A 72089-nucleotide genomic window follows, 5' to 3' on the forward strand; every position below is an offset into this window, starting at 1 on the left:
TTCGCCTTTGTTTTAGTGATAGTGGGATCGTCTGCTATTAGTCTCTCTCCCACTCCATGTCTACATCTACATCTGCATCTACGTGATTACTCTGCTATTAACAATAAAGTGCCTGGCAAAGGCTTCAATGAACCATCTTCAAGCTTTCTACCATTCCACTCTCGAACAGTGAGCGGGAAAAACAAGCACTTAAATTTCTCTGTGCGAGACCTGATGTCTCTTATTTTACCGTGATGATCATTTCTCCCTACGTAGGTGGGTGCCAACAGAATGTTTTCGTAATCGAAGCAGAAAACTGGTGATTGAAATTTCATGAGAAGATCCTGTCACAACGAAAAGCGCATTTATTTTGATGAGTGCAACTCCAATTCAAGTATCATTTCTGTGGCACTATCTCCCCTATTTCGCGGTAATACAAAACGAGCTTCCCTTTTGCGAACTGGATGTCAATCGTCAGTCCCACCTGATGCGGACCCCACATGGCACAGCTGTACTCCAGAATAGGGAGGACAAGCGTGGTGTAAGCAGTCTCTTTAGTAAACCTGTTACACCTCCTAAGTGTCCTGCCAATAAATCGCAGTCTTTGGTTTGCTCTGCACACAAAATTTTCTATGTGATTATTTCAATTTCGGTTATTTGTAATTGTAATCCCTAAGTATTTAATTGAATTTATAGCCTTCAGATTTATGTGACTTATCAAGTAATGGAAGTTTAGCGGATTTCTTTTAGTACTCACGTGAATAACTTCACACTTTCCTTTATTTAGGGTCAATTGCCACATTTCGCACCATTCAGATATCTTATCTAAATCATTTTGCAAGTCGTTTTGGTCATCTGATGACTTTACAAGACTATAAATGACAGCATCATCTGTAAACAATCTAAGAGGGCTACTCAGATTGTCTCCTATGTCGTTAATATAGATCAGGAACAATAGGGGACCTATAACACTTCATTGGGGAACGCCGGATATACCTTCTGTTTTACTCGATGATTTTCAGTCTATTAATACGAACTGTGTCCTTTCTGACAGGAAATCAAGAATCCAGCAGCAGTACTGAGGCACTATTCCACAGGCACGCAATTTGATTAGAAGACGCTTATGAGGAACGGTGTCGAAAGCATTCTGGAAATCTAAAAACATGGAATCGATTTGACATCCCCTGTCGAATCTTTCTGTGAGCGAGCGGTTGTACATAATTGCTAAATATGGAGCTATTGCATCAGCATATTCTGAAAGGAACCTGACTGGTATACAATCAGGACCGGAGGCCTTGCCTTTGTTAAGTGATTTTAGCTGCTTTGCCACACTGAGGATATGTACTTCTATGTTTCTCATCTTCGCACTTGTTCTCGATTGGAATTCAGGAATGTTTACTTCGTCTTCTTTGATGAAGGAGTTTCGGAAAACCGTGTTTAATAACTCTGCTTTAGTGACACTGTCATCAGTGACTTCACCGTTGCCATCGCGCAATGAAAGTATTGATAGTGTCTTGCAACTGGTGGTCTCTATATATGACCAGAATCTCTTTGGGTTTTCTGCCAGATTCCGAGACAGAGTTTCGTTGTGGAAATTATTAAATGCATCTCCCATTGAAGTACACGCTATATTTCGAACTCCTGAAAAACTTCGCCAATCTTGGGGATTTTGCGTTCTTTTAAATTTGGCATGCTTTTTTCGTTGCTTCTGTAACAGCGATCTGACACGTTTTATGTACCATGGGGGATCAGTACCATCACTTATTAATTTATGTGGTATATATCTCTCAACTGCTGTGGATACTCTTTGAAATCATTCCGTATCTTTTCTACGCTTACATGATCAGACCGGAAAGAGTGAAGGCTACCTATTAAAAGGCGTTAAGAGCATTTTTATCAGCTTTTTTTAATATATATATACTTTGCGTTTACTTTTGATGGTTGCAGGTATTACGGTATTCAGCCTATCAGCAACTGCCTTACGGTCGCTGATCCCCGTATTCGTCACGATACTCCCTATACGTCCAAGATTATTTGTTGCTAAGAGGTCAAGTATGTGTGAATGTTTTTTTTTTTATATTTTTCGACTTGTGTGTATGTGTGTGTGCGTGTGTATGTGTGTTTGTGTGCTTGTGTGTGTGTGTGTGTGTGTGTGTGTGTGTGTGTGTGTGTGAGAGAGAGAGAGAGAGAGAGAGAGAGAAAGAGAGAGAGAGGGAGAGAGAGAGTTATTTCTCACGCCACCTACTGGTAGCTGGTTCAAAATTGTTCAAATGGCTCTGAGCACTATGGGACTTAACTTCTGATGTCATTAGTCCACTAGAACTTAGAACTACTTAAACCTAACTAACCTAAGGACATCACACACATCCATGCCCGTGGCAGGATTCGAACCTGCGACCGTAGCGGTCGCGCGGTTCAAGACTGTAGCGCCTAGTACCGCTCGGCCAGTCCGGCCGGCCTGGTAGTTGGAATGAATACATTTGTCTGTGTATATTTCAGTGTAATGGGAGCTAATATGACCTAACATCTGTATGTGTATGCTATTATTTCTTTGTAGTACAATGGGGGGTGAACTAGGGTGTGTATAATGCTTGGTATACGTTATAATGTTTATGTGGTCTCTAGAGGATTTGTTGTACCTTATCTACTACGTGATTTATTCTTTAAATAACGTTTGATTGCTGATCTTCCTTTTGGTCGTTTGTTATTTGTTTCTTTCCCATTATTGCCTTTTGGATTTGGAAGTTTTCTTGTGGTGTTAGACTATGTGTCTTGGAGATGAATCTAACTATTTTCCTGTCTGTTTCTATTATGGTAATGTGGCGGTTATCTTGTCGGAGATGTTATCGTAATGCGGAATGCTTGGTACAATATTTTCGTACTCTTTAGCGTTCTTCATACCTTATTTCAAATGCTGCTGGCCTGTTATAAATATAAAGCACAACAGATGTTACACCGGAGGTGGTAAAGGCCCAGATTTTTTTTATATACGTCAATGCCATTCTGTTTCTCTAGACATTTCAATACTGAGATATTGCTTCGGTAAATTGTTAAGATTGTTCCAAATTTTGTTTGTCAGTTTGCTTCCACGTGCGAGTGCGTACCAGGTTCTCTATTCAGTTTCGGCATTGTATCCTTGTCGTATGGTGGTGGTGTTCTTGGTACGCGCGCGAGCGCGCGCGCGCGCGCTTGTGTGTGTGTGTGTGTGTGTGTGTGTGTGTGTGTGTATTTGTGGTTTTGGTGTTCCGGAGCCTTGGATCTGTTTGGTGGCTTTTCTATGGTTTTCTATATTGTGTTATTCAGATTTTCAACTAGAGATTCTTTGTGCCCGTTGTTTTTTGGTGTTTCAATTATTAGTCTAGCTCCTTCTGTTAGTCAAGTGGATGAAATACCACCAGACGTTCACTATTGGCAAAACATCTCTGAGAAGAAAACCAACACCTTAACGATAACAGAAAAGAATCAGACAATTGTAGACCAAAAACATCAGCAACCAAACTTATTTAATTAATGAAACATGTAGCAGACAATGAGCAACAATCCCTCTAGGCACTACAAGGATGTTTTGACATAAACTAGGCAATGTACACACCTTAGATCAGCCACCATTCTATCATAAAAATTCAAATGGCTCTGAGCACTATGAGCCTTAACTTCTGAGGTCATCAGTCCCCTAGAACTTAGAACTACTTAAACCTAACTAAGGACATCACGCACATCCATGCCCGAGACAGGATTGGAACCTGCGACAGTAGCAGTCGCGCGGTTCCGGACTGAAGCTCCTAGAACCGCTCGGCCACAGCGGACGGCATTCCATCATAGGGGAGTAATAATTACTCACTCACGAGGAACCCCTTGAGTGCAAGGCAGTAAAAGACCAATGATGGTTTCAGCGTTCTACGTCTACATATTGTCTACCATGTCACCACAATATTGGCTGCTAATGGCAACAGGGACGGGGACTGAAGGTATCCAATGGTGAGCACAACATGAGGCTACTCAGCGTACTTGAACTGCTTGGTCGATGAGTATCTCAGAACAGAGCTGCAGACATAGCGGTGTTGATGCAAAGTAAAGCAACAGCAACAATAAACAAAGCAAACGTTGAATTATAACTACAACAAGAGTTGTACTAAGATTTCGCTAGAAAGGCACCCTAGGAATTTCACAGAGAAAGAAGCAGCAGATGAAATATTAACGTTTCCGCAAGATCAGTCAGTGAAAGTGTATAGTGATGACGATATGTGCTTAATAAGTGAAAGTGATACTGAAAGAAGTGTAGAGCCGTGTAGTTCATCATCCTTGTCCGATAGGGTGAAACAAATCCCGTCTCCTCTGAAAGGTAATAAAGGACAATCGTTGCCCAAGAGCGGGTGCTAAACATAATTACATACATGGAAGATCATCCATAGCATAGCAAAAAAAAAATATGAACAAAATTCGTAAAAGTCCGAAACAATATGGCCATGTAGTGAATAAGAGAAACTACGGACATTAAAGGGAGGGCAAGGCGTTTTTATTATCAAAACTGGTGTTTGTGCGTTTCAAGGATGCTCTACGCAATTTACGCGATGCGCATGATAGTGACCTACTAGGTCATTCACATCAAACTGAGCACGACTTAGATTACAGTGATTTCAAGGAAAGCAGTGGATGGTTGCATAACTTCCAAGAGTGCGACAGAATTAGAAGACGTAATGAAACGAGATTTCAAACAAAGCGTCAACCTGACGATGCACAGTAAACTGCGGAATCGGCCGGAAAATTTGTAGGTGAGATAAAAAATCTTATACCATGGTACAGTAAGGAATTTGTTTTCAACTCTGCTCAATAGGGATTTGAAGAAGAAATGTAAATGAAAGAAATCCTGGAAATTAAAGGTCCCCAGAGAGTTGTATCAATATCACCTAACATCAATGCCTTAACGCATTCGTAGGGAGTTATTCTGCCTGTTAATCTGGATGTTAAATTGGCTGGAAAGTTATTTAATGTGCTGTGAGAGATTGAAAGTGCGCAGCACCCTACGGTTCTTTTCGTGTGGGTAACCTTGAGGGGACAATAGGCAATATATACGTCACAGCACGCAAAAGAGAGAATATGGGCGTAAGAGAACTACAGCTATGGTGTGAACATTGCTTTCGGTCTCAAGCTGGTCAAAATAACTTGCTTTGCTTGACCCCTGGTCTGCGTATAAAAATCATACTCCTTTAGAGCAAACTAGCAATCTATGTGTTCTGAAAAGGGCTTTTCATGTCAGTTGGAACCAATGGACAAATTCACGCTTTGGATGTTTGTTTTTCCCGTGTCTACAAAACATACGAGAGTTGTTCGGAAAGTAAGTTCCAATCGGGGACGAAATGGAAACCACGGTGAAAATCCGATGAAACTTTGCACAGTTGCGTTGGGCAGTGTCTCTAGTATGCCCGTCGATCGTGTCACGTCATTCTTTTCAGGAGTGCACAATGAGCACCTAAAGGTGTCTGGAACAATATTATATCCCGTCAAGTAGGAGGGCCTCGCGAGAGATTTCGTCTGATACACTATTTGATCAAGAGTATCCGGACATCCCCAAAACATACGATTTTCATATTAAGTGTATTGTGCTGTCATCGTGATCAGGTGATTGGATGTCACTTGTGTCACACATCTGTACGCGAGATTTCCACACTCTTAAACATCCCTAGGTCCACTGTATCCTATGTCATAGTGAAGTGGAAACGTTATGGGACAAGTACAGCACAAAAGCGTACGGGCCAACCTTGTCTGTTGACTGACAGAGACCGCCGACTGTTGAAGAGGGTCGTAATGTGTAATAGGTAGACATCTATCCAGATCATCACACAGGAATTCCAAATTGCATGAGGATACACTGAAAGTACTATGACAGATAGGGGGTAGGTGAGAAAACTTGATTTCACAGTCGAGCGGCTGCTCATAGCCACACAACACGTCGGCAAATGCAAAACGATGCCTCACTTGGTGTAAGGAGCATAAACATTGGACGATTGAATAGTAGAAAAACGTTGGAGTGACAAATCACGGTACACAATGTGGCGATCTGATGGCATGGTGTGGGTATGGCGAATGCCCGGTGATTGTCATCTGCCAGCGTGTGTAGTGTTAACAGTAAAATTCGGAGGCGGTGGTGTTATGATGTGGTCGTGTTCTTCATGGAGGGGGCTTGCTCCCCTTGTTTTTTTGCGTGGCACTATCACAGCACCTTATTGCTTCCCACTGTTGAAGAGCAAATCGGGGATGGCGATTGCATCTTTCAACGTGATCGAGCACCTGTCCATAATGCACGGCCTGTGGCGGAGTGGTTACATGACAGTAACTCCTGTAATGGACTGGCCTGCACAGAGTCCTGACCTGAATCCTGTAGAACACCTTTCGGATGTTTTGGAACGCCGACTTCGTGCCAGGCCTCATCGACCGACATCGATACCTCTCCTTAGTGCAGCACTCCGTGAAGAATGTGCTGCTATTCCCCAAGAAAACTCCCAGCACCTGACTGAATGTATGCCTGCGAGGGTGGAAGCTGTCATCAAGACTAAGGGTGGACCAACACCATATTGAATTCCAGTATTACGGATGGAGGACGCCACACACTTGTAAGTTATTTTCAGCCAGGTGTCGGGATACTTTTGATCACATAGTGTATCATGCACCCCACATAACACATGTATCATTCGGTTCCTTCTTCATTATAATTCTTGGCCGCACTCTCCATGGGCAATGAAAATGCTCCTGCAGTGTTTTCTATGGTAAGTATTTGATCATCCAGAATGCAGCCCATAACTGGCTGCCCTTGAGTTCTGTCTCTGCTCACATTAGCTGCTGGCTTTGAAAATAACATTTTGGCACATTCAACGAACTGTAGACCAGCGTAGGGTATTGGAGAAAAGCTCAATCGACTGCCTTCTATTACGAAAGTATTAGAAAGCTGGCACAACGCAACGACAAATGTCTAAGTCGGAGCGACAACTGTATAGAGAACTAGCTGGAAGGTGTAGTCAATTATTGCAAATAAAACATTTTTGATTGTAGTTAGTAAGTCATTCAGGCAGTACCAACCAGCCGGAACGAGCAGCACAAGCAATAGGGAAGTGAAGCATTTTGTGACGTTTTACTAGTTCCTAACCAGGAGCGAATTGTTTAGTTTCATCTTTCTGCTTTCGTAGCTTAGTTTCTTGAGTTTCTGAGTGTTGATTTAAAATTTAATAGACACCGTACTCGTGTTTTCGTTTGGGGTCACTCTGGCGTGGGATTTTTCATACGCTGTTCACAGTGACCAGGATTCTTTGGGATACAGAACGCTGGCTTTATCTTTCTTGTCCTTTTTTTGCCTACTTTCTGTGAAATCGTGCCAAAGCGTAGTTTATTTTGAACGAAGTCCATTTTGTGAAGTGTAATTTCTTAGAAGTTTGATCTCTTCGCCACCTGGACATTCATTTTCTGTAACCCTCCTAATGCACATGATGACTTACTAGCAGCTAATATTTTTTGTTTCATAAATGTTAATTCAACATTTTCATATCAGCTTTACTAAAGACTGAACTTTCCACCTGACCCTCAAGGGGTTCCTTGTCAGAAGTTATGACATATTACTTCCCCTTACATACTCACATAGTCAGACACAAACGAGGTCATCTCAGACCACATACAAGGGAAAAAGGAAGACAGCCCCCCCACACACACACGCACACACAACACACACACACACACACACACACACACACACACACACACACACACACACAGAGCGATAGCAGACGAACACACAACCACCAAAACAAAACAAAAGACAAGTGCACCAAAATACCAATACTAATACAATGTACAAGAAATTGGGGGAGATGATAATCGACGTCTAAAACAAAAGATCGAAAACGTAAACTGCCAGAAAAAACTCTCAACACCAAAAAGATATTTAATGTAGTATAATTCGGGAAGATATTTGTCTAGATAACATATCTGATTAACATTGCAGAAACACGGGTTAATGTAAATACGAGATAAGCTATTGCAAATGTGAAATGCTGGAACGTCAATAATCGGTGTAGCCGCCAGAATGTTGAATGCAAGAACGCAAATCTGCAGGATTTTTAAATTATTGGCTACATCTGTTACGGAGTGGACAGAATCACGTAAGTGGCTACTTAAAGTAGACTTAGAATTCCTAACACTCTGGTTTTCTCAGAACCTAATACCAAACCCTCTCCTAGTCTGCTCCACATACCTGGCAGTACAATTGTGGCAACTGATGCAATATACACCAGTAGTGTCGTACTTTTCACAGGGAACCATCTCTCTATTTACAAGACGGTGACCAGGATTCTTTGGGATAAAAACAGCTGGCTTTATCTTTCTTGTCCTTAACTTTTTTTGCCTACTTTCTGTGAAATCTTGCCAAAGTACGGTATCCTATGGTAACCAATGCACTCGTCTTCCCCTTCGTCCAACCTCCGTAGTGCGATTTATTTACCATTTGACCTCTGCCTATTCCTAAATATTTCTTTTTTACGGTGTATATCATTATTAATAGCCTTTTCATCATTGGAATCGTATCCGTTGACAAGTGCAATGTGCAGAATACACTGAAATTCTATTCATGTGTTTCCCTAGACAAGGGTATGCCATCTTGCACGCAAGAGGGTTATTAAAACTGCGGTGTATAACAATATCTGGCATTGAAGCCTTTCTACAAATGCTATACTCAATCCTTATATTCTGTAAGGAAGCTTCTAGATCATCGCTCACTGTGTTCTACAGTGCACTGCACCTTTTCTTAATTAAAATGGATAGTGGGAAACTTTACTGTGAAATACTTACAGTACAGATCAGTATTAATTCTTTTTATTACTATTTCAGAACATAACACGCTCCCTAACAATGTCTAGGCTCGCCCACTCTTATATCAATAGTTAAATTCTTTAAATATTGATGCTGAAACAAACATTGCTGTGTTGTACGAGGGGCATTCAAAATGTGATCTAACACACTTTTTTTCTCAAAACAGGTTGGTTTTATTCAGGATACCAATACATCACATTATTCCCCACTCTTTTGGCTATGAAACCCTGTCTTCCAACATAATCTCCGCCTAATGCGACGCCCTTATGTCACCTTATTTGGAGGACCTGTATGCTCGCATGGTACCACTCCACTGGTCGAAGTCGGAGCCAACGTCTTGCTGCACTGACAGTCTCTCCATCATCCACGTACTGCCTTCCTCCAAACAGATGGAAGTCGAAAGGTGCGGGATCCGGGCTGTAGGGTGGATGAGCTCCTCTCGGATGCGCAGACTTGTGTGAGGCATAACCAGAAGTTCGTTTGCATTTTTGTGGGACGAACATGCTACACATTGCACCATGAGGGAGGAAATGAAACAGCATAACCGCTTCAGAGTCCCAGGAGACCATCGTCATGACTTTAGTGGCTGACGGTGCGACTCTGAACTTTTTCTTCGAAGGAGACATGGTGTGGCGCCTTTCTACGGACTGCCATTTTGTTTCCAGTTCGAAGTAGTGAACCCATTTTTCATTGCAAGTGACGATGTTCAGAAAAAAATTGTCGCGATCAGCCTCGTAATGCGCTAGCAATTATGCAGAGATGGTCTTTCGTTACCCTTTGTCAATGTCTATCAGGCGGCGACGAACCCAGTGGCCAGCACTACCAACAGAGATGTGCAGTTGTGTACCGAAGTGTTTGGTTGTGATATTTCGATCACACTGAATGAGAGTGTCCACACGTGTCAACATTGTAGGAGTCACAGCTGTGTGCTGCCGGCCAGCACACCTTTGATCTGAAAGGTTTACGCAACCTTGTTGCGATGATGAGAGACACCTCTCCCATCGACTCATCGTGATTAGTTCAGTACCAGGTCTCGTTAGACATTCTGCAAGCGTATATGAATATGTAAGATGGTCTGATTTTGCTCCAGAAGACATTCGGTGACAGGTTGGAAAGCACACCTGTTCATTTACAATGCTGCTTTTAGTGCAGCCACCTATCGGAACTTCACGAAACTACAGGGGCCATCGAAAACGCTGCAGAAGCATCGTCATTGCCCGTGCAGAGTGCGGTCGAGAACTAATGAAGAAACCGAATGACAGTTGTGTTATGTGGGCTGCATGATACACTACGTGATCAAAAGTATCGGGAAACCTGGCTGAAAATGACTTACAAGTTCGTGGCGCCCTCCATCCGTAATTCTGGAGTATGGTGTTGGCCCACCTTAGCCTTGATGACAGCGTCCACTCTCGTAGACATGCGTTCAGTAAGGTGCTGGAAGATTTCTTCGCGAATTCTTCACTGAGTGTTGCACTGAGGAGAGGTATCGATGTCGGTCGATGAGGCCTGGCACGACGTCGGCGTTCCAAAACGTCCCAAAGGTGTTCTATAGGATTCAGGTGAGGACTCTGTGCAGGTCAGTCCATTACATGGATGTTATTGTCGCGTAACCACTCCGCCACAGGCCGTGCGTTATGAACAGGTGCTCGATCGTGTCGGAAGATGCAATCGCCATCCCCGAATTGTTCTTCATCAGCGTGCACTGATAGTGCCACGCAAAACAACAAGGGGTGCAAGACCCCCCCCCCCCCCCCCCCATGAAGAACGCCACCATACCATAACGCCACCGCCTCCGAATTTTACTGTTAGTGTTACACGCGCTGGCAGATAACGTTCACCGGGCATTCGCCATACCGAAATATTCCAAGACCTCCCACAACATATTCCGCATTTTTTCAACCAAAACTGGTCTGAAAAAATGTGTGTTTCTGTTGTTATTGAACGCTTCTCATACAATTCAACGTTGATTTAAGATGTAATCACTGATTCCTGGCTTTTTCGCATGTGTTCCAGTAGCTATATGTTCTTCTATCCAAGTTACAATTTGACAAACACAAGGCTATTTCTACCACCATTTTGCAAATATACCGAATCTCTGTAATACTTTTTACCCAATGATGCGTCGAAAGACTTTTAATCATACTTTCTAGCATATTCATCTGACCATTTACGCGCGATTCGGCTATGTAAGACCGCTTACTAGTTCCTACGTAACTACAAAAATTACTGGGTTAGTGACCAGTAGCGCACGGACACTGTTGGCGATTAAGAGCAAGATAATGTAGTGCTTCTTCCAGAGGGTAAACGCCCTCAACTTCGAAAATCCGAGCAGACAGCGATAAGTAAGGAGTACGATATCACTTCATCATAACATCAAGATAGAAGTACTTCTTACAAGCTCCGTATCTAGCTTCACATCTCGTTAATAGATTCACATATCGTGTTTGTCACATTCTGCTTAGATGTTTGCAGAAATACTATTCTTCATCAATTTGAAAAGTCTGTCCAGAAATGATTTTTACATGCATGTACTATCAGTAGGAAATTGATATATGGTTTCACACATAAAGCTGAATAGAATAATTTTCTGTGATCTTTACTTAGACTAAAATTATTATACAGTAACTGCTTTAAATTCCTATAATAGCATCACAGTTTTTTGTCTTCTGCGGAGAAAATAGGGTTCTTTCGAACTTCTGTGTTGATGTTACTGCTAAATGGCTCAACTATTTTTCTGGGCATATTTTCTGGATACATGAGATCTATATCTAAAATCTACCTTATTTCAGAATAATCTTGTATCCTCATTACATCGAAATTTCCCACCAGTTATGTAGAAAGCACTTTAATATCGGAGAATGGCAGGCGCCCATCCTTCCCCATATGTAGTTGTTGTCTACATCATGATTCGTTAATGTTTCTACCGTATGAGAAGCGAATATGTTGCTTGCAACAACGCATATGTCCGAAAAATGTACGAGAACTGAGGCTGGTCTCCAAGCTTCAGTTGTCTTATCATTTGAAACTTAAATTTTTGGTTTTCAGTAGAGCATCCCACGCTAAATCAGGTGATATCACGTAATGCTGGTTCGTGCTCATATTTCTTGATGCAGAGTGCGCAGAAACTTTCAAACGCATCAGCTAATACTAAGAGGTTATCAAATATAGTGGCTCTGAGCACTATGGGACTTAACACCCTCCCCTAAAACTTAGAACTACTTAAATGTAACTAACCTAAGGACATCACACACATCCATGCCCGAGGCAGGGTTCGAACCTGCGACCGTAGCGGTCGCACGGTTCCAGACTGAAGCGCCTAGAACCGCTCGGCCACAACGGCCGGCCTATCAAATATAAATCGAGACTTTTCGTAAGTTATTTGGTGTTTACATTAACTGACAGTTGTTACATTCATCAGCAAGATTTTGAACGCTTCAACTCGTAGCAAATGCTCTTCTGTAACATGTTTATCAGTTATATTCTCATATTGGAAAACACGTTTACTGCCAATGAAATTAAACTTTTGAATGTCGGAGAAGTACTGCGTTGATATTTTCAGCTCATCAGAATTTAAATATGATGGACATTTTTCTAGTAAGTTTGATATAAACTTGAAGCAATTAAAAAAGAAAAGTAGATCTAATGTTATAGTTGATAGTTGTAGTCATGATTTGTATTATTCCAAGTTTCTTCCAGTCAAAGAAACATGACTATGATTTATTTTTATTATTTGCACCTACACTTAAACATACAGGTTTATGAATACCAAATGAGTAACGTATTTGTCAGATTGTAGAATACGACTGGCAATGTAAAGTTAGGACTGTAATTTAAGCAGCAGGTGGCATGCATAACTTCCCAATATCTGGCCGTAAAGTAACAACGATTCATATGTTTCATAAAATATTGTTCAGAATGTTCCTTGCCTATGTGACAGATTTCTGCTGTGCGAAGCACTGCTTCCTGTATGAGGATAAAATTGATTTTTACATCTTCAAACAAGAATGATTTTACTCTCAGCAGGTCATCTGACAAGATGGAAGCAATGCGGTTCGGAGCTTCTACCACAGAGGAGTATCGAGGAGAAAATCTTGTGAAGCTGTGTGGATGAATCCACTTGTGAGCTCCTAGGCTTCATTTAAAACTGTAACAGTATTAAAGGAGCAGAAAGGAATGCCACAGATTGTGTTCTTTTGTGGTTGTTGGTTTGTCTTGTTAAAGTAGCTATTATAGAGCTTTAAATGTTTTTGAACATAACATCTCATGACAGGGGTCATGTACCCATTTTGTAGTCTCGAGCAGTAATTCGCACTCAGTTCGTTCCAGTTGTTTCTCCAGTAGATAGTTCTGAGCTGACTTTTGTGTTATTTCCGATATTGAATTCGTCGATAACATAAAGGTTTATGAGCAAGAAACGAATGTTACTTTTATTTGGAAACTAGAAAGGGGAAGCCACGACATTGGGATGGCAGATTTACGTCCAACTTTGTACGCCTTAGTAGGCCATTAAGACAACATAATTTTCAATTAGTAAGGTGCACTATTCTGACCCCTCTGATAAATTCGCAAAGGAAATTTTACGCATCTGTGCCTTTGTGCACTATGGAACTCAACATGTGAGGTCATCAGTCTCCTAGAACTTAGAAGTACTTAAACCTAACTAAGCTGAGGACATCACACACATCCATGCCCGAGGCAGGATTCGAACCTGCAACCGTAGCGGTCGCGCGGTTCCAGACTGTAGCGCCTAGAACCGCTCGGCCACATCGGCCGGCCTGTAATTTCAGTTTTACTAAAAGTGGCTGTCAAGATACTAACTGGCAGTAATGACCAACATGTGTTATATAAAAATGTAAGATGGAGAAAATGATTCCAGTGTCCCAAGTTAAAAGTTCATAACAGTAATTTTGTATTTGAAAAAGAGAAAAAATAAAATACTGAATGAAGATGTTGGGAAATTTAAATAAACAAATTTCCTTATTTAAAAATTCGAGATAGCGGGAGTAGTTCTCTTGTAAGTTTAAAATCGAATAATGCAAGAAGGAGCCCAGTTTCTCAAGGCAAGCACTTCGAAAAACCAGTAAAGTGCATTTGTTTGAAATGATGGCACAGCGATGTCGGGCACGGAAAGAGGAAGAAAGCAACAGAAAATTTAAGTCGAATTCCAGTTTATATTAGCTAACAAAAAAAAGGTGAAGCATCCAGAAGAGGACGAGGAAATGAAATGATACATCAGGGTTGAGATGGCATGTGATGTTACTGAAGTAATTAAAAAAGCAAGCCAAATTTACAAAGAAGTAAAGAAGTTTGCAGCATGAACCCACTTATCCGTAAGACCTTGCGCCCCCTCTGACCAAGGTATGTCCATTTATTCAGTTGGGAAGGATCTCATGAAGCCATGGGGGCAAGCAGGTCCACAACTGTTAAGATGGTCTTCTATACCCTGAGGGGAGGGGGGGGGGGGGGAGGAGTTGACATTCAAGATGATCCCACAAATGTTCTATCAGAGACATATTTGGGGATCTTTCTGGCCACAGGAGTATCTGAACATTGTGCAAACCATACAGATACTTGCCTCATGTAAACGAGCATTGTCATGATGACAAATGGCTCCACGAAATTGTCAACTGAAACGGAACACATGAGACTGCGCGACTTTGACTACGAGGATGTCTCTTCATACGTTTCCATGCAGTTCACCATTGGCCACAATCAAAACCGAATGCCCCAAAACTCTGGATACTGCACGACAAATCGTCGAACTTGGGACCCACAGTGAGGCCTCTACCAGAGACTCTGACACTCGTAACACTGGAGGTATGAATTAAACAACGCTTTCAGTCACAACTTTTTCATGTTTTACTAACTACAAGATGCATTTCGGACCCTGTGGGTCCATCGTCAGGTGTAATTTGTCTTAATACATGTTTTATTTTTTCTCCTGAATGAAGTGAAATGCATATTCCTATCACGAAAAGGTTTAATGGTTCAAATGGCTCTGAGCACTATGGGACTTAACATCTAAGGTCACCAGTCTCCTAGAACTTAGAACTACTTAAACCTAACTAACCTAAGGACAGCACACACATCCATGCCCGAGGCAGGATTCGAACCTGCGACCGTAGCGGTCGCGTGGCTCCAGACTAAAGGTTTAATGTTAGGTTATGAATTTCGTACGTCGAACGCGGAAAATATGTGCAAAATAGTGGAAAATGAACAATCTTAACTTACCACATCACTCGAGGAAAGCATTTTTTAACGCTTTAGTACCGGCAAACATTCTTTTTGCTGGTGGTTCGTGATTTTAACCACCAAAAAAAAAAAAAAAAAACACAAGTTCAGCATACACAGAAAATGCACATACACTGGACAACTCGTCATGCCATCCCACCACACAGAAAACACAGAAACATGCTTTACTTAGGTCCATGCTACACAGAGTACACTCCCTTGATTTACAAGAAAACACTTTCAAGACTGAGGTAGACACAATAAAGAGCATTGCCATAAGCAATGGCTACACAGCCAAAACAATTGACAATTTAAGCAGACAAATACACAAAAGCAAGACAACGAATGGACACACTGTGAAAGAATAGAAAATATTCGCCAGTATCCCATACCTGGGACCCATATCACAAAAAATCTCCAACCTTTGCAGAAAAACAAATGTAACAGTTGCATTCTCAACCAATAATAAGTTAGGGAACCTACCCATCCATAACGTAAAATCAAATGCACAAGCATACATAACAGCGGAGTGTACAAAGTATCATGCCCCAGTTGTCCTGCCTACTATGTAGGGAAAACAGGCAGAAACTTCAAGACCCGTTTTCAAGAACAGGTAAATGGTTTCAGGTTCAAGAAGTTCGAAAAATCAGTCATTGCACAGCATATGTTGGAAACGAAACATGTCAACAACAGTCTAGAAAACAATTTGGTAATACTACGTGACGGAGCCAATGGTGAGACCCTACGTCTGTTAGAACAACTCGAGATATATCTCCACAAAATCAAAAAACCAGAATCTATGTTAAATGCACAAACAGATTTCGCAACCCATAGTTATGTCAGTAATTTTAAAGACCTATTCTAAAGTTATTTCTTGCATATGTCAATTGTTTAATAGTTATATCTTTGGCACTACGAATAAATTCATCTTTGACAACACCATGTACAAAAACATCCGTGACGGGTTCATAAACATGTGTCTGCAAATGTACATCCTGAATGAAGTGACATGTACTAAAACGACGGAGAAACGAATGTTTGCCGGTACTAAAACGTTAAAAATGTTTTCCTTGGATGATGTGGTAAGTTTATACTGTTCATTTTCCACTATTTTGCTCATATTTTCCGCGTTCGACTTACGAAATTCATAACCTAACATGAAACCTTTTCATGACAGGAATATGCATTTCACTTCATTCACGAGAAGAAATAAAACATGTATTAAGACAAGTTACACCTGACGGTGGACCCACAGGGTCCGAAATGCATTGTGTAGTTAATAAAACACGAAAGAGTTGTGACTCAAGCCGTTGTTTAATTCATACCTCCAATGTTTTGAATACAGTCACGTTTTAAGCTGCAAAATATGGATAAAATTAAACTCGTAACACTGTCTCGCTCAAAATTTATAGCTTTTCTCACTTCTTATATATCCTGCCAAAACTGGTAACAACATTAACGACGAAAAGCGCTACTGTAATCTGGTGGTGGTTCCGCGTTACACCACTCTTGGAGTCCTTTCGGAGATTTTTGAGGTTTAGCCTAACCAAACATTTGAATAAATCCGTGAAAACAGTGTGAGTTCGTTTTGTATGTCACTTTATTTTCGATCGATTCATCCATGAGTTGGAAGTTCAATGCATTATGCATGCTAAACAGTTCATTGGAGTTACGTGTGTCGAAGGAGCTTGGCACTGAGGCTCGCCTCAGGTGTGAAACGTTTTGTTATTTGCGCACTGTTCAGCTCCGGTTTAACAAAACTTGTTTTAATATATAATTTGTAAGTGTATATGATTAACTCCCCCCATGAACCATGGACCTTGCCGTTGGTGGGGAGGCTTGCGTGCCTCAGCGATACAGATGGCCGTACCGTAGGTGCAACCACAACGGAGGGGTATCTGTTGATAGGCCAGACAAACATGTGGTTCCTGAAGAGGGGCAGAAGCCTTTTCAGTAGTTGCAGGGGCAACAGTCTGGATGATTGACTGATCTGGCCTTGTAACATTAACCAAAACGGCCTTGCTGTGCTGGTACTGCGAACGGCTGAAAGCAAGGGGAAACTACAGTCGTATTTTTTCCAGAGGACATGCAGCTTTACTGTATGATTAAATGATGATGGCGTCCTCTTGGGTAAAATATTCCGGAGGTAAAATAGTCCCCCATTCGGATCTCCGGGCGGGGACTACTCAGGAGGACGTCGTTATCAGGAGAAAGAAAACTGGCGTTCTACGGATCGGCGCGTGGAATGTCAGATCCCTTAATCGGGAAGGTAGGTAGATAATTTAAAAAGGGAAATGGATAGGTTAAAGTTAGATATAGTGGGAATTAGCGAAGTTCGGTGGCAGGAGGAACAACACTTTTGGTCTGGTGATTACAGGGCTATAATTACAAAATCAAATAGGGGAAATGCAGGAGTAGGTTTAATAATGAATAAAAAAATAGGAGTGCGGGTTAGCTACTACAAACAGCATAGTGAACGCATTATTGTGGCCAAGATAGACACAAAGCCCATGCCTACTACAGTAGTACAAGTTTATATGCCAACTAGCTCTGCAGATGATGAAGAAATAGATGAGATAAAAGAAATTATTCAGGTAGTGAAGGGAGATGAAAATTTAATAGTCATGGGTGACTGGAATTCGTCAGTAGGAAAAGGGAGAGAAGGAAACATAGTAGGTGAATACGGATTGGGGGAAGAAATGAAAGAGGAAGCCGCCTTGTAGAATTTTGCACAGAGCATAAGCAGAACTAACACTTGGTTCAAGAATCGTAAAAGAAGGTTGTATACCTGGAAGAATCCTGGAGATACTAAAAGGTATCAGATAGATTATATAATGGTAGGACAGAGATTTAGGAACCAGGTTTTAAATTGTAAGACATTTCCAGGGGCAGATGGGGATTTTGATCACAATCTATTGGTTATGAACTGCAGATTGAAACTGAAGAAACTGCAAAAAGGTGGGAATTTAAGGAGATGGGACCTGGATAAACTGAAAGAACCAGAGGTTGTAGAGAGTTTCAGGGAGAGCATAAGGGAACAATTGACAGGAATGGGGGAAAGAAATACAGTAGAAGAAGAATGGGTAGCTCTGAGGGATGAAGTAGTGAAGGCAGCAGACGATCAAGTAGGTAAAAAGACGAGGGCTAATAGAAATCCTTGGGTAACAGAAGAAATATTGAATTTAATTGATGAAAGGAGAAAATATAAAGATGCAGTAAATGAAGCAGGCAAAAAGGAATACAAACGTCTCAAAAATGAGATCGACAGGAAGTGCAAAATGGCTAAGCAGGGATGGCTAGAGGACAAATGTAAGGATGTAGAGGCTTGTCTCACTAGGGGTAAGATAGATACTGCCTACAAGAAAATTAAAGAGACCTTTGGAGAGAAGAGAACTACTTGTATGAATATCAAGAGCTCAGATGGCAACCCAGTTCTAAGCAAAGAAGGGAAGGCAGAAAGGTGGAAGGAGTATATAGAGGGTTTATACAAGGGCAATGTACTTGACGACAATATTATGGAAATGGAAGAGGATGTAGATGAAGACGAAATGGGAGATAAGATACTGCGTGAAGAGTTTGACAGAGCACTGAAAGACCTGAGTCGAAACAAGGCCCCGGGAGTAGACAACATTCCATTAGAACTACTGATGCCCTTGGGAGAGACAGTCATGACAAAACTCTACCATCTGATGAGCAAGATGTATGAGACAGGCGAAATACCCTCAGACTTCAAGAAGAATATAATAATTCCAATCCCAAAGAAAGCAGGTGTTGACAGATGTGAAAATTACCGAACTATTAGTTTAATAAGTCACAGCTGCAAAACACTAACGCGAATTCTTTACAGACGAACGGAAAAACTGGTAGAAGCGGACCTCGGGGAAGATCAGTTTGGATTCCGTAGAAATGTTGGAACACGTGAGGCAATACTAACCTTACGACTTATCGTAGAAGCAAGATTAAAAAAAGGCAAACCTACGTTTCTAGCATTTGTAGACTTAGAGAAAGCTTTTGACAATGTTAACTGGAATACTCTCTTTCAAATTCTGAAGGTGGCAGGGGTAAAATACAGGGAGCGAAAGGCTATTTACAATTTGTACAGAAACCAGATGGCAGTTATAAGAATCGAGGGGCATGAAAGGGGAGCAGTGGTTGGGAAAGGAGTGAGACAGGGTTGTAGCCTCTCCCCGACGTTGTTCAATCTGTATATTGAGCAAGCAGTAAAGGAAACAAGAGAAAAATTCGGAGTAGGTATTAAAATTCATGGAGAAGAAGTAAAAACTTTGAGGTTCGCCGATGACATTGTAATTCTGTCAGAGACAGCAAAGGACTTGGAAGAGCTGGTGAACGGAATGGACAGTGTCTTGAAAGGAGGATATAAGATGAACATCAACAAAAGCGAAACGAGGATAATGGAATGTAGTCAAATTAAATCGGGTGATGCTGAGAGAATTAGATTAGGAAATGAGACACTTAAAGTAGTAAAGGAGTTTTGCTATTTAGGGAGTAAAATAACTGATGATGGTCGAAGTAGAGAGGATATAAAATTTAGACTGGCAATGGCAAGGAAATCGTTTCTGAAGAAGAGAAATTTGTTAACATCGAGTATAGATTTAAGTGTCAGGAAGTCATTTCTGAAAGTATTTGTATGGAGTGTAGCCATGTATGGAAGTGAAACATGGACGATAACTAGTTTGGACAAGAAGAGAATAGAAGCTTTCGAAATGTGGTGCTACAGAAGAATGCTGAAGATAAGGTGGGTAGATCACATAACTAATGAGGAGGTATTGAATAGGATTGGGGAGAAGAGAAGTTTGTGGCACAACTTGACTAGAAGAAGGGATCGGTTGGTAGGACATGTTTTGAGGCATCAAGGGATCGCAAATTTAGCATTGGAGGGCAGCGTGGAGGGTAAAAATCGTAGAGGGAGACCAAGAGATCAATACACTAAGCAGATTCAGAAGGATGTAGTTTGCAGTAAGTACTGGGAGATGAAGAAGCTTGGACAGGATAGAGTAGCATGGAGAGCTGCATCAAACCAGTCTCAGGACTGAAGACCACAACAACAACAACAACATATGATTAACTGGTTAAATTATGGCTTGTGCAAAGGGAACTGAAGTGTCGGCAGAAGTGCCAACACCGTGTTGTTTGAGGAGGCCGAAATGCACGCTATAAGCTCACGCAGGATGGCGTGAGGTCTGAAACAGGATACGTAATGAGTGCTATAAAGAAAAGTACGTAGCTTCTGGAATACTTAACTTTAATTCATAATTGTAGAACATCGCTCTTGATGATACAGAAGTATTATAGCAATTGAATACGGCGCCTTGCTAGGTCGTAGCAATTGACTTAGCTGAAGGCTATGCTAACTATCTTCTCGGCAAATGAGTCTTCGTCAGTGTCTGTTGCTAGCTACGTCGGCTGTACAACTGGGGCGAGTGCCAGGACGTCTCTCTAGACCTGCCGTGTGGTGGCGCTCGGTCTGCTATCACTGACAGTGGCGACACGCGGGTCCGACGTATACTAACGGACCGCGGCCGATTTAAAAGCTACCACCTAGCAAGTGTGGTGTCTCGCGGTGACACCACAGGAACACTTGTATCTTCATTTCGTGAATTAGGCGACAAACCATTTTCAAGCTGGACTTACGAAACTAACTACGTATAGAAAGATGAACGATTCACGTCACAGTTGTTAAAATAGTTGACGAGAATCAAAACAGAAAATTTCAGTTTTTTGGTATAAAAAGTATCTTGGCTTACAGGCTACTCTGCAACAAATAAACTGTTTAGTTACACATGTATTTTGTTTGCGGAGCTTGGGATTAAATAAGAATGGACGTAAGTATGTGCGACAAAAAATTTTGACAGGAAATACGAAAAACACCGAGATTTAAGAAAGCACCTTCAGAATCAAGAGAATTTTCAATTGTTGGACCATAGACGAATTCAGTTTCTCAAGGAGCCAAACTTCTAGCCATGGAACATAATGCTATTGTGAAAGAAAATAGATTCGTAACTGACAGACTTATTGATATTACAATGTTACTTATAATCCGTCTTGATAGCAAAATGTTTATTCATATGACCGGCTTCTGTTCCTCTAGAACCATCATCAGATCTGATATTTGTCACATGTGAAAGTTGCTGTCTTTGGACGGGTTACTCCTGTAACCGAAATTTCAGATCTGATGATGAGTCTAGAGGAACCGAAACCGGTCATGTGAATAAACATTTTGCAATCAAGACGGATTATAAGTAACATTGTAAAATCACTGATTGCGGCTATTCTATCAGATATTATGTCTGTTTTTGCAAAGCTTATTAATATTGTTTGTTTCTTGGACAAGAGAGAGTTTGCATTCAGAGGACGCTTTCAAGATGAAGTTCTGTTCGTATTAAAGAAGAGTTACAGTCACGTGAAATTATAGGTGTGCAAGCCTATGATGCCCTGGATGTAAATTGCAAATGAGTGTTATTCTCAGGTTTCGTACGAAAGACGGTCCAATAGAAAGATTTATTGATTTTTCACAACGTTTCTTGTTTCAGGCAATGTGAAACGGGTACAGTGTGGTATATGGCTGACACTCAGTGTTGTACAAGTATGGAACATTGGATTGAGGGAAACAGAAAGCCTGTAACGTCATTCCTTGGAAAAAAACGAACTGGCCATAAGTAGCATACAATTTACCTTCGACTCATATCATGGTGTCTTAATATCTGCTCGGACTATAAGTGATGAGGGCAGCAAAAGTAGATCCACTGATGATTAACGATTTTGAGGATGCCTTGTCATAAGAGTTTTGGGGAAATGTTTAAGCATGGTTACACTGAAACAGGCCTCACACAAAAGTTATCTGCCATAAAATCGCTTTAGAGAACTGCAGGATTCTGGAATCATTGAGATTTAGTGTCTTATTTAAGCAAATAAAAAAAATTTCACTTGGTTTCACCACTCTTACTGAATGGGTCCTGCATCCACAGACATTGTGATTAATATAAAAGGTTTAAAAAAGAACTATGTGTACAAAGTTTCAACTGCTGTGTCTTGAATATTGTTCCGGCTGTGTTGCTGACATACGGATTTCTTTTTTTGGGTGAGCTGAAGTGTGTGGCGTATGGGGCACCGATAGACAGTTCAAAAGAGGCACGAATTTCCTTCATTTGCTTGTCAGTTCGTTATACTCGTCTTGCTTTGGATCTAGCACTCCCATATGAAAACGTCTTTAGACATGATGGTGCATAAGTAATTAGTTTAAATTTTCCCTGCCCTGTTAGCGAGTATACTTGCCAAATAATCGACTACTTTATGATCCTTACTCACACACAGAGGTACATATTGACTAAGTGACGTACAAGCATTCCCTTGTCTAGGTGCACTATAGTTTCGTAGTGTACCCCAAAAGGAGCTTATAACTCAATATATCCACTTGTATGCAACCTCAAATAGTTTTAGCGCGTAACTCTCTCATTATTACTCCTTAACGATGCAGTCAAAAATTCGCTTAGAAACGTATCTCTTAAAATGAAATTACAGTATTGGAAATAAGCACGTTCTGTCATTCGTTTTATGAGCTAGAGTGAAATACGTCTTTCTTCTTTATGTATTTCATTAACCAAATCAGTGGAAAAGTGGAAAGAATGAGGCGAGGAGTGGGTTGTAGCACAGAGACTATCTGTCCCTCAGGAAAAAAGATACACTTGCCATCACAATCCGAATAAACATACCATTGTTCTGCCACAACTTTAAAAACCATAAGTGGACAAATCGATGATAAAGTCGCGTTATGCCCAACCTCAGAATTTTTTTATGCTGCCTCTTGGTAACACGCAAACGCAAAATAGCCACATTTTGTTTAAGGCATCATTTAAATTCGTGGTTCAGAAAATAAACATGCCTACTACGGCTCTTGTGAAATTCCTGTTCTTTCTAAATTCCCACTTTACTCTTTTTCTTCCAAAATAAAATTCTTGGTTCGTTCACCAAGGAGTCTCTTTTGCAGTCAAGCATCTTAAGGAATTCTACATTCACATTTAGTTTATTTGTCGGTCTCGAGACCTGGACCGAAAGGGAAACCCACTTATTCTTATTGAAATATCAGGTTAGTTGAGGTTGGTTTAATAATTACTATTTTCTACTTTGAATTTCTTCCTTTGACCGGCGAAGAATCACACATATCGGAGAAGTACAAAACAGTTCAAACTGAATCTATAATACCAAGTACTCTAAAAAATAAACTTCACTTATCTTCCACCTTTTCTAATAGTTGGAATAGTCCTCGATGACTTTCATTGCTTCTTGATTGCTTTATTTCCGCGAGTTCTGTGGTCGCTGCACATATTAATGTTTCTGTTGCCTTATATTTCCAAATAAGTAAACGTAAGTCCTATGTTTCAAGTTTTATTAACCGCTAGATTCCTAATGCAGTAGTGTATGAAGATTAATCGAAAATGAAATGAAACTACCAGCGGCTCTGGACTGTTAGTGCCTAAACAGCTAACGTTACCAATAGTACAAGTGCATTTTACTACATTAATAGTATTTTACATTGCTATTTATATAATATTGTTTCAGTATAAGGATAAACGTGTTTGACAATGTTTTATGACTAGTTTTATAAATTACGAATTTGAATTTCCACGATCCTATTTAACTAACGATCTTATATCTACATCTTATAATGATTGATCTTCCCACTTGCAGTTTATATACATTAAATATATATTTAAAAAATATTAAAGTCGCCAATGTCATATTGCCAGTTATATCTAAGAACTGAAATTAAATCTAAATGTCCAAACAAAGAATATTCTTGCAAAAAATGTCTCAAGTAAATAGGTGAATAATAATTTAGTTTCATAACAGAACTCTCTGTTCCTTAGTTTTACGTATATAGTTTGGTAACGTCGCTATGTTTAAAAAAATTGTTTACACACATAGTTTCAGGATATTTGTTAGTAAATATGACAGAACTTTCCATTGAAAAATATAAAGTACCTAATTTTCAGAGTAATACATGTCGTATTTGTGTAACTGATTCATAAAGTTATCACATGTGTCCAAAGGCTTTTTTAACAAGATTTTACAATGCGAACTCCTGCTGAATACAATATTAATTATTGGTTACCAGTTAAACTTTTTTGTAAAATAAGGTAATATAACAGCGTACTTCATCACCTTTATTTTATTAGATGGTTAACTAGGACAGTTACATAACAAATGGGTTAAGGTAGTATGCCATTCTGTTCTCGATAAAATACAAATGATGACGACTGATACACCTTTTCCGATTGTCGAATGAGATGTCTCAGTGGTAAGACTTTGGAACTGTAGTCTGGAGTACAGTGGTGCAAATATTCGTCTAGCCAACCAGAATTATGATTTCCACGTTTTATGTAAATCACTTAAGGTACACGCAAGGACGGTTCCTTTGAAACGGCACGGCCGATTCCTTCCCAGTTCTTCCCCAATTCTCAGCTCCTGTAACGATCTCGTCGTCGGCGGGACGTTAGACCCTGTTCTTCTTCATTTTCCAATTTAAGTTCGTTCCTTGCAAACGGATGTGAGCTGTGTGGTATGTGTCGGAGCAGGCAGCACAAACAGAACACTGTAACGCTGCATGACGATAGAGGCGGCGCGTGAGGAGGTGTCAGAATCGTGGCCCATCCGTCACGACCGGCGTCCAGGCGCAGGCGGCGCGCTGCTCCCGGCTAACGTAACACCTCTAAAATAATTTACGTACCGCGCAGAGCGGAGCCACTCATCACCAGGAGCCAAGGTCCCCGGCGTCGGAAGATTCCCAGGGTGAGGCCGAGCACTGTCCGGACACAAGACACGAACGTGAGGAAGAAGAGCAAAAAGGAACACCACATGCTGACCAATGAAACCAGTGCACACGTGTTGTCCAGCAGCAAGGTGAAGGCCCGACCAGGGTCAGGGGCGTGCAGACATCTATAAAACGGACGGACTCCTCTCGGTTGGCATCCAGTGTCGCACATCAGATCCTGGGAACACAGGAACCGGCTGCCATGAGTCCTCTGGTGAGCATATTATGATACTACATCTTACGGCGGTAAAGGCTCTCTCATGGAATCCTCGAGAACTCTTCTCAGTCGAGGATCGCTCAGTTAGTTTCATGCCACATTGAAGTTGCTTATATCGTATTTTAAAGTTATTTCTCCATGTACACTACACTCCACTCGTGCTGTGGTACAGAATATTTTCCTTTTCTAACTTTTTATATTTACTGTTTAACTTTCATCATTTTTGAAAATTTTGTTAGCAGTAGATACTTCAGCATATATACTCCCATGGTACCTGTAGAACAAACTACCTGCTGCCTTCCTTTGGAAAAATAATTACATAGATGGCTATCTTAGGCTAACGTCGTCTGCTTGTCTCCTTCGCTTCAGAAATCTTCGACCATTCTGATCCCTACAAACCAGAACTGCTGCTGTTATTTCTTTGGCTCGATTCTACATTTCCGTATTATATTTATATTTATTTATAATTTCTCCTTACTTGCACCATTTCGTCTTGGAAGAAAAGTGAAATGAGAAGTGTTAACTTTTAGCTATTCATTTCATTTAAAAATTCTTCAAAATCTTTAGCGTTTTTAAATGGATGGGTAATTTCATTGCTCAACCTGCCGATTACTTTATTATTTCACTATTTCCAGAACCTATTTATCAAGAACATGCAAATTACTTTGGAGCACAGAGTAACGGCACCCCCAATACATATCGATAATATTGGGAGAGACTTTTATCACAGCGTGTTCATGTCAGGACAGCTAAACCTACATTTTAAATAAGGTGTCAGCACAAGGGATACAGTTACTGCACTCGTTTAGAAATATTTCGTTATCTATTCACCAAGCGTGGTCAGGTCATTGGGTGTCACTTGCGTCAAACACCTGTTCGCGAGATTTCCACACTCCTAAACATCCCTAGGTCCACTGTTTCCGCTGTGATAGTGAAGTGGAAACGTCAAGGGACACGTACAACACAAAAGTGTACAGGCCGATCTCGTCTGTTGACTGACAGAGACAGCCGACAGTTGACGAGGGTAGTAATGCGTAATGGCAGACATCTATCCACACCATCACACAGGAATCCCAAACTGCATCAGGATACACTCCGTGAGTTCTGCGGAGCGCACCATTCTGCTCTCTCACGATGGCTAATGACTACTGAGGTCGCTGATATGGAGTACCTGCCAGTGGCTGGCAGCACAATGCACCTAACGTATCTTTTTGGTGGTGTCCGGATACTTTTTATCACATAGTGTATAATGTTCAAGATGTTGAAAGTAAATGATCAACGTTAAATGACCATGAACTTGATCGAATAATCTGCATAAAACACACTGGACATTTAGACCAACACGAATAACAAAAGTACCGTCCATACAAATTTCTCGCATAGGAGACATGACCTATTGCAAATGCGGAAATTACATCGAAAGCCTCGTATAACCAATAAAGCACAAAAAAAAACAGATATCATTGTATCCATGTGAACAAATCACTCTGAATATAGGTGTACGCTACAAGTACTAACGTGGCCACGTTCTCATATTCTCATAGTAATATTGCTTTGAGGCCTCGAGAAGACATTACCTTAAAAACAGTTTCACGTTTTATTATATTCTTTCTATGGAAAAGCGATAGGATGAATAATGCAGAATTAGATGATTTTTGGGATTTGTGTTGGAGACTGGCTCAATAACAGCGTGAAGTTGTAACATAATGCAGGTCTCCCATTACGTTTGTACGTTGTTGTCAGTAGTGCACCAACGAAATGCGACGGTTGAATTTAACTTCATAGTAAGAACAGCTTCTAACGAAACGTGTCTCTCCGACTAGTGATCTCGCTGACACACCAACAAGCCGATATTTGTGGTGACCGATGCAGGGTAGCTATATTGTCTTACAGAGACAACAGATAATGAGTTACATTTATTGATAGTCAATACTGTAAGTAAATTCACTCCGAGATCAGCTGTTTCAGTCTCTACAGACCGTCTTCATATCTATACTGGTTGGCTGCAGTGTTACAAGTTGCATAATATTCTTCGCTTAGCGGCCTCATCAATGGAATACTGGCGTTACTAAGATCCCGCTGAAGGGATAATCGTGGTAGGCCGGGGAGAATGTTTGTAACTAATCAACACAAATCTGATGCTCACCCACAGAAATTCAAATTGGCAATGTTCGACAGACATGTTTTTCAGTAGCGTGTGGATATAAATCAAGAAATTTAATGTGCCATGTACTACACATCAAGCAATTTTCTTGAAGTAACAGTAGAATAAGGAAAATTAGAGTAGCTATTGGCGTACCTTCGACGAGGGTGTCATTAGAGACCGATTACAAGCACGGAATGGAAAGGGAAGGGAGAGAGAATCAGGTAAGGCCTTTTCAAAGTTGCCACAGCATCATTTACCTTAAGGGCTATAGGTAGGTCACAGCACACCCGAATCTGGTCCAGATGGACATGTGAACACCAGTTCTCCCGAACGTGTGTCCTAACCACCATACTGTCTGGTTCCTGTTGTGATGGTAGTTAACCATTATACGTCTTTCAACAAATTCTCACTCATTTTTACACCTACTTGCATACTTCGCAAATACAGTCTTGCCAATGTTATCGATTTTATATTCTGTTCTATTCGAGTACTGAACGAGGGAAAAATGTTCCCTAGTCCTGATCAAAGTTTTCCGGAGGTATTCATGACTTCATGCAATGACTCATAGCTCGAACAGAGAGCTGCACTTCCGGATAAGGTAATAAAAAAGAACTGTATGACTCTGTACGTTCCCTAGTGTCTCTTATGTTATTCTCGTCAACCTAATGCGAGATATACTTTAGTTGCAACGTAATGGTCACGCAATTTTCTTCGATTGTCGGTGTTTACCACACGTTTACGGATGACTACGGCTTTAGGGCGTGGCTCTCGTCCTAAAATGTAATGAGACTCCTAATGTCAAAAAAAGATTGAAAGATTGCAGAATTACTAGTAAATCGCTTGAGTCATTATCTGAAGCCCACGAAGAAATGAAAAATAATCAGAAGTCAGTTACTAAACAATAAAAATGATACAGCCGAGAAACTGTTGAAGTTGTGATGTGATGTGTGTGTTTCAGAGTGCTTTCCTGGTGTTGGCGGTGGCGTCCGCGGGCAGCGCACTGGCGCTGCAAGGCTACCAGCAGCCTATTGCAGGTGCGCGCGGTTTCGCCGACCCCAGGGTGAGTGCGTATCTGCTGTTACGAAGTCTGTCGCTACTGCAGCTGCTCGTAAGTCTGAGCAGTCGTTCGCAACTGTGAAAGTCCGTAATTTGTAGAGTTTTATTCCTTTACCATATTACCCTACTAGAAATGTAAAGGGGATTGTAATTCGTGACCCACTGTATTTACGTAGGTGGTGGAACGGACCCACAACGTTCTTCGACAAGTGATGCTGGGTACGGAGACACACGTGTAGGGTTTCACGATTTGGCCACAGTTTCCAGAGTTAAAATATCAGTCATTCGAGAGTTAGAAAAGCAAAGAATCTCTCCTCCCTGCTTCCACCAGCCTCCTACGCTGAAGCCAAATCATGCGCTACATATTTTTCCAAGATCGCAGGGAAGGTGGTGAGTTCAGGACAGCTTCTTGGGGCAGACAGAAGGCGCTTGGATGGAGCGTTGGGGTGGATCCAAATATAAAGACTGGGAAGGTTCGTATGAAACACGTCGTGCAGCACATTTTTTTAAACGCGTCAGGAAATTTTAATTCAATCGCAGTTTTTGCGCTCGAAGAGCACTAGGCCTTTGTGTCGGACGGTGGAAACTGTGGAATGCCTATTCGTGCCGGTCGTTGTGGCCGAGCGGTTCTAGGCGCTTCAATCTGGAACCGCGCGACCGCTACGGTCGCAGGTTCGAGTCCTGCCTCGGGCATGGATGTGTGTGATGTCTTTAGGTTAGTTAGGTTTACATAGCTCTAAGTTCTAGGGGACTGATGACCTCAGATGTTAAGTCTCATAGTGCTCAGAGCCATTTGAACCATTTGAAGACGGAAACGCTTATCCTGCATGCCACTGTGTACGCTAGTGCTGGTAACAGCCATGGAAGTGGTCGCCTTCACGATCTATCAGTCTTCACACGTTACTCCGTGTCCACCACAGCGGGATAACATTTTCATCACGGGGGAACGACACAAAATGCTGTCTGATATTGACATATTGATATCTGTAATATTGATTTTCGTAATGCCTCAGTTGAGGTCTCTACAACAATAAAAATCAAATCAACTATGTATTGAATTGTATTGTATCTTAACCGGGCACCTAGAAACGACGGAGAGGCTCCGTTCCCGCCGCAGCCGCAGTGGTCCACAACCCCACGACGACTACCGCTGTCCACTTCACCCCTCCGCCGCCCCACACCGAACCCAGGGTTATTGTGCTGTTCGGCCCCCGGTGGACCCCACCAGACGAGTGTAACCTCTATGTTTGCATGGTAGAGTAATGGTGGTGTACGCGTACATGGAGAACTTGTTTGCGCAACAATCGCCGACATAGTGCAACTGAGGCGGAATAAGGGGAACCAGCCCGCATTCGCCGAGGCAGGCGGATTCCTGCCGGGGACCAGGCGCTCCTACCCGCCCGGAGAGCCGTGCGTTCGGCCAACCGGGCGGGATAATCAACTATGTGATAAACCATTGATTTTTCTTTGCTGTTTAAATGGATGCAATGCAAGTTAAGTAAAACGGGCAGTTTTGGTGTTTCACCTACTACTAATTTCTTTAATAATGGTCCAAAAATAAAAAACGACAGCAAATTTTAATTCTTGAATTAACGAATTAATATTTTAGTAGACTTAAGTTTCGAGTATTATATGAAAGAGAAAGTGTAAAAGGTACTGACTACGTTTTGCAAAATAGAGAACCCCCAGTTGATAAGAGCTACGGACCCCGCGTCAGCAAAAACCAGACCAGAGGGAACACCAATGAAAAACTGCTCGTTTCGTCACGATTTCGTTTATTACGAGCGAGAGTGTCACGGAGACGCTCCATGAACTTCAGTGGCCGACGCTACAAGAATCGCGTTTTGGACCACGAGAGGATTTATTGTACGTTCCACGAGGAGTTGGAAGACATAGTACTTCCTCGTATATACATTAAGGAGGAACGAGCATGAGTAGAATATCAGCGGTATTTGATACGTAGCCCTGTCGTCAATAATAATACCCACGCGCACGAATGGAACAATGTAGAAGTGTAAAAGTAGATTAAGACAAAACTGTTTCACAAGTGGATAGGTTAGTGAAGTGACATGACGTGTCATTTAAAATGAAAACAAAAATAGAGTTGGGGAATTTGAGAAGAAAGTGAGAAAGGATGTAGATAGCCGACGGGTGTAGATGAGCCAATGGAGGGAGAGAGAGCTTCGGAAAAGAGGATAAGCGAAATACGAGAGAAAGAGCTTTATTAGCTCACCTATAGTTGAATTAAACACCGAAGAGGCAAAGAAGCTGGTACACCTGCCTAAACCGTGTATGACCCCCGTGACATACAGAAGCGCCGCAACATGACGCGGCATGGACTCGAAGTAGTGCTGCTGGGAACTGACACCATGAATCCTGCTGGGCTATCCATAAATCCGTAAGAATACGAGGACCCCATCGTATTCTTACGGATTTATGGACAGCCCTCTTCTGAACACTACGTTGCAAGGCATCCCAGAAGCGCTCAATCTTGTTCATGTCTGGGGAGTTTGGTGGCCAGCGGAAGTGTTTAAACTTAGATGTTTCTGGAGCCACTCTGTAGCAATTCTGGGCGATTGAGGTGTCGCATTGTCCTGCTGGAATTACCGAAATCCATAGGACTGTACAGTGGACACAAATGGATGCAGTTGATGAGACAGGATACTTACGTACGTGTCTCTTGTCACAGTCGTAAGCAGACGTATCAAGGGTCCCATATCACTGGAACTGCACACCCCCCACAGCATTACAGAGCCTCGACCGCTGTCACAGTCCCCTGCTGACATGCAGCGTCCATGGATTCATGCGGTTGTCTCCATACCCGTACACGTCCATCCACTTGATACAATTTCAAACGACTCGTCCGACCGGACAACATGTTTCGAATTATCAGTAGTACAATGTCGGTATTGATAGGCCCAGGCAAGGCTTAAGGCTTTGTCTCGTGCAGTGTCCGCCTCTGGTAGCTGAGTGGTCAGCGCGACAGACTGTCAATCCAAAGGGCCCGGGTTCGATTCCCGGCTGGGTCGGAGATTTTCTCCGTTCAGGGACAGGGTGTTGTGTTGTCCTAATCATCGTCATTTCATCCCCATCGACGCGCAAGTCGCCGAAGTGGCGTCCAATCGAAAGACTTGCACCAGCCGAAGGGTCTACCCGACGGGAGGCCCTCGTCACACGACATTTCATTAACGGTACACGAATGGGCCTTCGGCTCCAAAAGTCCATATCGATGATGTTTCGTTGATTGGTTCGGACGCTGACACTGTTGATGGCCCAGCAATGAAAACTGCAGCAATTTGCGGAAGGGTTTCATTTCCGTCCCGTTCTTGCAGGATCTTTTTCCGGCCGCAGCAATGTCGGAGATTTAATGTTTTACCAGAATCCTGATATTCACGGTACACTCGTGAAATGATCGTAGGGGAAAATCGCTACTTCATCGGTATATCGGAGATGCTGTGTCCCATCGCTCGTGCACCGACTGTAATATCACGTTCAAACTCATTAAAATCTTGATAATCTCACATTGTAGCAGCAGCAACCGACCTAACAACTGCGCCATACACTTGTTGTCTTATATAGGCGCTGCCGACCACAGCGTCATATTCTGCCTGTTTACATATCGCTGTAGTTGAATACGCATGTCTATACTAGTTTCTTTGGCGCTTTAGTGTGCGAGTAACTGTTGCACCTTGAGATTTCTTATCATGAAACATAATCACATGAGCCGAATTCAATTGCATCACAATACGCGGTCACTGGCGATCGCTGTACATGTAATGTTCTAATTAGCCCACTTCTACTAATATCCATGATGTGGTGAGCAGTAGTGCGTGCGTTTAGAAAGATGACCGGCCGCTTCCACGTGTTGCAGGCGGCCGCTGGTCTGGGCTACGGCGGACCCAGCGCTGTGGTTGGAGGCGGTCCCGAGTCGAGCGCTCTGTACCGCTCCCAGATCTACACGGACCCCGAGTACTACGGCTACGAGAGCACCTTCCCCGGCGGCCGCAGCAACTTCAAGGCCTACAGATCCGTGCCGGAGGGACCAGGTTAGTCCAGAGGGCTGCTGCGCCTCTTCTGCCGAGATTGCAGCTCGGCGGAGGCGATACGGTTGTGGGGCAGCCAATTGATAGCGTTTCTTTACGATAGTCTACCCGAAAAAAATGTGTCAGTAGTTTAAAAACATCGTATCTTTGAGAATAATAAGTGGTGATGCGATAAACATTATATGTACGCCAAGGAAGTCATATTCAGCCTATCTTCTTATTTCGAAATTATCTTATATCGCACCTTCCGGCATTACCAGGCTCCATCAGAACAAAAATTCATAGAATGAAGGCTCTAATTACGGGTTGTGCTAGTTGCTGGTGTATCTTTCATGGCTGTATGATCGTAGTTTATGAAACTTTTTTATTCCTGAGGGTTCGTTCGCAGGTATGTTCGACATCGTCAGAGATACCGTTGCCTACCGTCGACAAGACTGTGCAGAAACAGAAGCGCTCCTGAGGATGCCCCACACCCCCCTCTACGACACGTCAGGAACAAAAAGCTTTCATGGATCACGACTATACAAACCGCAAAATCAAGAGGAAGCAAAATCAAAATAATTGCCCTTATGGCGCGTTATGTACCACCCGTCATTGTGCTGATAAGTTCGTTCAAATGCATCCTATTTTATGTCAAGACACTGACACGTTATTTGTGTGTCCATTTCAGTATTTATGCTAACCGAGTATTTGAATGCGTTATGTTTGCAAGAAGAATGAGAAAGTCCACACAAGGCTCGCACCTATTCTATTTTACATATGATTTCCACATCTGCGATATTTGAAATGATAAATAAAACAAGACCCTACGCTGACAACAGGCGTTGATATACATCAACGGCGACAGTTGAAAATGTGTGCCCCGACCGGGACTCGAACCCGGGATCTCCTGCTTACGTAGCATCAGAGCCACCGAGTGCACAGAGGATAGTGCGACTGCAGGGACTTATCCCTTGCATGCTCCCCGTGAGACCCACATTCCCAACTTAATGTCCACACACTACATTCGCAGCGCCCCTGCCCATTACACTCGTTACTCGCGGCAGACAATGGTACCGAGTCGCGTAAGAGTTCGGGCAATACGTGTGCATCTGCACAGAAGAAGGTCAATGGCCGGTTAGCCTTAACTATATGAAAGTGGTATCTGTTCTTTCGGACGTGTCCGAAAGAACAGATACCATCTTCATACCTGCGAGTAGAATAAAGTCAGACTGAAAACTGTTTAAGCATACGCATTTTAAAGATTTCATCCACTTCACACACGACGCTTCATGTTTTGAGGTTTATGATAATTAATTACAACACTTTTTAAAAGTCCATGTATGAAAAGTACCATCCAAACAAATATCGATTTTCATGGTGTTGTTTAAGATGTATCAGCATCTCTTACAGCTCATCATCATATCCATGTTTGCACTGCAAATTCCAAAGTCGGAAAGACATCGCACTGACACCCTGTTGTGTTGTTAGCAGGCCTGTCCGGAGGAGCCGCGGGCGCCTACGGTGACTACGACAGCGTGGTAGTAGCCGGCAGGGGTGCCAACCGACCAGGCCTGTCGCTACAAGCCGGTCTCCGTGGCCGCTACTAGCAGATGCATCTATGTGTTCCGTGCTGTCTACACTAATCCTTCTGTAATGCAAACCTTCTGTGCTGTAAATCTTCTGTAGCTTTTTTCCTACATTAAATCACTTTGGACTAATGAAGCTGACTTTAAAATTTATTACGTAAGCACAAAACGACTACCGGCTGCCCCAGTAATCACTAGAAGTTTGGGTGATGTGTGTGAATGGACAGAAAATTTTCTGTCGCAGTTCGTTTGCGGCTCTTGTTGTACCGTATTTGTACAGAATTTGGGAAGCGACCTCCGAGCTTCCTTTGATACGGCGAGGCGATATGAAAATGAGCTATTTGCTGAAATTGGAATTTATTATAAATTCCCCCAATGCGATTCTTGTCCGTTTAATGACAACTGACTATGCAATACAGGCCTCTGTTGAACAGTCACTTTGGGTAAGGTCGCTCGCCTCAGAGAAACTAGTGGTGGAAGTAAATTATTAGCATCAAGTGAAGTTGTGGGATAGGGTCGGTGTATCCATATAGGTAGTCTGAAATATTGCGGAAGATAATCAGATTTATTCTATTTGAGAATTTACATATAAATCGTCTTAATGAGGTGATGCCTCTTGAATGTGGACAAATTAATAACTTAATAAGGAGAAAGAAGTATGAGATCCCCTTTTACACCCGCAGGACAGGACAGACAGTTGAACTTGTGGAAAGGGGCCAAAATGAGTGGCTGTCAGTTGCACTCGAACATACTACTTTATTCATGTGAAAAACATTACAAGAGTAAAGAAAACATTAAAAACAGAGCAAGCCAAAGATTAATTTTAGAACTTCATTCCCAGCTAAATGCGCCATTCAATCTCGCCCCTGAGGGGCAAAACAACTTTAATTTAAAACCGGCTGAAAGTCAATAACTTAAGACTCAAAAAGAGGAATTTGAGTTTAAAAGGCAGAAGGCCCCATCTTAAAACATTTCTCTAAATTAGGCAGAAGGCCAAACAATCTCATGCCTTAAGCGCAAAACAACTTTAATTTAAATTCGACTGAAGGCCAGTAACTTAAGACTCAGTAACAGGAATTTGAATTTAAAAAGCAGAAGGCCTTATTTTAAAACATTTCTCTAAATTAGGCTGAAGGACCAAACAGTGTCACGCTTTAGGGCAAAACAACTTTAATTTAAAATCAGCTGAAGGCCAATAACTTAAGACTCGAAACAGGAATTTAAATTGTAAAATGCAGAAGGTCATACCCTAAAATTTCTTCAAATCAGGCTGAAGGCCCAAACAATCTCACACCTCAAGGGCAAAAAGCTTTAATTAAAATCGGCTAGAAGCCATACAGAAACAAACAATAGGGACAAATAAAAAAAGGCATCACATCACACGGCGCTCAGAAGTTTCCGAGGGTTGGCCTGGAATTCAAGCACTAACGCTCGCTTAGATGAGACAGGCAGTCGGGCCAACAATACTAAATCCGACGGCAACCCAACCGACAGTCAACGGACCAAGCGACAGGATAACTTCCGCTCCACCCAACCAGCACACAACAGGGAGTCCAATGGAACAATGCAGAAGGTATCGGCGCCCACAACGAATTACACATTCGGTTGCACGCCGTGCTGGACAGCCACAACACGACGAGCAAAATGCACTGCCTGAATTTACGTCAACGGCCAGGGCAGGTAACCGGAACGTTAATGGCCACAAGGCAGAAGATTCCGCTGGTGCACTTCAATTCCAAAATAATCAAGGTAAGTTAGAATCCACAGGGGGGCGGCTAGAATTTTGCCAACTTGAAAACACATGTTGTTTCTTGCAGGAATGTCCCAACAGACCAAAACGAAATTCAAACGACACAGTGTGAACATCTGAGGCTGGCTGGTAGATGAAGTAAAGACTCAACTTTCGTGTCCAGGATCGGTGAGCCACGGACTTCGTAGCAATGGGAACAGCCCCTCACACTTTGACCATGCATGGACGCCGCCAGCAGGCCCGGCCAGATAAGCGCCATGGAGACTTCCTCGTTGCTCCACGCCAACCGACCGACCAAGAACAGCAACCAAGGTTTAAAGCACAGCATAATACGAGCCAGCCACGACTCAAACACAAATCTACAGCTCTAAAACTTAGCGATGCGGATTGACACTTCCCCTTAAGTGAATGAGAGCCTAAGATTCTAGGTCAAGTAGTTTCCATCTGTATCTAATCACAGAAATAATGCTCCGATGCTCGCTAGGTCAATGTCCACCCATTTAACTTCTATGAACTGCAAGGCAGATCATGTTACGGCCTGAGCTGCGTAGATTACCTAGTCAGCTCTTCTGCTTCACGACAGGGTCCCCAGCCAGCTGTTCTCGTCGTGTTGTTATGTCGATCAGGTGTGTCTCTGCAGCCACAGTGACACTCGTACGTGACACAATCCCGCTAAATTATCCAGAGTTCCGGTACACAATTTCTCTGCAATCACTTTGTATCGCCTGGTACAGAGTACTGGGTCCTTCGCAAACGGACGCTGAAACTCAAGGTCTCATTTCTACCAAAAATCTAGAGTGGTGTGCCGCTCCACTGGAGTGGCTGTCGAATCGCAACATTTTAACAAATTTTTCGCCAATGAGCGCTATTCCCGCTCGACGCCGCTTAAAGTCTGGCCAATCACTATTGCCTGTGAGAGTCGCCGCTCGTCCGAAAAACTTTCCAGACGCTTCCTTGGCGCCAGCATCTAAACGGACACATACCGTACCTATGTCCCACTGTCCCACGCTTAAAAAATATGGAGCGGGAGATTCGTGGAGACACATTCCCTGCTGGAAATATCGCCCGCAATGCTTTTGTGAACCCAGGGCCCAGGGCCGAGGGTGAAGCAGCATCTTCCTGCGTTATTCACTTCGGGGAGGCATTCTGCTTGTCTCCCACTGTTCTGCCGGAAATGCCACCTGCCTGCCCGGTGGAATCAAAGCCCTGCCACTCGAGACCGCTCCGGCGGTGCCAACACCTCCTGGAGTGCTGGAGGTTGTCAGATTCGACCTTCGGACTAACGCGCTGCTGGCTTCCTGCCATTGGCACCCCGAGTGCAGTTGCTCACGAAGCTCTGTCCGCAAAAATTATTTGCACTTAATGCAATGCACTACATTCTCATTGCTCATTCTTTAGCCATCTCTGTTAGCATAGCGCGATGAACCGCAAATTTGTTCACATACATGCTGCTACTTGTCATTACTGCCATCATTACTTACTAAAAAACGCAAAGTGGCTATTGATATGGACGTTGCACTGCCAGTGCATAGCCCACTATATTGGCATTTTGCAAATGCTGCACCTTAATTTCAGTGACAGATCACTGGAATAATACAAAAATTCGGACTAGAGTTCAGACTTGATCGACGAAGTACATTGCAAACTAATTGTGGCCAGTCATTATTGAGAGTTTAGTGGTTCTCAAACCTCACGGTTCTTAACAGTATCTCGTGTCATACACTGGTACATCAGCTCCTGCTTAACAATCTGTGCTGGTCTGGAATGTGATCGCTTTGCAAGCAGTACAACATAATTGCAGATTTTCATACCAAGCCAAATAAATATGTAATCTTAAGTACAGCTGGAGGAGTTTCAATAAAAAAATTATACCAGCTGATGTCCCACCATCGTCCCGTTTAAATATGGATATGCGAAAGATTTCATACCAAGAGTTGCATGAGAAGTGCAAATTTTCGATCTCGGCTTCACTTCAGTTCCACGTGTACGAATTAAGGCAAGAACTGCATAGAGCCTGGCTTCATCGATCGTAAAGAGGGAAAACAAAGGGCTTCAGGGTCACTAAACACTATGCGTTAAACAAAATTTCCAATTTATGAAGATAAATTGCTCTCGAAAACGTTACGAACCTACCATGCCTTTCAGCGTAACAAATTTCTCAATACAGCCGAGAAGGGGCCGCAGTGACGGCATTCCAATTCGCGTAGAAGAACATAACAAGAACCTCGAAACAACGTCTTGGCTCACTGATTCAGAAAGTGTTACGCGTACAGAAATGAACTAGAACAAAATATTGCAAGCATCCATATGATGAATAAGCAACTACCTGGTTCACTGAGAGCACCACTCATGAGTAGATTCTAATTCTTAATTTTAAGGATCAGTTTACAAAATGTGACTCAAACAGTTAGTCGGAGGGGACATCAGTAATGTCTAAAGTAATGCAAAGATAATTCCCTCTCTCTAAGGCAGGATCAGAATGTCGCAGCATACAAGGTGTCGCACCTAAGAGTCGTCAGGCGCATTTTCTGTGGTGTTTCCGCAGATATTTGTAATTTCTTTGCTGCCTTGTGTAGCTGGAGTCAAGCCAAACAAATACTGCTCATCACGTCTGTCACGTGAACATCGGTCGTGGTGGAAAGGATCGGTTTGTTTCCCGTTATAAACAAAATTGTTTATAAATCGTAATTTTACGTGTCCATTCGACAGAGCTGTCTCAAATTGGTCTAGTCTGATATTCGTTTTATCGATATGTATTGGCAGGCACAGTAAAAGTCGAAGAATAACCAGTACAGTACTCCAGCACCGATAGTACCGCTGAATTGCTGTTTATTCTTCGTGTTTTACTGTCCCTGCCGATATATACCGATAAAACGTATATCGCACTAGACTAATTTGATACAGCTTTATCGAATGAACACGTAAAATTACGATTTGAGAATAATTTATTACTGGCAATAGGGTAAAACCCGACTCTTTCTGATGAGACTTTGTCTCACTTGACAGATGTAACGAGAAATAGTTTTTTGGACTGACTATAGCTACACAGTACAACAACGAAATTGTAAATATCTGCCGAAACACCAGATAAAGCGCGTCTGACGATGCTTAGGAGAGACTCTCGGCGTATCAGTCAAGTACTGGGGGCATCGGGCGCGTGGTCCGTCTCAAGTCACCGTGAGCCATTCCTCACGTGTTTCTGCCAAGTCCTCTGACTAATCAAGATAACTCACTTCCTCTGTGGTCACAAATTTTACTCGTTTCGACAGCCATTTGTTTTAAGTAAAACGTGAAGTCTCTGGCGCAAGCTGCGACCGGGCTATCGGCCCGACTGCAAGCAGCAGTGCAGCCCTTCTTCGGGGCGCCCTTAGGAGAGGGGCGGTCCACCGCCCTCAGCCGCCTTTAACCCCCGGGCACGTATTTGATAGCAGGCTAAGTGGACCGGAGGCTACCCTGGGGGGACTGGAGGAGGAAAACTCCCGCCCCTGTCCGGGACTAAACCCGGTAGCTCCAGAGCCGGAGTCCAGTCCTCTACCCGCTACGCCACCGGAGCCACTTGTTTTCTTTCCCGGACCACAGTTAATGTGACGTCTTTTACCAACAGGAAAGCAGGAATACGTAGAAAAAATGAAAAACTCTTCACGAGAGGTGGAAAGTTCTCTCTCCGCCCGCACATATTGGACTGATAATAAAATAGATATGAAATACAACATGCGTCATAAAAATCTGATCATGAGCTGTTACTGAGTCAGTCTCACAATGAAAGGACGATATTTCGAGGAAACCTTCGTGTTTTCTGGTCACCATAGCTTTTGTCTTTCTTGCACTTATCCTCATTCCAAGCGCTCTTCACACTTTTATTAGCCTCTCCAGCAAAAATGGGAGTTCTTCATTTTGTTTTTTCGACACTGCTTTATTAACCGTGGACTTATTAATCTGTCAGCTCCTCGGAGTGAACCTCTTGCACTTTCTGAAGTTTAATTCTTAGTCTATCACCATAAACATTAAAAAGTAATATTGCTTGGGGATTTTTGTGTCAGTCTCGATGTGTTTTTTCTGAATAACTGAATGTGCAGCCTTTATGTTGGACATGTGTGTATAGTGCGACGCAGCGTCTGGAGTCTCGTGGGATTGACTTATCTGCGTATTATAAAAAGTAATTCATCCGCAAACCGCAGTCCTGCGTCTGTCCTTCAGAAACCACGAGTGAGATTTTCACCTCTATCTCTCGCTACGGGCAAACTATTAAAAATGAAGCGGACGTTTGTGTGCGAAATTTAAAGTAGTTAAATTTTGAACTGCCATACGTCTTCGTTGGAGGGCATAGTTTTCGATTTATTCAAGAACAACGTATAAAACTGACCTTGAAACGCACTACCCCGCTACACTGATCCCTCCGCAGTTAGTATTTCTGGGTTTCTGGTGTGTTGTTCGTGCCAGTCTTTCGTACCACTGTAGAAAAATTTCTGACTACACGAACTGTTCCCCACATTCAACTTTTTGGTCTATATTGATTGGGCTATTACGTCAAAGTGTAGTTGACTACTTGGTTCAGGTTATTAATTTAAACGGGCCCGTGAAGGTAGTGAAATAAAAACGACTTTTGTAACTGTTGAGCTGAAACTAATTACGTTGAAAATTCGATCCAAACGTAACCTTTAAAAACACAGCACTGTCGTAGTCATATGGCCTGACGAATATAATGGCGTAATCGTTTACTTTGCGCTGCTAAAATTCACAAAATTGTTAGATAAAATTTACACAAACCTCAGTTTCAAATTTTTAAGTGCTCGACTAAGCAGGTGGCGTAATAAGGCCAGTCCATCAAGACCGATAAAGATCGGATGTGGCTAGAAATCTCGACGAATAGGGGCTGAATGTGGGAATGGGGCTGCATTTTAGCCACTTTTGTACATTTTTCTTTACTAACTCAAAAACTAGGGCCTCTACCGAAAACGCATGCCAGAGCAAAATTTAGCTACATTAAGTTTCCTACAAAAACGCCCGTTCAGTTTTTATGTAGCAGGACTAATAGTTATCATTAGCGAGCAAGAGAATATGACAATTTCCTGCATGGCTTTTGAATGATATAGAATTGCGAGTTGTATAAGACAGTAGGTGCAGCTGAATCACCTTGTATATTATGTAGCTTTTTCCGTTACTCATTGCAAGTTTAGTAGACTACTTCTTGTCTAATGCCTTTTCGGTATCCCCCTCATATTGCGCCTCGTCCCCTTTACCCTTATTTACGGTTACTCTATCAGTCTGTTCAGTTCGCCTCAGTAACGGAGTGGTCAGTGTAGATGGCTGCCTTGCGGTGACTCCGGGTTCAGTTCCCAGTTCCGAGTATTTTTCCTTGGTGGGAGGACAGGTACAGGGTTGCTGTCGGCCTCATGGTGCCCACTGAGGAGCTGCTTGACCGACTAGGGGCGGCTCCACGGTCTGGAAAGTCTGCGAAACGACCAGGAGAACGGTGTGCTGACCACATGCCCCTGCATACCACTTCTGCATGACGCGCAAAGCAAAAGATGGCAGGGCGGCCGGTCGACGTCCCTCGACCTTCACGGAGTGTTGTAGTTTTTTTTATCAGTCTGGTCATTCAGACTCCAAGATGCTACTCCAGGCGGGTGTAAAATGAATGTGCGCAACCGATTTTTTTTTTTTTTTTTTTTTTGTCATCAGTCTACTGACTGGTTTGATGCGGCCCGCCGTGAATTCCTTTCCTGTGCTAACCTCTTCATCTCAGAGTAGCACTTGCAACCTACGTCCTCAATTATTTGCTTGACGTATTCCAATCTCTGTCTTCCTCTACAGTTTTTGCCCTCTACAGCTCCCTCTAGTACCATGGAAGTCATTCCCTCATGTCTTAGCAGATGACCTATCATACTGTCCCTTCTCCTTATCAGTGTTTTCCACATATTCCTTTCCTCTCCGATTCTGCGTAGAACCTCCTCATTCCTTACCTTATCAGTCCACCTAATTTTCAACATTCGTCTATAGCACCACATCTCAAATGCTTCGATTCTCTTCTGTTCCAGTTTTCCCACAGTCCATGTTTCACTACCATACAATGCTGTACTCCAGACGCACATCCTCATAAATTTCTTCCTCAAATTAAGGCCGGTATTTGATATTAGTAGACTTCTCTTGGCCAGAAATGCCTTTTTTGCCATAGCGAGTCTGCTTTTGATGTCTTCCTTGCTCCGTCCGTCATTGGTTATTTTACTGCCTAGGTAGCAGAATTCCTTTAACTTCATTGACTTCGTGACCATCAATCCTGATGTTAAGTTTCTCGCTGTTCTCATTTCTACTACTTCTCATTACCTTCGTCTTTCTCCGATTTACTCTCAAACCATACTGTGTACTCATTAGACTGTTCATTCCGTTCAGCAGATCATTTAATTCTTCTTCGCTTTCACTCAGGATAGCAATGTCATCAGCGAATCGTATCACTGATATCCTTTCACCTTGTATTTTAATTCCACTCCTGAACCTTTCTTTTATTTCCATCATTGCTTCCTCGACGTACAGATTGAAGAGTAGGGGCGAAAAGCTACAGCCTTGTCGTACACCCTTCTTAATACGAGCACTTCGTTCTTGATCGTCCACTCTTATTATTTCCTCTTGGTTGTTGTACTTATTGTATATGACCCGTCTCTCCCTCAGAATCTCGAACAGCTTGCACCATTTTATATTGTCGAACGCTTTTTGCAGGTCGACAAATCTTATCAAAGTGTCTTGATTTTTCTTTAGCCTTGCTTCCATTATTAGCCGTACGTCAGAATTGCCTCTCTCGTCCCTTTACTTTTCCTAAAGCCAAACTGATTGTCACCTAGCGCATTCTCAATTTTCTTTTCCATTCTTCTGTATATTATTCTTGTAAGCAGCTTCGATGGATGAGCTGTCAAGCTGACTGTGCGATAATTCTCGCACTTGCCGGCTCTTGCCGTCTTCGGAATTGTGTGGATGATGCTTTTCCGAAAGTCAGATGGTATTTCGCCAGACTCATATATTCTACACACCAACGTGAATAGTCGTTTTGTTGCCACTTCCCCCAATGATTTTAGAAATTCTGATGGAATGTTATCTATCCCTTCTGCCTTATTTGACCGTAAGTCCTCCAAAGCTCGCCGGCCGAAGTGGCCGTGCGGTTAAAGGCGCTGCAGTCTGGAACCGCAAGACCGCTACGGTCGCAGGTTCGAATCCTGCCTCGGGCATGGATGATTGTGATGTCCTTAGGTTAGTTAGGTTTAACTAGTTCTAAGTTCTAGGGGACTAATAGCCTCAGCAGTTGAGTCCCATAGTGCTCAGTGCCATTTGAACCATTTTTTTCCTCCAACGCTCTTTTAAATTCCGATTCTAATACTGGATCCCCTATCTCTTCTAAATCGACTCCTGTTTCTTCTTCTAGCACATCAGACAAATCTTCACCCTCATAGAGGCTTTCAATGTATTCTTTCCACCTATCTGCTCTCTCCTCTGCATTTAACAGTGGAATTCCCGTTGCACTCTTAATGTTACCACCGTTGCGTTTAATGTCACCAAAGGTTGTTTTGACTTTCCTGTATGCTGAGTCTGTCCTTCCGACAATCATATCTTTTTCGATGTCTTCACATTTTTCCTGCAGCCATTTCGTCTTAGCTTCCCTGCACTTCCTATTTATTTCATTCCTCAGCGACTTGTATTACTGTATTCCTGATTTTCCCGGAACATGTTTGTACTTCCTCCTTTCATCAATCAACTGAAGTATTTCTTCTGTTACCAATAGTTTCTTCGCAGCTACCTTCTTTGTACCTATGTTTTCCTTCCCAACTTCTGTGATTGCCCTTTTTAGAGATGTCCATTCGTCTTCAACTGTACTGCCTACTGCGCTATTCCTTATTGCTGTATCTACAGCGTTAGAGAACTTCAAACGTATCTCGTCATTCCTTAGTACTTCCGTATCCCACTTCTTTGCGTATTGATTCTTCCTGACTAATGTCTTGAACTTCAGCCTACTCTTCATCACTACTATATTGTGATCTGAGTCTACATCTGCTCCTGGGTACGCCTTACAATCCAGTATCTGATTTCGGAATCTCTGTCTGACCATGATGTAATCTAATTGAAATCTTCCCGTATCTCCCGGCCTTTTCCAAGTATACCTCCTCCTCTTGTGATTCTTGAACAGGGTATTCGCTATTACTAGCTGAAACTTGTTACAGAACTCAATTAGTCTTTCTCCTCTTTCATTCCTTGTCCCAAGCCCATATTCTCCTGTAACCTTTTCCTCTACTCCTTCCCCTATAACTGCCTTCCAGTCGCCCATGACTATTAGATTTTCGTCCCCCTTTACATACTGCATTACCCTTTCAATATCCTCATACACTTTCTCTATCTGTTCATCTTCAACTTGCGACGTCGGCATGTATACCTGAACTATCGTTGTCGGTGTTGGTCTGCTGTCGATTCTGATTAGAACAACCCGGTCACTGAACTGTTCACAGTAACACACCCTCTGCCCTTCCTTCCTATTCATAACGAATCCTACACCTGTTATACCATTTTCTGCTGCTGTTGATATTACCCGATACTCATCTGACCAGAAATCCTTGTCTTCTTTCCACTTCACTTCACTGACCCCTACTATATCTAGATTGAGCCTTTGCATTTCCCTTTTCAGATTTTTCTAGTTTCCCTACCACGTTCAAGCTTCTGAAATTCCACGCCCCGACTCGTAGAACGTTATCCTTTCGTAGATTATTCAATCTTTTTCTCATGGTAACCTCCCCCTTGGCAGTCCCCTCCCGGAGATCCGAATGGGGGACTATTCCGAAATCTTTTGCCAATGGAGAGATCATCATGACACTTGTTCAATTACAGGCCACATGTCCTGTGGATACACGTTACGTGTCTTTAATGCAGTGGTTTCCATTGCCTTCTGTATCCTCATGTCGTTGATCATTGCTGATTCTTCCGCCTTTAGGGGCAATATCCCACCCCCAAGACAAGAGAGTGCCCTGAACCTCTATCCGCTCCTCCGCCCTCTTTGACAAGGCCGTTGGCAGAATGAGGCTGACTTCTTATGCCGGAAATCTTCGGCCGCCAATGCTGATTATTTATCAAAATTTAGGCAGTGGCGGGGGATCAAACCCGGGACCGAAGACATTTTGATTATGAATCAAAGGCGCTACCCCTAGACCACGGGTACTTACCGGAAATAATAAACGCTAAAATGATGATTTGGCCCTGTCTGACTACCCCCTGACGCAGAACTTAGGATCTCTTCATTCTCTTATTATACATAAATTACAGTCTAAACATAAATGTATGATGAAGGCAACTAATACTACTAAATGATAAACGTTGTTGTTCAATATATTTATTACAGATTAAAATCAACCCTTTAATTACAATTCTCTATATTTCCTAACAAAATTATTAATCATTTGCCGAAGTCCGCCCGTTATTATGACTGCGCGATCCAACATCAATAACGCGAAATGACTGACATCATCTGCCGGCCGAAGTGGCCGTGCGGTTAAAGGCGCTGCAGTCTGGAACCGCAAGACCACTACGGTCGCAGGTTCGAATCCTGCCTCGGGCATGGATGTTTGTGATGTCCTTAGGTTAGTTAGGTTTAACTAGTTCTAAGTTCTAGGGGACTAATGACCTCAGCAGTTGAGTCCCATAGTGCTCAGAGCCATTTGAACCATTTGAACTGACATCATCTACGTACCAAACACTAGAAGACACTAGTTTCAAAGCTGATCTACAGTGGTGTGGAACCTCAGTGGAAATAAACTAACGTGATCTCAACTGTTTAGCTTTATAGCCCTAATAGGCCGAAGCAATCTGCGATATCACTGTATGTACTGCGTCTGGCGGTCCTCTGATCACTATAGTCTAATACTGCCTTCTCCTCTCTGTGTTCTACAGACGAGAAACGCGAACTCCCAGTCACAAGGACAGATAACGTCTCAACGTAAGTATAGGCAGAAGAAGTGCTCTCAATTACTGAACGTTGCGTACTCAACGACGAATTCCGACCCGGAGATTAAATTCAGGATCCTATAGGTCGGCAACAATGCAGTGCCTAACTGTTCTAACTTCTAACTCTCCTGAGAGCAAAGACAGCAAGTCCGTCTGTATCAACAAAGCTGAGCGACTGTCACACACGGGCGCTCACAACGGAAGACCTAGTCTTTCCACTGCTGGCTTCCCAGCAAGGCTCGGCTCCCCACCCTCGTAATTCCGAAAGCAAATCACATTCCCGAAACCACGGAATATTCTTCCTCTCTACAGATTCTTCCGAACGCCGACCAACCATACTTTAGTCTTTTGTCGTCCAGCGCGAAAAGTTTGCGAGGAAAAACCTATACTCGTACAATGGTACGCTGTTGAGTAAAAATCCATGGAAATAACCCAACCTCTCAGCAATCCTCTCAGCTGCGTCGAAGATTTTCGTAGTTTCCGAAGTATAATCCTTATGGTGCGGCTACAATACTGGCCAGTCGCGAATCTATTGCGCTCCAGAGCTGAGGTGCCACGACGTCCGTCTAGCTACTTCCTGTTTTTAAGCAGGACCAACGCCTGTGCGGGCCATCCACCCAGAGTTTGAGTTCTGCCTGTCGTTTGATCTCCACTGGCGACCCAACCTCTACTAGTATAGGCAATCATTCATTACTACGTTCTGATAATAAAGACACTCCGTCACCTTTCATGCAATAAGCGTCAACAATTATTATTATTTACAAGGCGTACGTGACAACGTCAGTCTCCTTTATATATTCAAATATACGATGTACAACTTATCACATGATACCTAGTTGGGTGCGTAGATCACGGCAAAGTATGTGAATGAGTGCTTGTCAGGTGCGAAATTATAGCCACCTTACAAGACAACTCCAAACCTTTCGAGGTCTACGTTGTTGTATGACATAAAAGCTTGAGTCGGTCCTGGAAGCGTGCTCAGATAGCCCACGTGTTTCGGGCGACCACTCGCGAAAACGGGTAATCTGAGTTGGCGTCCCGGGATGGCAAAACTTTTCAAGTGTCACCAGAACGTAACATATTCTAATCTAATGCAACTAATGCCACACAGCTTCCGCAATTGTGAATACACTTCACAAATTTAGTGCAGCTGCAACGTAGTCACCAAAGACCGTTTCTTCAGATGTTGTTACAAATAAGTTTGTAACAACTGTGTACCTCAACTGAATAGCTGGCTTCGTTTTCTGAGGAGTTGTAGGTTGCACTAGCGATGCACTGAAAAGTGCTTCATCGTATTATAAAAGAAAAGGTTGCTCGAAATAAACAGTGTGAATAATCTAGAGTCAGTAGTTCGCAGTTTAATGAATCACTTACAGAAACTAAATACTATTTTTCTTTCGTTATTTTAAAAATTAAATTTGAACCGTGGATTTTTAACTTTCAAAATCTTTTCTTAAAGAATTTACTTTATTTACTAGCGATTCATCAAGAACATTAACACAGTATGTGAGCGTGTAAGTAGTTGCCAAGGAGTAACTGATGGAAACAAATTAAATTTCAACCAATGGAAATTTTATTCATAAAAGCGTTTTCAAATGCAGATTTAAAATTTATAAGCAGAAAAGCACCCTCGAAATATCAAGTTACAATTTAACAAATGACAATTTTATTCCTAAAAGCTTTTTCAAAACAGTTTTAAAATTATAAGCGGAAAAGCACCCTCGAAATATCAAGTCACAATTATTCAGAGGCAGATAATTTTTTTTTTTTTTTTTTTTTTTTTTTTTTTTTTTTTTTTTTTTTTTTTTTTTGTTACAGTAGGAGCCTTCGTGCTGAGAAGCTTACGCTCGCTTTCAACACGGCCGTAGTCAAGACCGCTCACAACGACCTCTGAAAAACTACACTGGTGCAAATCTGCAACATACGAGATTACTTTAAAATTTTTAACAAGTCACACAAACACATTAACTATGCACCCCGTAAGAGGGATGGAAATGCTACAAACACTTACACTAACAAGGGGAGGCCGCCAATTGTAAAATTCAGATTCGATTCATACTGCGCATAATAAAAGCTCATGGCTAGAGGTGTAATGTGGCAAAGCACCAAGATGCACTTCTCAGCCGTTGTCGAGAAAATCGACAGTTAAAAGAAACCGTTGCGGTGAAATACTCTCTACGATTAATAATTTTCTACAGCGTCGTGGCGCAGCGGTAAGCGCTCGGGTTTGTAATCCGAACGTCGCCGGATCGAATCTCGCGCCATGCAACCATTTTTTTAGTATTTGTTTTTTATAATTCAATATATATATATATATATATATATATATATATATATATATACAATTCCCGGCAATCAGTTGCAACAATTATGCATATAATAAGTTGTTGAAAGTCGTTTGTCGTGGAAAAACTGGCGACTTCGAACATCATTATGTTTTCCGCAAACAAAGTTGTATTTCACAAATGTTATTAATTGTCTTCATAATGTTAACCACGTATAGTTAACGGAAGACGTAGAAACGGTATTCCGAAACGAATACGTACAGCGTAAGTCAAACGTTCGAATTAGACCCCACGAACACAAATTTGCTGCGGCAGGTATGAAATATAAACTCCGTTACTCGCTCGTTACACTTGAAGGACAGATGTTGAATGGGTCGAAACGAGCAGCCGCATAACAGCGTAGTTGCCTGCTAACTTCGAAAGAAGGTAGATGCGGTCCCTAGCGCAACTTATAACATCGTCGAAAATCAGTGCGGACGGGAGAGCTTTGGTACACCCTGTCAAAAAACCGGAAAAATGGAGGCGGTACAATTGGAGAGCGATCCGCCTTCACCAACATGCATAAGCAATTCATTAATACATACATATATATATATATATATATATATAATTATTATTAGTTTTTTGTAATTCATATATATATATATATATATATATATATATATATATATGAATTACAAAAAACTAATAATAAAAGAAATTGCATGGCGCGAGATTCGATCCGGCGCCCTTCGCATTACAAACCCGAGCGCTTACCGCTGCGCCACGACGCTGTAGAAAATTGTTAATCGTAAAGAGTATTTCACCGCAACGGTTTCTTTTAACTGTCGATTTTCTCGACAATGGCTGAGAAGTGCATCTTGGTGCTTTGCCACATTACACCTCTGGCCATGAGCTTTTATTATGCGCAGTATGAATCGAATCTGAATTTCACAATTGGCGGCCTCCCCTTGTAAGAACTTATTTTTCACCAAAAGTGCAAATTGTTTTTAAAAGGGCTCTTACGGTGGAAGGGTGGCAACTTTATAAAAATGACTAAATAAAACCCATGAAATTCAGACTTATCTAAAGTGTACAACATGCTCTACATTGCACATATATCGCCTCGCAGGATGATAGGCAAGATAAAAACATATTTCAGGAATTCGGCCCTTACCTTAATTTCATAAATTCGTTAACACCGAATCGGACAAACATGACAGAGGCAGCTAACAACGTATGGCAGATTGACAGCGGGGTTACTAAACAATCCGAACCGCAGATTGCTGTAAACCTCCCCAATTCCGCAAGGGAAAAACGGATCACCCAATTCACAATAACCACCGTCCCGCTGGTGGGCAAACGGAGAAGAATGGTGGGACGACCCCAAAACAAAGCTGCTGGTGACCCTACCAAGAAAACAAGTAGAGTTTAACAAGTAAATGAAACAACATATCTCCAATCACTTAATTTCTAATAAACTGCGATTGCTTGCGAAGACCTGGCGCAGCACCCCCAACGCTCTCCGAAACCTCCTGCTGCCAGCCGCTTCAACGGACGCAGGAAGGCGCGCCGATCTCCCGTCTCACGGCGTCGCAGCTAGCCCCGGCCAGCCCGATGTCGTGGTTTCGCTCCTGTTGTTCTCGTGTGAACCGCGAAGCCACTACCCCTTTCTATACGGCGATGCCCACTGGATTCACGTGGGGACCTCACATGCGCCGACGCTCAAGGCGGACAAGTCATCTCGCGCTTCAGTGCACGACCAACCAACCGACCGATCCAACCGCCAATGACCGTTGCACGAGCAACTCGAGAAGACTGGCGGCCTAACGCGCAGACTCAGATGCAGGAACTCAGCCTGCAGGAACTCAGCCCCGACCGGGCGACCACTATCTGAGTTCTGTTACAGGCGGAGTGGCAAGACTCTCATTTTCTGGCTTTAAGGTTTGATACGAACGACAGACATACCAGCACCGACGACAGACAGACACTAACTGCCGCACAAATACAAACGAGAGCCAGACCAGCAACTGGTGACGCGAGGCTGACCTAGCCTCACTCCGATTGACCGACCTGCTAGACTCGCCGAGACCGACAGACTTACCAAGAAAACAAGTAGAATTTAACAAGTAAATGACACAACGTATCTCCAGTCACTTAACTTCTAATAAACTACGATTTCTGGCGAAGACCTTGCGCAGCACCCCCCAACGCTCTCCCGAACCGTCTGTTGCCAGCCGCTTCAACGGACGCAGGAAGGCGCGCCGATCTCCCCTCTCACTGTGTCGCAGCTCGCCCCGGCCGGCCCGCTGTCGTGGGTTGGCTCCTGCTGCTCTCGTGTCGCCCGCGAAGTCACTACGCCTCGCTGTACGGCGCGGCCACTGGACTCACGTGGCGACCTCACATTCGCCGACGCTCCAGGCGGACAAGTCATCTTGTGTCCCAGTGCGCGACCAACCAACCGATCGATTGAACCGCCAATGCACATTATCTGAGCCAACTCGAGCAGACTGGCGGCCTAACGCGCAGACTCTGATGCAGGAACTAAGCCCCGACCGGGCGATCACTATCTGAGTTCTGTAACTGACGGAGTGGCAAGACTCTCATTTTCTGGCTTTAAAGTTTGATCCAAACGATAGACATACTCGCACTCTGACGACAGACGGACACTAACTGCCCCACACTGAGCTGGCTGACCAACTGACTAGACTCGCCTCGACTGACCGACTTCGAGTGACTGACCCATCCCTGGACTCACGTGGCTACCTCATATGCGCCGATGCTCCAGGCGGACAAGTCATCTTGTGTCCCATTGCGCGACCGACCAACCTATCAATCCAACCGGCAATGCCCATGGTCTGAGCCAGCTCGAGCAGACTGGCGGCCTAACACATACTAGCACTCCGGACGACAGACAGACACTAAACGCCTCACCAATGCGGACGAGAGACAGACCCCGACTAACTTGGCTGACCAATTAACCAGGGAACCGCTGTTCTATATAGTGTGTACTGTGTATCGTTCCAGGCATCTTTTCAAGTCTCAAACATCAATGATATATATGTGTACACTTAAGCGACTAATGAAAATTTGCACGAAGGTCAGGATTAGACCCAGGGTCTACTGCTCACTAGGCAGATGCGCTAACCACTATATCACCATGGCACAGTGGCTTCCCACGGCTGCACAGACTACATCCCTCCTCTATCAAATTCCAGAAAGGTCTTCGGAACGGCGCAGTTTAAATTGATTAAAGTACTTATTCATGGGTTTCAGGCAGGATCACCCGTTTCGTTCGATGCTGAGGTGCTATTCCAATACAGTTGGAGAGCCTCTGCATTGTTGTTCAAGTGGGCTGAGGCGTGCATGAGAAATTCTACTGAGAAGGAAAAATGAGGGTAGTCCATGAAGTTGTACACAATCACCGCGCCAGGGTGGTGTAGTGTTTAGTATATCTGCCCAATGAGCGGGAGACCTGGATTGGAATCTGGACATGGTGCCGTATTTCCATAGTCGCTTCATTCCGCATTATATAACAACAAAGAAACTGGTATAGCTGTGCATATTCAAATACACAGATGTGTAAACAGGCAGGATACGGCGCTGCGGTCGGCAACGCCTATGTAAGACACCTAGTGTCGGGCTGTTACTGCTGCTACAATCGAAGGTTATCAAGATTTAAGTGAGCTTCAACCTGGTGTTATAGTCGGCGAACGGGTGATGGGACACAGCATCTCACAGGTAGCGATGAAGTGAGGATTTTCCCTTACGACCATTTCACGAGTGTACCGTGAATATCAGGTTTCCGGCTAAAACATCAAATCGCTGCGGCCGGAAAACATTCTGAAATATCGGGACCAACGACGACTGAAGAGAATCGTTCAACGTGACAGAAATGCAACTCTTCCACAAATTGCTGCAGATTTCAATGCTGGGCCATTAACAAGTGTCTGCGTGCGAGCCATTTAATGAAACATCATCGATGTGGGCATTGGCAGCCGAAGACACTCTCGTGTACTCTTGATGATTGTACGACACAAAGCCTTACGCCTCACCTGGGCCAGTCAACACCGACATTGGACTGTTGATGACTGGAAAAAATATGTTGCCTGGTCGGACGAGTCTCGTTTCGAATTGTATCGAGTGGATGGTCGTGTACGGATACGGAGACAACCTTATGAATCCTTGGACGCAGTATGTCAGCAGGGGACTGTTCAAGCCTGTGGGGACTGTGTAATGTTGTTGGGAGTGAGCAGTTGATACATCTAGATACGACTCTCACAAGTGATAAGTACGTAAGCATCCTGTCTGATCACCTGCATCCATTCATGTCCATTGTGCATTCCGACGGACTTGGATAATTCCATCAGGACAATGCGACATCCCACACGTCCAGAATTGCAACGGAGTGGCTCTAGGAACACTGTTTTAGGTTTAAAAACTTCCGCTGGAAACTAAACTCCCCAGACATGAACATTACTGAGCATATATGGAATGGCGTGCAACGTGCTGTTCAGAAGGGAACTCCATACCCTCGTGCTCATACGGTTTTACGGACAGTCCTGAAGGATTCATGGTGTCAGTTCCCTCCAGCACTACATCAGACTTTAGTCGAGTCCATGCCACGTCGTATTGCGGCACTTCTGCGCGCTCGCGGAGGCCCTACATGGTATTAGGCAATTGTACCAGTTGCTTTGCCTCTTCAGTGTAATACATAATAATTTTATCCTTCGTGGAGTAGGAACTTTAATGGCCAGCAGTGTATGATTATCACTAGTTTTTATGAATCTCCGAAAGCCTTGTGATGTGGGATTCCTTATGTTTCACTTTACATTGTATAGTTTTAGTGCAGAAATTAATGATCTTGCTATCTTTTAGTCGTCCCACAATGACGAGTCTTACCCGTTACTGAGATGTAGAGAGCAGAAAATAGATAAACAGGTAAATGAAATGAAATAAACGGAGAGCCGGCCCCTGTAGCAAGTGGCGGCGCCCCACGGGGAGCTACGCGCCTGCCAGAGGGGGCTCCGGACAGCGAAAGCGGCTGTCACGGCGGATGTCTCCGCGTCGGCCCCGAACGCTCCGCCAGCCACGGGAACGGCACGCAGCCCTGCGCCACCGCACTCCGGCCGCCGCTCCAAAAACATCGCCGTCCTGCTGAAGAAACACGCCGGCGCGAGCCGCCAGCTGCCGCCGAGGAGGCACCGCGGCAAAAGGAAACCAAAGCGCCCAAAGAAAAGTCAACAGTAAGTAGTAAATGAGAGGTCATCCAACCCATATGTGCTGATGTGTTTGCTACACTACTGAAAACGATTGTTAAACAACGAATTGGAGAATAGAAGACACTCGGAGAGAGAGATGTAGAGCAGAACAGTGACTTGCGAAACAACAAAAGACAGCAAAAGGACAGACAGCGAAAGAAATGGGTGTACTGTACCACCTAGAAAGCCCAGCTACAGTACTTTGATGAAACAAGGGAAAGATCAGAAGTAAGGAGACGCAAATAGAAAATGATTTTACCGCGTCAAAAATGAGCAATTACATTTTCAGATTTTGGTAGAAGTGGTGAAAACCTGCCTGCTAAGTGTATACTTCTTTAACGATCTTATCCGTCCTCGGAATAGTACCTCGATACTTGTACTTTTTTCATACCATAGGGGACAATTGCCTCTGAAATTGGAAGTCGTCCACAGTTGTAAGTAAGAGCTGGAATTTGTCGTTTTCGTAACTGAAAGTGAGAATTCTCTGCTACTTCGTCGCCTACATTATTCATGAGAGCAGTACCCAATGGCGTGCTGAAAAGCAATGTTATTCGAAAATTATCCGAATTGTAGCTTGTAGCATGGCGGTGTGTAATGTAACTATGTCGGTGCGTGATAAATAGCGTGCTGTAATCAAGTTTCGAATTCAGAGAATTCGTCTACACATGGAGCAAAATACGAAGCCTTGGGCTCAATGTCATCAATCATTCTCCATACAGTCCCGACTTGGTTCGTCCAATTTTGATCATTTCCAACACTTAAAGAGCTACTTCGAGGACTTCGCAAGCAGAGGAGAGGTTGTAGCTCCGTGAACAGGCCCTAACATGCTAAAGTGATGATATCACCAAACTCGTTTCTCTTTGGCAGAAATGTACCAGGTGTAGAAGTATGAAATCGCAATTTGGTGCAATAATTACACGTTTGATAAACAATGTTCTATTCAAAATAATCTCCAATGCTATTAAGACATTACTCCCACGCCAAAAAAAAAAAAAAAAAAAAAACAGTTCTTCTTAGAAACGAACCAGTCAGCGAGCCATTTTTATACATTTTCATACGAATTGAAGCAACGTTCAGGGAGAGTGTGTCCCAGTGATACAAATAGATAATAATCGGACGGATTCGTGATTTCCTGTCAGAAAGGTCACAATTCGTAGTAATAGATGGAAAGACATCGAGTAAAACAGAAGTAATATCCGGCGTTCCCCAATGAAGTGTTATAGGCCCTCTATTGTTCCTGATCCATATTAACTATATAGGAGACAATATTAGTAGCCTTCTTAGATTGTTTGCAAATGAGGCTGTCATTTATAGTCTTGTAAAGTCATCAGACGACCAAAACGGATTGCAATATGATTTAGATGGTGCAATTATTCACATAAGAACTAACAGAAATCCATTAAATTTCGATTAGGCGATAAGTCACGCGAATCTGAAGGCTGTAAATTCAATTAACACTTAGGGATTACAATTACAAGTAACCTGAATTGGAACGATCACATAGATAATGTTGTGGGTAGAACAAACCAAAGACTGCGATTCATTGGCAGAACCCATACAAGCTGCAACAGCTCTACTAAAGAGACTGCTTACACCACGCTTGTCCGCCCTATTCTGGAGTACTTCTGTGCGGTGTGGGATCCGCATCAGATGGGACTGATGGATGACATCGAAAAAGTACAAAGAAGGGCAGCTCGTTTTGTATTATCGCGAAATAGGGGAGATAGTGCCACAGACATGATACGTGAATTGGAGTGGCAATCATTCAAACAAAGGCGTTTTTCGTTGCGACGGGATCTTCTCATGAAATTTCAATCACCAGTTTTCTCCCCCGATTACGAAGACATTCTTTTGGCACACAGCTACATAGGAAGATGTGGTGTCACCGCCAGACACCACGCTTGCTAGGTGGTAGCTTTAAATCGGCCGCGGTCCATTAGTATATGTTGGACCCGCGTGTCGCCACTGGCAGTGATCGCAGACCGAGCGCCACCACACGGCAGGTCTCGAGAGACGGACTAGCACTCGCCCGAGTTGTACGGACGACTTGCTAGCAACTACACTGACGAAGCCTCGCTCCTTGGCCGAGCAGATAGTTAGAATAGCCTTCAGCTAAGTCAATGGCTACGACCTAGCAAGGCGCCATTAGCCTTACACAGCTTGTATCTAAAGAGTCTCATTTGTATCGTCAAGAGCGATGTACCACAAGGATGGATTAAAGTTAAGTATTCCAGGAGCTACGTACTTTTCTTTATAGCATCCATTACGTATCCTGTTTCAGACCTCACGCCATCCTTCGTGAGATTATAGCGTGCATTTCGGTCTCCTCAAACCACACTGTGTCGGCACTTCTGTCGACACATCAGAAGAAATGATCATCACGATCAAATAAGAGAAATCAGCGCTCGCATAGACAAATTTGAGTGGAACGGTAGAGAGCCAGCTTGAAGGTGGTTCATTGAAGCCTGTGCTGAGCACTTTATTGAGAATAGCAGAGTAATCACGCAGATATAGAGGTAGATGTGGATGAAGTTTGGAGAATAAGCCGCATGCCCTAGTATTTACCGACGCCTCGATCGTTTCCCTGACGCGTTTTACAGTGTCTGATGGGGCGTTATCATGGAGCAATATTTCTGTTGCCTTTTTCCATAGTCCGGTCGTTTTTCAAGTAATGCTCGATTTAAGTCGATCATTTGCTGTTGTTAGCGATCAGTGTTACGGTTTCACAGGTTGTAGCTGCTTGTAATACATGACGCTCTTCTGATCCCACCGAACACAGAGCATTGTCTTCTTTCCAAAGCGATTTGGTCTTACAGTGGATATCGATGGTCTTCCTGGATTCACCCATGATTTACGGCGCTTAGGATTATCAAAATATGTCCATTTTTTCATCACCTGTAACTATTCGATGGAGGAACGACTTCCTTTTGTATCTGGCGAGCAGCATTTCACAAGTGGTCTTTCGATTTGCTTGCCGTCTTTCATTCAGTTCATGCGGAACCCATTTTCCCACTTTCTGCACCTTCCCCATGACTTTCAGCTGAAGAGAAACGGCTTCCTGCGTTACATTCAATTGTTCCGCGAGTTTTTGTTGAGTCTGAGTATCATCTTCATCCAATAGGGCCCACTAATTCAGTGTCTTGGAACTTTTTCGGTGCTTTCCCGCGCTCGCCGTTTCTCATGTCAAAATCGTCACTTTTGAATTTTTTTAACTACTCGAAACACTGTGTTTTCTCAAGAGCATGTTCGCCGAAGCATTCGATGCTACTATACAGCAGTTTTCTTCAAATGATAGCAGAAAACCAATACTGTCCGCAAATCGTAGTTCGTAGGCACTAAACTCGACATGTTTACGGGTTTTAAACAGATTCCGGTGTATGGAACTTAGGTTACTGTGTGTTGACATTCGTCGTCAGCCGTTACTAATACCCGAGCTCAGAATTAATGAAGCCATTGGGAAAGATCGTATATCTGTTAACATATGACTAAAATTTTGCACAAAAGATTCACATTAGTCACATAGATTACTATGTCCTCAGTGAGTTTTTTCCATCTTCAACAACTTTACTCCGTCCATAGACGCATAAGGGGTAATGTACAATGCTTTTGAATTTTATTCATTTGTGCTCCATATTTTTAGCCCCTCGGCTCATACACGCCCACGAGATATTGTACAGTGCTCCACATTTCTGTCCCACGAGCAAATTTGCTGTTAGCTACTCATATACTCACTAATTTGTTTCCTGTGGAACATCGCGAATTTCGTACATTTCTACCCGTTTTCAGTCTCAGAGATGAATGTTTCATGTTAGCTGCTCAGATAACTTGAAGAAATCGCTTCCTTGTTGGGCTTATTAATCGAAAATACTTTCTTAGCATTTCTTTCCAGTCGTTGATGAGGCCTTATGGTCACTTAGTCTGCCCCCTACTGGTTCAGAGAATTCAGATTATTATAAAGTAGGACGTGTAAGGCCGTACTTTACAAGTCGGATCTCTAACCAAATGCTGAAAATAAGTTACAGGGAAATATCTAGCACAATCTCACACGAATTGCTGTCTTAGCTTCAGTTTTAACCGAGTGACTCCACAGCTCTTGGACTGAAGCCTTACTTTATTATAACAACTTTATCGGGAAATTTACTCGCAACAAACACAAAATTTTCTTTGCAGCGCTGTATCAGTTTCTTACGAACTTGGTCTGTGAAAGCAACTGATTACCTTGTCTGACCCACCTGTGATAGGTACCTGGCCACACTGGAAAGAATACATAGCAAATGCTGTGAGGAAGACAAACCAATGTCTGTGTGTTGTTGGCAGAAAATACAACATATCTACTAACGAGGTTCTCTACACTACGTTTGTCCCTCCTCTCCTGGAGTACTGCTGCGCTGCCTGGGATACTTATCAGATGGAATCAACGGAGTACATCGAGAAAGTTCAAAGAAGAGCACTACGTTTTGTATTATCGCGAAACAGGTGAGAGAATGTCACTGGCATGATAGAGGATTTGGAGTGGACATCACTGAAACAAAGCCGTTTTTCGTTGCGACGGAATCTTCTTACGAAATTTCAATCACCAACTTCCTCCTCCCAAAGGGAAGATATTTTATTGACGCCTGCCTACATAGGGAGAAATGATCATCATAATAAAATAAGGGAAATCAGAGTTGGCACGGAAAGATATAGGTATTCTCTTTTTTTCCGCACGTTGTTCGAGATAGGAATAATAGAGAATTACTGTGAAGATGGTTCGATGAACCCTCTGCCAGGCTCTTAAGTGTTATTTGCAGAGTATCCATGTAGATGTTAATGTACATACGGATCTATTGGAAAAGCAAGAAAAACTGGTAGAGCAAAGGGGATTTGACCAAGGTGCCGGCCGGAGTGGCCGAGCAGTTCTAGGCGCTACATTCTGGAACCGCGCGACCGCTACGGTCGCAGGTTCGAATCCTGCTTCGGGCATGGATGTGTGTGATGTCCTTAGGTTAGTTAGGTTTAAGTAGTTCTAAGTTCTAGGGGACTGATGACCACAGCAGTTAAGTCCCATAGTGCTCAGAGCCATTTCAACCATTTCGACCAAGGTTTCAGATGCCGGCTGCAACCTAAAATAGCATAATCTCCTTGCTTTGCGGATTGAAATTGCTTTGTGAATTGAATTCATAATAACGATTATGCACATGCGCTTAAAACTTGGTAAGTTACCAACTCTCCTGTTCCAAACAGGATTGAAGCTATCTTCACTATGCGATTTATACAATGAAGAAGACATAAACCATTTACTATTTTCGTGTACCACTTACAGGAGGCAAGAGATATATCTTATCCGAGCATTAGTTCCTTTCTAATATACGCAACAGTGTTACTGAACCGATGTTAAATGTCATATTCAGTCATGTAAATACGAGTTATACATCTAGATATTCTGTGTAACTGATGTGTAGATATTTTGTATGAAGCTATGGTCTATTTTATTAAGGTTAATGACTTTATGAGTACTAAACAGAAGTTAACGAAGTGTAAGGCGGAATAACAACTATGAAGAATAATCATAAAGAAAGATACTACGTAAATGTGATAAATGTCTATATTGCGATGACCAAATGCCAATAAATAAAAAGTAAAAATAATTGGCTTATGGGTCATGATTAATTCTCAGCCAACTCGGTAACTAGACCATCACGCGTACACTAAGAAAAATAACAGTAGTAACACATATGTAAAGCAGACGATTGCACGAAATCCAACGATAAACAGAACAACATCTATCATTAGCGCATTTGCAGATGGAAATATTTTAACATTTTGTGTAGTAACGTTGTCTCTCGAAATGCATTCAGCAGAGTCTCTTTTTTTATCTCTTTTCTATGTTCGTCAAAATACAACGCCACAAGATCCCAATGTTAAATGAAACCTTATCGTTATTACATTCACCACGCCATCAGTTTAAGAGTTTCGTTTCTTTCGTTATCCATTAACAGCAAACGTAAGTAAATAAAATATTTTAAGTGAATAAAATATTTCTAGTCATTTAAAACGAATAATCAAGCAAATTACAACTCTTTTGCCATCATTAAATAACTCAAAACTTGGAGCCTTTCGTTCGAAGGAAACATTGAATTTTTTTAACTTTTCCATTACACTGGTTCCGATACGCACTTACCTTGATCGTGTTCTATGCAGAAAGTTTGGAATAACTATCTCACAAGGCTCTAAAGCATTTTTGAAAACTTTGTTTAGGGAAAGCAATAATAAAAGCATTCGTTATAAATATTTGAACACAGAATCACAGCAACGCGTTTCGGGTGTCAAGCTTCCATCAGCTGGCTGCCTGACTTAATCCTACATAAAATGAACTTTAAAACACTCAAGGTCAAGATATAAAAACAAAATTATATGGAAGTGAGGTTCTAGTCTTATTTTAAAAATGGCAAAACGAGATTCCCTGCTCCGCTTATCCATGTCACTGCACATCCTCCAAAGCATTGCTGTCGTTTGCCTGCAAACACAGGTGACGTCAGTTGCCTATCCGTGCACCTCTGGTTCGTAATCGTATGTGCGGCTCTGAGAGATGGTTAACTTAGACCGCCGGATTATGGGAGCTTGAGTCCCGGAACGCATTGCTGTAGGCTATGTTCCTAAATTAGTGGTCGTATGCTAAAATATTTGTATCGACTGCCTTAACAACCGCTACCTCCGGTACTTAAGATTGACAATATATGAACAAAAAAATATTTTATTTAAATTTTTAAGTTTGATACTAACTTAAACGACAAAAATCTGCCATTACGCACAGATTCGCATTTACGATGGTTGTTCAATCAATAATGATTCAATTAAAAAAAGATTTTTAGAACCGTTAATACGTATGTGAATACTTCCGTTTAGGCGCTTCAAATTCTATGTTTCTCATGCACGTGTGTGGAGATTTGAACAATTTCGGCAGAACTGTAACGAACCGTCAGAATGGTGTGTACGAAAGGCACGGGCAACGTTCTGTTATTGAGTTCATGGTTATGGAAAAAGAAACCATGCATTCATAAATTCTTTGTGTGCCGTGTGTGGTAATGGTGAAACTGAGAGGAGTACTGTTGAGCAATGGTGCAGAGGGTTAAAGTGCAAAGAAGAGGAAAAACCAACTCCATCGTTTCCTTTCACAAATATTGCTCCAGACATGGTGAATCTCGCACATGCCATTATTCATTACAACTCGTCAGACCTGCGCAGACCCGTGCGTTAGAACTCGAAAGTTGGCTCTACAGATGTGGGTGACGATTCGAAGTGCGTGTGGAACAATAGACTCCTGGATATTCAATGGTGCGCTCAGGAAAGATGCCACAAATGCTCACAACAGATCAAGAGTAGAAGAAAGCCATTTTATCTTAACTGTTAGAGCAGTTTGCGGCCAACGGAGAGATCTTTCCGTCACGGATCGTTTCAGGTGGCATCTGGGTGCATTACTTTGAGCCAGAAACAAAAGGACAGTCACAGGAGTGGCAGTACACGTACTCACCAAAAAAGATTTTCGAGGCAGCCCCCTCTGTTGTCAAAGGCATTGATGACAGTATTTCAGGATATTGAGGATGTCATTCTCGTGAACGTGTTGTCAAAATTGTCAACTACTAATTCAGAGGCATGTGTGAATACTCTGAACAAACTTAAGAAACGTTTCCGACTTGTTCGAGGTGACAAGAAGTCGTAAAATGTCTCTCCCAAACGACAATGAGTCCCACACACAAATCTCAGAACACGGGAACAAACCGTCGGAGATAACTGCCCCGTCTAACCTATGGCCCACACCTGGCGCTCACTAACTTCCATCTATTTCGACCACTTTAGGATTCCCACGTGGGATATATTTTGAAGATGATGTGAACCTGATTCATACAGTGATAACATGGCTACGGATTCAGAGCTCTAACCAAGAGGGAAACATGCTCTTACATTACGCTGTCGTAAGGCCAAAGACATAATGGAGGCTGGTTAGTTGGTTTGGGGGAGAGGACCAAACAGCGAGGTCATCGGTACCATCGGATTAGGAAAGGACAGTGGAGGAAGTCGGCCGTGCCCATTCAAAGGAACCAGCCCAGCATTTGCTGAACCAATTTAGGGAAATCACGGAAAACCTAAATCGGGATGGCCGGATACGGTTTTGAACCGCCGTCATCCCGAATTTGAGTCCAGTGTGCTAACCACTGCCCCACCTCTCTCGGTAAGAGACTAACGTATGTTGAAAAATAGTACATGCAAAAAGAAAGTTGACTGATACTTACACCAAATTCTAGCTCTTAAAAACAATATCTTCTGAAGAAATAATTGTAGGGCACTACTTAGCGGACTACGCTCGTAAAATTGCGTCCTCCACAGATATACTAGCAAAAATTTTGGCATTTGCTAGGCAAGAATACATATCATATTCTTCATAGAAAAGTTTTACTTACATCCACTAAATTGTATTACACTACAAAATACTCATACTCTTTCTTACAGAGATTACCATTAAATCACTTCCACCAGGTCATAGGTAAAAAAGTGAAAAATCGATTACTTTTCCTTGGTGAAATCAAACTAACAATAGTCATAGACACAGTTTTCTTTATAGTTACAGTGATTTGCCTTCTTTTAATTATATATACACTACAGGCCATTAAAATTGCTACATCACGGAGATGACGTGCTACAGACGCGAAATTTAACCGACAGGAAGAAGATGCTGTGATATGCAAATGATTAGCTTTTCAGAGCATTCACACAAGGTTGGTGTCGGTAGCGACACCTACAACGTGCTGACATGAGGAAAGTTCACAACTGATTTCTCATACACAAACAGCGTTGCCTGGTGAAACGATGTTTTGATGCCTCGTGTAAGGAGGAGAAATGCGTACCATCTCATTTCCGACTTTGATAAAGGTCGGATTGTAGCCTATCGCGATTGTGGTTTATCGTATCGCGACATTGCTGCTCGCGTTGGTCGAGATCCAATGACTGTTAGCAGAATATGGAATCGGTGGGTTCAGGAGGGTAATACGGAACGCCGTGCTGAATCCCAACGGCCTCGTATCACTAGCTGTCGAGATGACAGGCATCTTATCCGCGTGGCTGTAACGGATCGTGCAGCCACGTCTCGATCCCTGAGTGAACCGATGGGGACGTCTGCAAGACAACAACCATTGCACGAACAGTTCGACGACGTTTGCAGCAGCATGGACTATCAGCTCGGAGACCATGGCTGCGGTTACCCTTGACGCTGCATCACAGACAGGAGCACCTGCGATGGTGTACTCAACGACGAACCTGGGTGCACGAATGGCAAAACGTCATTTTTTCGGATGAATGCAGGTTCTGTTTACAGGATCATGATGGTCGCACCCGTGTTTGGCGACATCGCTGTGAACGCACATTGGAAGCGTGTATTCGTCATCGCCATACTGGCGTATCACCAGGCGCGATGGTATGGGGTGCCATTGGTTACACGTCTAGGTCACCTCTTGCTCGCATTGACGGCACTTTGAACAGTGGACGTTACATTTCAGATGTGTTACGACCCGTGTTTCTACCCTTCAATGCCGGCCGCGGTGGTCTAGCGGTTCTAGGCGCACAGTCCGGAACCGCGCGACCGCTACGGTCGCAGGTTCGAATACTGCCTCGGGCATGGATGTGTGTGATGTCCTTAGGTTAGTTAGGTTTAAGTAGTTCTAAGTTCTAGGGGACTGATGACAACAGATGTTAAGTCCCATAGTGCTCAGAGCCATTTGAACCATTTTACCCTTCATTCGATCCCTGCGAAACCCTACGTTTCAGTACGATAATGCACGACCGCATGCTGCATGTCCTGTACGGGCCTTTCTGGATACAGAAAATGTTCGACTGCTGCCCTGGCCAGCACATTCTCCAGATCTCTCACCAATTGAAAACGTCTGGTCAATGGCGGCCGACCAACTGACTCGTCACAATACGCCAGTCGCTACTCTTGATGAACTGTGGTATCGTGTTGAAGTTGCATGGGCAGCTGTACCTGTACACGCCATCCAAGCTCTGTTTTACTCAATGCTCAGGCGTATCAAGGCAGTTATTACGGTCAGAGGTGGTTGTTCTGAGTACTGATTTCTCAGAATCAATGCACCCAAATTGCGTGAAAATGTAATCACATGTCAGTTCTAGTATAATATATTTGACCAATGAATACCCGTTTATCATCTGCATTTCTTCTTGGTGTAACAATTTTAATGACCAGTAGTGTATTTTCAGTACCTATTCTCGCAGTAATCTAATTCCGTACCTAAACTGGAATATATTATTTATGAAGTTATTGTAATTTAAGTGAGAGCACTTCAGTCATATATTATTACATCTGGATGGAATACTGAAGCCACCTGCTTCCCTTGCGAGGAATTAACGTGACTTGAATGTGTGATTTCTCATTATACGACGTGTCCATTGTTTAGAGAGTGTCCACCTCTCTCATGTGTCATTCTGTCACATAGAAAAAGGGCAAAAGAGGATTCCAATACAATGCCGTCTGACATACTGCAATGTACGTAACGCAAGAGAAAATAAAGAAATTGTGTTAAGATACTTAGCTCGTTAAATGCCATATTATTCACATATCCGTAACACTTTCTTTGATAGCCTATTGTGAAACTGAAAAGACATACGTCTGAGTCGACACATTCACTTAAAAGTTCATGAAAGTAAGTGAGCGCTTCCAACTTTGGTTTCTACTGAATTGCCACATTTTAGTAGCATGGTATCGCTGCGAAACATTTAATTTTTTGGTGATCCTTGAAGACCCCTTAATCTTGGAAAACGAATGTGAGTCATTTGATTGAAGCGACGAACTGATCAGTTTGAATATTTCCGTGCCATCTCAACGCAGACTGTGTCGTTACCAACACTTCCACGCGAGGTGATCAGCCCCGCACTCTACGGCTGATACTGCTATTGATTGTTCCTGAATATTCGTCGGGCCAATTACACACGTTTATTTGCCCCCGAGGTATCCAGGCAGGAACCTAACAGGCAATTTTATGAACGCTACAACATCGCATCACGTGTTCTATGGCTTACTAGAATTGTCGAATCTGTTTTTGTTTTGGGTGTTGTTCGACATGGATGTCTTCTATTTCCATAATTTTGTACGTTACCAGCCGCGAACGTATAGAAGGGTCACGCGTCATTAGGGCAAAGATATCAGCATTTTTGGTCCGGTCAGACCACCAAAAAAGCATACTGAGCAGATGACAGACGCATTTCAAGCTTGATATAATAATTTTTACTTACTGAAGAGGACATATAAACTAGCACGAGAACTGGACTAAACTCAGATATTAATGGAGCTTTGTGTGGTTAACGGCTACATCCGTAATAACGTACGTAGCTTTAAGGGTGCAGTGATACGAAACTATGAGTGTAAGTTCCTTTCAAAGCAATCATTTTCAACATATTGTATTCTTCATAAGACATGTAGCTTCAGTCAGGGCTCAAAGTGAATTTAGCAAAGTTGAAATAGCAATCAATAAGTGGAGTAGCTGACGTATAGAATTTGAGTAAAACAAACGCCAGAAATTCTGTTTTCTAAACGATATAGAATTTCAAAGTATGTACAATATATTGCAGCCTTAGAAAGTTTAAAACTACGCCTCACTCGAACTTTCCATCTATCTGAAGTTTAGTTAATTACCTGTGGAAATGCGTTTTACACGCGGGAACACAGCATTCCATTCCATTTTGCTCTGTCTGTATGAAAAAATGTCCAGTTGTTACGGCACTTCGGCGTTTGATCAAGAGGATCTCACGCTGTCTAAGAGAAAGTTGTCATACACTCCTGGAAATGGAAAAAAGAACACATTGACACCGGTGTGTCAGACCCACCATACTTGCTCCGGACACTGCGAGAGGGCTGTACAAGCAATGATCACACGCACGGCACAACGGACGCACCAGGAACCGCGGTGTTGGCCGTCGAATGGCGCTAGCTGCGCAGCATTTGTGCACCGCCGTCAGTGTCAGCCAGTTTGCCGTGGCATACGGAGCTCCATCGCAGTCTTTAACACTGGTAGCATGCCGCGACAGCGTGGACGTGAACCGTATGTGCAGTTGACGGACTTTGAGCGAGGGCGTATAGTGGGCATGCGGGAGGCCGGGTGGACGTACCGCCGAATTGCTCAACACGTGGGGCGTGAGGTCTCCACAGTACATCGATGTTGTCGCCAGTGGTCGGCGGAAGGTGCACGTGCCCGTCGACCTGGGACCGGACCGCAGCGACGCACGGATGCACGCCAAGACCGTAGGATCCTACGCAGTGCCGTAGGGAACCGCACCGCCCCAGCAAATCAGGGACACTGTTGCTCCTGGGGTATCGGCGAGGACCATTCGCAACCGTCTCCATGAAGCTGGGCTACGGTCCCGCACACCGTTAGGCCGTCTTCCGCTCACGCCCCAACATCGTGCAGCCCGCCTCCAGTGGTGTCGCGACAGGCGTGAATGGAGGGACGAATGGAGACGTGTCGTCTTCAGCGATGAGAGTCGCTTCTGCCTTGGTGCCAATGATGGTCGTATGCGTGTTTGGCGCCGTGCAGGCGAGCGCCACAATCAGGACTGCATACGACCGAGGCACACAGGGCCAACACCCGGCATCATGGTGTGGGGAGCGATCTCCTACACTGGCCGTACACCACTGGTGATCGTCGAGGGGACACTGAATAGTGCACGGTACATCCAAACCGTCATCGAACCCATCGTTCTACCATTCCTAGACCGGCAAGGGAACTTGCTGTTGCAACAGGACAATGCACGTCCGCATGTATCCCGTGCCACCCAACGTGCTCTAGAAGGTGTAAGTCAACTACCCTGGCCAGCAAGATCTCCGGATCTGTCCCCCATTGAGCATGTTTGGGACTGGATGAAGCGTCGTCTCACGCGGTCTGCACGTCCAGCACGAACGCTGGTCCAACTGAGGTGCCAGGTGGAAATGGCATGGCAAGCCGTTCCACAGGACTACATCCAGCATCTCTACGATCGTCTCCATGGGAGAATAGCAGCCTGCATTGCTGCGAAAGGTGGATATACACTGTACTAGTGCCGACATTGTGCATGCTCTGTTGCCTGTGTCTATGTGCCTGTGGTTCTGTCAGTGTGATCATGTGATGTATCTGACCCCAGGAATGTGTCAATAAAGTTTCCCCTTCCTGGGACAATGAATTCACGGTGTTCTTATTTCAATTTCCAGGAGTGTATTTAGATCAGCAGTTGGCACGTTGCACTCCCAGAGTAGCGCCGACAGTGCAAAATCCCAAGAGAACAATGACAGACTTACGGTCGCGATAAAAACGATTCAGAGGTGCAAAAGTTTCCGCAAGTCGGAGGACTTGCTCGAAGAGATTTCCTGAAACACTTGAGATGATGCTGACGAGTTTTCTAAATATATCTTTGCAGAAATTCACAGTCTTTCGCTGCAGGTTAGGAAGGCTAATGCAGTGAAGGTAAAATCTTACAATCGCCAATTAACATTAGAAACATGTTCTCATACAAGTTACAAAACATGGTATTTCCTATATTACAGCGGTACATGAAAATTGTTAACTTAAGGAATTTGTTGTTTGACATATTATGATATAATGGTTAAATTCACTAAATCTTTTATTTTAAAATTTTAGATATTGTTCTTTGCATAGAATGAGTATCTGCAAATCATACGTTACATGGATTATGCACTGAACAGACAAGGAAACTGGTACACCCGCCTACTATCATGTAGGGTCCCCGCGAACACACGGAAGTGCCACAACACGATGTGTCATAAACTCGACTAATGTCTGAAGTAGTGCTAGAGTTAACTGATATCATGAATCCTACAGAGCTCTCCACAAATCCGTATGAGTACGAAGCTGTGGAGATCTCGTCTGAACAGCACGTTGCAAGGCATCCCAAATATGATCCATAAGATTCATGTCTGTTTGGAGGCCAGCGGAAGTGTTTCAGTTCAGAAGAGTATTCCTGGAACCATTCTGTAGCAATTATGGACGTGTGGGGTGGCGCATGAAATTGTCCAAGTCCGTCGGAACGCACACTGGACATGAATGGATGCAAGGTGATGAGACAGGATGCCTATGCAAGTGTCATCTATCGTACGTATCTAGACGTATCAGGGGTCCCATACAACTCTACTGCACACGCCCCACAGCATTGCAGAGCCTCGACCGCTGTAACAGTCCCCTGCTGACATGCAGGGTCCATGGATTCATGAGGTTGTCTCCATACCCGTACACGTCCATCCACTCGATACAATTTCAAACGAGACTCGTTCGACCGGACAGCATGTTTCCAGTGATCAACAGTCCAATGTCGGTGTTGACGGGCCCAGGCGAGGCATAAAACTTTGTGTCATGCAGTTATCAAGGCTACACGTATGGGCCGTCGGCTCCGAAAGACTATATCGATGTTTCGTTGAATGGTTCGCACGCTGACACTAGTTGATGGCCCAGCATTGTAATCTGCAGCAATTTGCGGAAGGGTTGCACTTCTGTCACGTTGAACGACTCTCTTCAGCCGTCTTTGGTCCTGTTCTTGCAGGATCTTTTTCCGGCCGCTGCGATGTCGAAGATTTGATGTTTTACCGGATTCCTTATAATCACGGTACACTCGTCTAATGGTCATACGGGAAAATCCCCACTTCATCGCTAACTTGGATATGCTGTGTTCCATCGCTCGTGTGCCGACTATAAGACTACGTTCAAACTCGCTTAAATCTTGATAACTTGCCATTGTAGCAGCAGTAACCGATCTAACAACTGAACCAGACACTTGTTGTCTTACATAGGCGTTGCTAACCTCATCGCCGTACTCTACTTGTATTTGAATACGCGTGCCTGTACCAGTGTATTATCCGAAAGTACTAGCATGCTTTTTACTGCATGCAGTTACATGCAGAAGAGTCCATAAGATTTCCTAATGTATAGAAATATATTTAATTATATGTAATAAATTTTCAAGTAAATTTTTTTTGTTGCGTTCTATTTTGTATTTTATAAACGAATTGTGTTTCATAAACGAATTCCCCGTGCGGATTTGCTAGTCTCCCATCGGGCGCCATCACATATGGGAATGCTCACCAGATGTGGTGAGTACCAGGGAAATAAAATACCTGGGGTGTTCAAAAATTAGCGGCTACTGTCTTACAACCTGTGGCATATTAGAGGCTAAAGGACGAAAACCTTGAGAATAAATTACCTGATGCCCCAAGATGAGGGTTATGCAGTTGGCCAGCTCCACACTCACGTGAAAAAACTATAACGCTGGAAAACCTAACAATATGCCTCAGGAAAACCGGAATCTTGGACGACGACTGCCTAAATAAAAAGGAAATAACATTTGGCTGCTGGAATGTACACGGTATCTCCACAAAATTAAATACGAGGGCTATCCACAAAGTACATTACGTTTTCGTTTGTGTCCGTTAGGGGCGGGGCTAGCGCGGCCATCTTGGTGTCTTGGCATTCCGCCGCTCAGTCGGCATCCTGCCGTGCTAGTGAGAGGTTAGTGCTGTACTCCGTTGAGTTACTGGGACAGTTTGAAATGTCAGCGTTCATTGAAAATGCCGCGAAGTGTGAAGTGCGTGCTGTAATAAGGTTTCTGACTGCAAAAAACTGTACGCCGATAGAAATCTATCGGCAGATTTGTAAAGTGTATGGGGACAACATAATCACTGAAGGTGGAGTGCAACAATGGGTCATAAAATTTAAAAATGGCCGAACTAACGTTCACGACGAAGAGCGAAGTGGAAGACCCAGCATAGTGACTGCCGAACTTGTCGAAAAAGTCGATGCCGCGGTCCGTGAAAACCGTAATTTCACAATAACGGAACTCTCTATGAGTTTTCCACAAATTTCACGAAGTTTGTTGTACGAAATCATTACCGAAAAGCTTGGTTACCACAAGTTTTATGCAAGATGGATACCAAAAATCTTGACAGAGCTTTACAAAAATCAGCGAATGGCTGCAGCGTTAACGTTTCTGGACGCTTACGAGAAAGATGGCGACTCATTACTCGATCGCATCGTTACTGGTGACGAAACAGGGGTTAAGTATGTGAACTGCGAGACAAAATTGCAGTCAATGATGTGGGGGCACACAAATTTTCCCCAAAAACGCAAGAAATGCATGCAGTTAATGTCGGCAAGGAAGGTGATGGCGACTGTCTTTTGGGACAGAAAAGGTGTGATTTTTGTGGATTTCCTGGAAAGAGGCACTACAATAAACTCTAAAAGGTATTCCAGAATGAGATTTTCACTCTGCAGCGCAGTGTGCGCTGATATGAAACTTCCTGGCAGATTAAAACTGTGTGCCCGAACGAGACTCGAACTCGGGACCTTTGCCTTTCGCGGGCAAGTGCTCTACCAACTGAGGTACCGAAGCACGACTCACGCCCGGTACTCACAGCTTTACTTCTGCCAGTACCTCGTCTCCTACCTTCCAAACTTTACAGACACACAGTTTTAATCTGCCAGGAAGTTTCGTATCAGCGCACACTCCGCTGCAGAGTGAAAATCTCATTCTGGAAACATCCCCCAGGCTGTGGTTAAGCCATGTCTCCGCAATATCCTTTCTTTCAGGAGTGCTAGTTCTGCAAGGTTCGCAGGAGAGCTTCTGTAAAGTTTGGAAGGTAGGAGACGAGGTACTGGCAGAAGTAAAGCTGTGAGTACCGGGCGTGAGTCGTGCTTCGGTACCTCAGTTGGTAGAGCACTTGCCCGCGAAAGGCAAAGGTCCCGAGTTCGAGTCTCGGTCGGGCACACAGTTTTAATCTGCCACGAAGTTTCTAAAAGGTATTGTAAAACTCTGCACAACCTCAGAAGAGCAATAAAAAACAAGTACAGGGGAAAGTTGGGCTCAAAGATCTTGCTGATTCACGACAACGCCCGGGCCCACACAGCAAATGCCACTCGTGAAGTTCTCGAATCTTTTAAGTGGGAGTTGTTTCCTCATCCGCCGTACAGTCCCGACCTGGCACCGAGCGACTTCCACTTATTCCCAGCAATGAAGAAGTGGTTGGATATGCAGCGTTTTGATGACGACGCACAGCTTCAAGAAGAGGTAATCACGTGGTTGAAGGCGCAGGCAGCCGAATTTTACGACGAAGGAATTTCCAAGCTAATCCATCGCTACGATAAGTGCCTTAATTTAAATGGCAACTATGTAGAAAAGTAGTATTTAAGTGTGGCTTTCATCTGTATATAATAAAAAAAAATTCCAATACTTTATTTATTTTTAATTTCAAAACGTAATGTACTTTGTGGATAGCCCTCGTATATTACCAATAGAATTTGACAGGTACAAAACTGATGTCGTCGTTCTCTCTGAGTCCAAGAGGAAAGGAGAAGAAGAAATTGGCAATTACCTACATATATCGAGTGGAGTGTCCAAAGCGGTAAGAGCCAAAGTAGGAGTCTCCATTACAATAAAGAAAGCATGGGAAAAGTGAATCACAGCGTATTATTATGGTGGAAATAACTCTATTTCCAAGGAACTTGTAATTATTAGAGTATATGCCTCCAAGAATGATACAAGAGACAGGAGAAAGATAGTTTCTGCAGTTCTTAGGGTCCGTGATTGATTATTACTGAAGTCAGTTTTAAGTTATGAAATGACGTCAATAAGAATTTTTGGTGAGTTTTAAATTATGAAATGACGTTAATAAGAGTTTTTTGTGATGAGAGCATCTACGCAATGTCAGTCTCGATGCAGTATTGTTTTCCTTTAAAAGTGTGACAGTTTCCAATTGGTAGGAAGATGAAAAAGTGATTCTCATACGCTATATAATGTCAAGAGCATCAGAAATTTAATTACAGTTGGAGGATTCGTTATTCGCTGGTAGCCAAAGGATCAGTTACTGTGAACTGTTCAGCTGTAGGATGATTTTGATCAAAATCAATACAAAACCTACGTCAGTAATAGCTGTTTAGGTGTACTTGTCAATGTCATAAACAGAAGAGGTCTATTATTTATGAGAGTCAAACAGTAATTACCAGCTTATGAGTACCATAAATATCAAAATTGTTTCACCCTCACTGTACTTTTTCCGCCTACCTGCTCTTTCTTGCGCGAGTAGTAGAGGAAATCCTACACATACATACTTTTGGCGCTCTTACTTTTAAATTCTCTAAATGTTATTTTGAGATTTCTGTATGATGAATCTGTACTGCCGACGTCAGGAACACGTTGGTACTATGTATGTCCTCGTAATCTTACTGTTTACAGGTACTGTATAAACTATGTGAGCAGTTCACATCGCACATTAAAGATATTTAACTTGAGGTTTTATTCAAACTCAGCTTGAAGCAACTTTTGATGAACAATTATTAAATTAACAAGCTTCAAAATCGTGATGTGAACACGTGTTCCCATGGGTTTGTTTTTGTACGTATCACTAAGGTTTGTTATTTATTGTTAGTCGTTATAATAATTTCTATGTTTTTCAGTGAAATCTGTTTTAATGTTCTAATTTTTGAAGATGGGCTGAAAGCACGAAACTTGTTGTCACTTGAAATCAGTACTCCTAACAGCTCTCGGTGGTGAGTTTCACACAGTAATTTAAGGGTCTTCCCAAGTAGAGGAACGCCCTGCTGTCGTGAAAGGAGATGAAATGGACATCGTTTCGGAGAACATAAAGGATCGATCATTAGAGTAACAATTTGGCAGAGCTTTTGATGACTACAGTCAAGGAAGGCAGAAAAGATAGGTAACATTCCTTCGGGATTACTAAAATAATTAAGGTAAGGGGCAACAAAACACTTTTTTACGATTTGCGTGTAGATTCTTTGAGACTGGAGTTACAACATCGGATTCTGATAAAAGACGTGTAAAACAATGCAAACTTTCTGATATCGTCAAAAAACAGCAAAATTAAATTAAAATGTACATGCTGCAGG

The 72089-nt window shown here is 43.0% G+C and overlaps 1 protein-coding gene across 1 annotated transcript; it reads left to right on the top strand.

Moving 5' to 3' along the window:
• The first annotated feature begins 24685 nt into the window (after positions 1-24685).
• On the top strand, positions 24686-34058 carry LOC126419623 (uncharacterized). Its single transcript, XM_050086811.1, has 5 exons — positions 24686-24781; positions 24975-25106; positions 28214-28315; positions 32183-32357; positions 33828-34058. Exons 1-5 carry the CDS (start codon positions 24686-24688, stop codon positions 33941-33943), a joined length of 621 nt encoding a protein of 206 aa, XP_049942768.1. The 3' UTR covers positions 33944-34058.
• The last annotated feature ends 38031 nt before the right edge of the window (positions 34059-72089 follow it).

Source organism: Schistocerca serialis, chromosome 9 (assembly GCF_023864345.2).
Source record: "Schistocerca serialis cubense isolate TAMUIC-IGC-003099 chromosome 9, iqSchSeri2.2, whole genome shotgun sequence".
In the NCBI taxonomy this organism is placed as follows: domain Eukaryota; kingdom Metazoa; phylum Arthropoda; class Insecta; order Orthoptera; family Acrididae; genus Schistocerca; species Schistocerca serialis.

Excerpts from the sequence above, each read along its gene's own strand:
- LOC126419623 (XM_050086811.1), top strand. The coding sequence starts at position 24,686 with ATGACGATAGAGGCGGCGCGTGAGGAGGTGTCAGAATCGTGGCCCATC. Across the intron at positions 24,782-24,974 it reads GCGCGCTGCTCCCGGCTAAC|CAGCAAGGTGAAGGCCCGAC; the intron begins GTAACACCTCTA and ends CGTGTTGTCCAG. Across the intron at positions 32,358-33,827 it reads ATCCGTGCCGGAGGGACCAG|GCCTGTCCGGAGGAGCCGCG; the intron begins GTTAGTCCAGAG and ends TGTTGTTAGCAG.